General features: G+C 40.7%; 4 protein-coding genes across 6 annotated transcripts; all 4 read left to right on the top strand.

Moving 5' to 3' along the window:
* Window positions 1-13,576: 13,576 nt before the first annotated feature.
* Window positions 13,577-14,680, top strand: LOC116335403 (collagen alpha-2(VIII) chain-like). Its single transcript, XM_031759083.2, has 3 exons — window positions 13,577-13,764; window positions 13,896-14,024; window positions 14,288-14,680. Exons 1-3 carry the CDS (start codon window positions 13,590-13,592, stop codon window positions 14,566-14,568), a joined length of 585 nt encoding a protein of 194 aa, XP_031614943.2. The 5' UTR covers window positions 13,577-13,589; the 3' UTR covers window positions 14,569-14,680.
* Window positions 14,681-21,049: 6,369 nt separating this feature from the next.
* Window positions 21,050-22,872, top strand: LOC120439199 (complement C1q-like protein 3). Of its 3 annotated transcripts, none has more exons than XM_039609978.1 (5): window positions 21,050-21,157; window positions 21,340-21,447; window positions 21,851-22,013; window positions 22,150-22,260; window positions 22,511-22,872. In XM_039609978.1, the coding sequence occupies exons 3-5, from the start codon at window positions 21,917-21,919 to the stop codon at window positions 22,789-22,791; spliced, it is 489 nt and encodes a 162-aa protein (XP_039465912.1). In that variant the 5' UTR covers window positions 21,050-21,157; window positions 21,340-21,447; window positions 21,851-21,916; the 3' UTR covers window positions 22,792-22,872. The 3 variants fall into 3 exon arrangements, with proteins under 3 accessions (XP_039465912.1, XP_039465911.1, XP_039465910.1); XM_039609977.1 differs by having other exon boundaries at window positions 21,305-21,447; XM_039609976.1 differs by lacking the exons at window positions 21,050-21,157; window positions 21,340-21,447 and having other exon boundaries at window positions 21,615-22,013.
* Window positions 22,873-28,510: 5,638 nt separating this feature from the next.
* Window positions 28,511-39,555, top strand: LOC120433614 (deleted in malignant brain tumors 1 protein-like). The gene is made up of 8 exons (XM_039600137.1): window positions 28,511-28,588; window positions 30,689-30,709; window positions 31,335-31,652; window positions 31,776-32,087; window positions 32,211-32,503; window positions 34,742-34,882; window positions 36,736-36,825; window positions 39,475-39,555. Exons 1-8 carry the CDS (start codon window positions 28,531-28,533, stop codon window positions 39,553-39,555), a joined length of 1,314 nt encoding a protein of 437 aa, XP_039456071.1. The 5' UTR covers window positions 28,511-28,530.
* Window positions 39,556-39,896: 341 nt separating this feature from the next.
* LOC120433613 (mucin-2-like) lies at window positions 39,897-46,604 on the top strand. The gene is made up of 6 exons (XM_039600128.1): window positions 39,897-39,999; window positions 41,001-41,133; window positions 41,778-42,013; window positions 42,106-42,260; window positions 42,991-44,838; window positions 44,883-46,604. Exons 3-6 carry the CDS (start codon window positions 41,836-41,838, stop codon window positions 46,602-46,604), a joined length of 3,903 nt encoding a protein of 1,300 aa, XP_039456062.1. The 5' UTR covers window positions 39,897-39,999; window positions 41,001-41,133; window positions 41,778-41,835.
* The last annotated feature ends 25,138 nt before the right edge of the window (window positions 46,605-71,742 follow it).

The raw sequence follows: 71,742 nt of genomic DNA, 5'->3' as shown, positions 1-71,742 counted from the left end.
CAAACAGATAATAAAGTTTTAAGAAATGCTATTGATTAACAGCTGATTATAAAACAACAAAAGAGAAGCTGAAATATGAATATAATATAATATAATAACTATAAACACATTTCCAGCCAGGAAATTCAATAAAGAAACACATAAGGTAATAAACTGAAACCATATACTGAATGTAATGCACATAATAATGTACACTTTATTGATCCCCGTGGGGAAATTCTTCTCTGCATTTAACCCATTCACTCAGTGAAGCAGTGGACAGCCACCAGTGCGGCGCCCGGGGAGCAGTATGTGGGGACGGTAACTTGTTCAGGGATACCTCAGGGTAGCTGTTGAGGGGATTCGAACCCCCGACCTTCCGATCATGGGGCAACTGCTTTACCTACTGAGCTATCCCTGCCCCCACATTGAATGATATGGCTGACTCAAATGTGAGAAACAGCAAACATACATACAAGATAACAATAAAAGGGTGAAGTTAAGGCATTTTTCATATACTCACCTATGTAAAAGGTACTAAAACAATGAAAATCTTTTTCAGATGTCAAAACATGCAAAGAAATTCAATCACTTCAGCTCTGTGATCAGCACCCAATACTGTAAATGTTATTTGTATAATTGAAGATTGTGAGAAGACTCAGTAAGTATGATATTCACTGCCTTGGTCACAGTGTGGGTGAAAAAAGACAGAGCAGCAGCTGTGCTTGATGTTGGGATCAAAGCACGTGTGCTGTGTAGAGATATGAGATGGTATCTTTAGGGAATAAGTCACACTCTCTCTGTGTGTTTCATCTGTTTCTATGTTTGGTTAGCAGGTCAAAATGTGATACTGACCTCTTCTGGTTGTTTCTGTGTACTATTGTTACGCCCCACTCAAAAACGAAGTGTTGACCGGGGTGGGGGGTAACACAAAGTGAAAAAGAACACAGGAACTACTGGAAAATAGATGTCATTAAACATGATTTATTGCCCAAAACTACTACAGTAAAAAAAATAAACACAGGGAAGCTCGTTTCTTCAGGGTCTCCAAGGCCAAAACAACAAACAAAACACCCCCCCTTAGCTAAAAATCAAACCAAGAACTCTCTAACCAAAACAAAATACAATGGCTGAGCTCCCTGTCTAACCAAAAACAAGAGAAAACAGTTGAAACAAAAATGGCAGAGAACCCCTACCTGCTTCCACAACGATGAACTAATTAACACAGTAAGGGCACACCTTTGCTTACAGTAAAAGAAAGAAAACCAAAGTTTCACAGAGTTTAAGTTCTCACACACACACACACTAAGGCCTGCTGCCCAAAACACTATAGCTCACAGCTCTGGCAAAATGGGGGAAATGGCAGGGGTGTGGCAGTTTAGGATGGCAGACTATATGCCGTGGCTGACGAGCTGAAACACACCTCAGCTGTGGCTCATGAGGCAGACCTGCAACACAAGAAAAGGAGAAAAAACCTCTCCCCGAGGGAGAGCCACCAGAGGTCAGCGACCGTAACACCCCCCCACATAAAATATCACATACAGTGAAGCAGACACACTTTTAACAACTGTCACCAAGTCCGTTATTGAGGTTAATACTGGGTCCTGGACAGTGCATCAGCCACCACGTTGTCCATACCTCTCTGATGTCGGATGTCTATGTTGTACTCCTGAGCAAGCAACGCCCATCTCATCAATCTTTGGTTGTGATTGTACATGTGTTTTAGGAATACCAGAGGGTTATGGTCAGTATAAACCATAACAGGAGTGGTGGTTGACCCCACGTACACGTCGAAATGCTGCAGAGCAATCAACATGGCCAGGGTTTCTTTCTCAATGGTGGAATAGTTGAGTTGATGAGGCTTGAACTTAGCTGAGAAGTAGGAAACCGGGTGACTGATGCCATCAACTCCATCCTGTAGCAGTACTGCCCCAGCGCCAGTAGCGCTTGCGTCCACTTCCAGCTTGAAGGCCTGGCTGAAGTCCGGAGCAGCCAGTACAGGGGCACTGCAAAGGAGAGACTTGGCACAGTCAAATGCATGTTGGCACTCAGCAGTCCATACGAAGGGTTCCTTTGGACTGCACAGATGAGTCAGGGGAGCCACTACTGTCGAAAAGTTCCGGCAGAAACATCTGTAGTAGCCCACTAGACCAAGAAGCGCCTGAGCTCCCGTCTTGTGGTGGGCACCGGGTAGCTCAAGCACGGCCTCCACTTTTTTGCATTCACGCAGGCGCACCTGGCCGTGTCCTACTTGTTTTCCGAGGTATGTCACTACCGCCTTGGCAAATTCACACTTTGCCAGGTTCAGAGTTAGGGAAGCCTGGGTTAAAGCGAGCAAAAACATCCCTCAGAGTACTCACATGATCAGTCCAGCAAGAAGAATATACCACAATGTCATCCAAATACACATTACAATTGTTAATGTCCGCTAACACAAAGTTCATAAGTCGTTGGAAAGTGGCTGGTGCATTCCGCATGCCAAAGCGCCATCACTGTGTACTGCAAGAAATGGTCTGGAGTAACAAATGCTGAAATATCAGAGGCTCTGCTAGTTAGAGGAACCTGCCAGTACCCTTTTAACAGATCTAGCTTTGTTATGTAGGTGGCGGCTCCAATACTGTCTATGCAGTCTTCCATGCGAGGCAACGGGTATGAGTCCGGGACTGTGACTGCATTTACCCTCCTAAAATCAGTGCAAAAACGAGGAGAACCATCTGACTTTGGTGTCAGCAGACATGGAGAGCTCAAGAGCTATGGCTAGGTATCGCCAAACCATTTTCAAGCAGGTACTGTACCTCTTTTTTATTAATTCCCTCTTGAGTGGGGGGCACCGGTATGCGTGTTGCTTAATAGGGCACGCATCACCCACGTCAATGTCATGCTTTAACACTGGGGTTCTAGATGGTACATCCCCAAACAGACTAGGGTGCGCTTGGATCAGATTTTTCACGTCATCTTTCTCGTCATGAGGAAGATAGGAGAGGTACATGTCTAAGGCACCAAGAACCTCTGAGTTTGCGAGCCTACCACTCTGCTGACCTTCACTACCCTTCACCAAACCATCATCATGGTTTATGGGCACAGAAATGAGTGAGATGGAGCCCTCGCGATCGTCTTCCCTAGAGTGAAACAGTTTCAGCATATTTATATGGCAGAGCCGTGTTTTGCACCTTCTATCTGGAGTGCGAACAATGTAGTCTGTGTCATTGACTTTGCTCTCTACCACATATGGTCCCGCAAATTGGGCTGACAGAGATGGACCAGATGTGGGCACCAACATGAGTACCTGATCACCAGGTTTAAAAGAACGCTGCACTGCCTTCCTGTCATACTGCCGCTTCATTTTCCCTTGGGCTGCTGACAGAGACTTTTTAGCTATTTCACAGGCATGGTACAAACGTTCCTGACACTGCGTGACAAACTCAAGCACATTTGATTGCGGCTGCACATCAGATAAAAACTGTTCTTTTAGAGCTTTTAGTGGCCCTCTCACACTATGCCCAAAAACTAGTTCAGCAGGGCTGAAACCAAGGGACTCCTGTTTTGCTTCACGAGCTGCAAACAGTAGAAATGGCAGTCCCTCATCCCAGTTCTTGTCACAAGAAAATGCCACAAGGGTTGTAATTGATTTCAATTCAATGACCAACATAGATTCTAATGAGCCTCGGAGCTGGCTGCAGTATAGCATCACAACAGCACAGAACACAACATCCAGAACTTTGATTATTGGATATTGGCTATTTTTTCACTCATTTTTAGTCCAATCTTTGTACCTGACCATTTTCAGAAGAATGTGTTTTTGTTTGTTTAAGCCACTTTGTCAAGGTCAACAGGACCCAAACGCAGGACTCGTACATGGAATGAGAACTTAAAGCGGCAGCTTTTATTGCTGGGAAGACTTTGCATAGAAAATAAACTCTTAAAAACAAACCAAAACCTTGAACATGGAAACAGACTAAACTGGAAACTAGAAAATAAAACAATACAAAATGGGAAAGCAAACCAGGAACTGAGAACTAGAACTAAGCCAGGACCACAAAGGGAGTAAACAGAGCACGGTGAGGGTACAACGCAACAATGGACAAAGAAAAACACAGGGCTTAAATACAAGCAGGACAACGAGAGGATGGGGAAAAGGTAGGAACACAGCTGGGACAAGTCAGACCTAACAAAGCAAGGGGAAGCAACTAGACACACTGCACACAGGACAAAGGCTAGGGAGACTTAGGCTGTATCCCAATTCAGGGTCTGCAGCCTTGGAGGATGCTGCCTTCGCGGTCTACGCGGGCCGCGTCGTCGAAGACCGAGAAGGCCGGAACTGCGAGGCTTGTGAAATAAGACGGTCTAGCCTCTGTCGCGCTGCTCAGTTTGCTCATTGTTTGACAGAAATGAAGGAGGAAACTTTTTTTGTTCATCTGTTTGTTTTTATATGAGCTTTGTTTGATTTCATAAGTATCTTAGGCTGAGACCACGGGACTGTAAAAACATGTTGGGCTTCATTTCTGTACTGAACAGTAATTTTAAGATTATCTAGTAAATAACAATTAGCTAATGTTGTTCATGAGACTAAAGTCATCTCACTTTGGTAATGTAAATATAATATGGCCAATATTAAAGGGACATTATTACTGAAACGCTCTCACGTACACTACTGAAAAACTCTCACACACACTACTGAAACACTCACATACACTACTGAAATGCTCTCACACACAAACACTACTCCAATTTTGTCTCTAACACACACACTACTGAAACACTCACATACACTACTGAAATGCTCTCACACACACACTACTGCAATTTTGTCTCTCTCACACATTACTGAAACACTCTCACATACACGACTGAAATGCTCTCACACACGCTACTGAAACGCTCTCACACACGCTACTGAAACGCTCTCACACACGCTACTGAAACGCTCTCACATACACTACTGAAATTTAATCTCTCACACACACTATTGAAACTACTTTTGGAGGTTAAAGTGAGACAGGTCAACTGCCAGAGTGGGAGAAGGGGAAAAATTCAACTTAACATCTTCTTTTTAAACTGCTGCTGTGTCCACAGCATTTGGTCTACAGTCACCATTTTAGCATCAAAACGTAGCCATTGTTGCCCTCTTTCATCCAGTGTTATTGTTATTGTAATGTTGATGTTGTAATGTTGATTATGTTATGATGTTAGAAATGTTATGGTTCTTTCATTAATGTCATCAATGCACAACGTCCTCCATCAAACTCTTCCATAGACTCCAATGTTAAAATGGATCCCAAAATTCTTCTGAAAATCAGAAGTGTAGGCTGTTATTACACTGTCACTACTAGGGCTGCCACGATTAGTCAACTAGTCATGATTACGTCGACTATCAAAATCGTTGACGACAAATTTAATAGTCGACGCGTCGTTTGAAGCTTTGTAAGATCCCAAAAGACGCAGGAATAAGTAGTAGGATTTAAGAGTGTAATAACAGACTGAAAAAGAAGATGGCAGCACTGCATGTACAAGGATGTCAGCTGCCGTTAAATCCCGAAGAAGAAGAAGCTGTGTCCGGTATTGTAGCTGTGTCCAAATTCAGGAACCGCATCCTCCTGTTCCCTCATTTGTAGGCCAATTACGTTACACCGACACGACGAAGACTGTCCAAATTCGAAGACTCCAACAAGTCACTTAGATAACTTAAAAGTGTTATTGTTTGGCTTTTTTCAGTATATTATGTGTTCCTGAGTAAATTGGTTTGGCTGAGATTAAATTTATAATTTTTACACAGCTGAATAAACGTCAAGCAGACAACTGATTATCAGAAGTGTGAGATGCTCGAGAATATACTCTGGTGTCCTGTTATATTTTAGATAGCAAGGAGTTTATTAAACTTCACCGAAACAATCTGCAAATTTCATTAAAATTTAATAATCATCTTATCTTTATTTTTAGTTAGCACATACCTTAAACACTTAAAGCTGTAAGCTAATGATAGTTAGATAAGAGCAGATGCATGCTGGTGCAATAAGCTGTACGTTTTACGTCCAATAGACGCATGATCTGATTAGTCAACTAATCGCAAAAATTATGGGTGACTAGTCGACTATCAAAATAATCGTTTGTGGCAGCCCTAGTTACTACGCCCATATAATAAACTCCACAGGCATGAAAACTGAGAATTCTGTAGACTGGACATTGTTGGTGCTCACGGTGAAAGAATTTTGTCAATACAAGTTGTAGTTTTTTCTTTTCTTGGGAAGCATTTGTTTCGGGGTCACTTTTCTGTTTATTTAAAACAGCAGAAGAGAGGCGCATGTCTGTGTGTGTGTGTGTGTGTGTGTGTGTGTGTGTGTGTGTGTGTGTGTGTGTGTGTGTGTGTTTGCAGTCGCTAGGGCAACCAGGCTCACACCTGTCTGCTTAACGAGCTCTGTCTTCTATTTCAACTGCTGCTGTGTCCACAGTGTTTGCTCTGCAGCCATCATTTTACCCTCAAAACGTAGCCATCGTTCTTCTCTTTCCAACAGCATGCCTTTCAAAGCTCAGAGATGTAAACTTTTTAAAGTGTGTGGATCCAAATAGAGGGATCACATTTTAGTCATTCAATGATTCAAAGAATATGAACTTTTAATAATCATTCAAATGTTTTCTGACTCTAAATTTTCTTTTGTCATTACTCAGCTTTTTCTCATCTCCATTTCAAACTTGTTCAGTTATTTTTAAACTTCTTCTTCTGTGTGAATGTCAGCTTTCAAAAGTTCTGCACTTTTGTTTTCAGGTGAAAAATTCTGTATTTTCCAGCTCACTTAATATTTTTAACTTAACATTCAGCAATTATTTCATTTCAGCTCAAAACATTCAGTTATCAGCATCCACACTGCAGTTTCTTCAGAAAATGCATTTTCTGGTTTATTTTTGCTGTTTTCTGTTATTCTATTGTTTTTAACTTATTTTCTGTACAGCACTTTGGTCCTGTGCTGGGTATTTTTAAGTGCTTTATAAATAAAATAGGATTGGATTGGATTATAACAACCCTAAACAACAAACAGAACATTTTTCTCAAAGTAGAAGAAAAATGGTCTCTGTTCAAGCTGTTTCGCCACCAGTATAACCCACTGGAATCATGTCTAGTACATAGTTTACATTTTAGCTGTTTGTTTTGGCTGCTAAAATACTGTGCTTGCTCTTTATTAAGGAAAACAGTTTGTTGATATAACTAAAGGTTCATGGTCACTGATCATGATGAAAGACTCTGACACAGATAGAAACTGAAGTTCTGCAGAAGAGAGATAATTTATATCTCTGTAGTGTGCCAATTATATTTTTAATTATTAAATCTAAACTTTTACCCAGTTGTTGTAGCACATCATTTAGTTTTGCATAGAAATATTATTCACTCTTGACAACATGGAAATCCAAATCACATTTATGCATTATGTGACTTGATTCTTGTCCACAGAAATCCATATGCTTTCATTTTTTGCCTTTTGTAATTATATGGTGTTATGTTGAAATGGTCCAAAAACCTGCTCTGTTGCACATTTGTAGTTTCATACAGTGACAGGGATATTAATAATTAACAGTTGGTCATGAATAGCATAAATGCAGCCATGTGAATTATTAATAATCAGAGATGAGGGGAGTGAGTAACACAGAATCAAGTGTACAGGAGTGCAGAATTATTAGGCAAGTTGTATTTTTGAGGAATAATTTTATTATTGAACAACAACCATGTTCTCAATGAACCCAAAAACTCATTAATATCAAAGCTGAATGTTTTGGAAGTAGTTTTAGTTTGTTTTAGTTTTAGCTATTTTAGGGGATATCTGTGTGTGCAGGTGACTATTACTGTGCATAATTATTAGGCAACAACAAAAAACAAATATATACCCATTTCAATTATTTATTTTTACCAGTGAAACCAATATAACATCTCCACATTCACAAATATACATTTCTGACATTCAAAAACAAAACAAAAACAAATCAGCGACCAATATTATGGGCAGAAATCTGTGCCATCAGAAACTGAATTTGAATAAGTTAAATTTGAATCTGAATTGTAACTTGAATAAATGCTTTTGAAAACTGAATTTGAATTAGTCGTATTTGAAATTGAATTTATGGTTTGAAAATGATCATCACTAAATTGAAATTGAATTTTATATATTGAAAATGAATTCATTTGCTTTGAAACTGCATTTCATCCTTTAAAATTCAACTCTCCAATAATTTCAGTTTCACTCCCACCATTCAGTTTCAGTTCTACAATTCAATTTCAGTTCCAAAATTCAGTTTTTGGGACTTACATCCGGTTCGGTTCAAGCGCAGATTAATAGAACTACATTTTACTAGCGCGCGAGCGTGTTACTGGACGGGAATCCACTGCGTCTTGAGCTCAATTAAGACTTCAGAAGTCATTCGTCATGTCGAATGACCAGCGGATAAACTCTCAGGTTGGTAATAAATGTATTACATGTATAAAAACAAGCGTCATGTTAACAATTGATAGCCGTACAGTAACTTTTATGCTTATTGTAGCTGGTAGCTAAAAACGCTAATTTAGCCTAGTTTGCCCTGGATTTAGCTTTGACAAACAAATATGATCGACTGTTTCTAGTAGAATTCCAAAGTTGTCATCTTGTACCCTCTCAGAGCCCTGTATGCTTGTAGAGACCCCTACAGTAGGGAAACATGCAAAACGGTGTCCAAACCTTTGTATTTTAGCTTTATTTATGTCTTACACAGCATCCCAACTCTTTAGCTAACTTAATAACTTTAGCTAAAGTGAATAGTTAGTCTAATTCATTAGTGCAGCATTACTGGATCACCTCTGTTTGAAGTGATATGATATGATATACAACTATCACTGTTTAACTATCATAATAATTCTTAGGGTACTGAGTGCATGCTTAATTAGTTGTTTTTTTAAACATACTGCTCCATTGCTATGTTTGACAGGCTGAAGTTGTCGGGTCACCTCCTAAATCGACCATCTTTTACAGGTGTTTTGTGCCAGAAATGGACTGTCCACTGAAGACTGAAGATACTGAATCTCACGCCTTGCCATTGATCCCTCTTGTGCCTTCATCTAGACAAGAGACATAACCACTCTCACATGCTCTGTACCTACATCACCTTCCCTGACAGTCGTAGCTTGGCTCGTCTGAGGGTGAAATTATAAGAATGTGTTATTTTGCAAAGTGCTCTCTAGGGTTCCTAAATAAAATATGGCATTGAGGTCATTTCTTTTGAATTAATCCCTTCTTCTGAAATATCTATCTATCTATATATATATAAGAACCTCTCCTTGTTTTAATGGCACTTTGGATTTCCTTACTTTCTGTTCCACTCCCAACCCCAAATAGATGCTGACACAGTAACATGGAAGAGGGAAAGAAGTTGGAAAGGACTACTATAAATAAACCTAATGCCTAACAATGAAAAATGTAAAATAAGAACAATAATAATGATAAAGATAAAAGATGAAGTAACAAGTTTTTAGTTTTTTGTTTATTCCAAATGATCATCCAGATGTCTGTGACATATGATGACAAACACCATAATGGAAGGCCTTTGTCATCACATGCTTAAACTCATCATATATTTTTGCATATGCTGAACAGGCAGTCAGACATGCTGTAACTGTGGGGTGAAAACTGCATGAACACCATCGGCAGGGGTCTCAAACTCCAGTCCTCGAGGGCTGCTGTCCTGCAACTTTTGCAACACACCTAGTAGATCATTAGCAAGAGTATAGAACTTGAATGCATGCTGAGTTGGCAATTCAGCCATTTGATTCACGTTACAGCAGCTCATGAGTGAATGAACATGGTGCAATAAAAGTATTTTAGAAGTACATGTTTCCAAATACATTTACTTGAGTAGGTAGGGTTAGGGGTTGCCACCCCAGCATGCAGTCAAGTTCTATACTCTTGCTAATAACCTACTAATTGTATTCAGGTGTGTTGCACCAGGGACACATGGAAAAGTTGCATGACACCGACCCTCGAGGACTGGAGTTTGAGACCCCTGTCATCTGAGAATATGACAGGTGTGGTTGAACTGCATGAAGACTCTGAAGTTTCTCTTCTCTTCTGGCAGGACAGGAATGTGGCCTTGTCCTGTGAGCTACCGTAAGGATGTACTGGGAGTAGAACTGGACTGTCACCAGCCTCAGGCTCTTCACCTTTTCAAAGACAAAGCAGTCATTTAGATAAAATATTAGATATTGTTTACCTGTAAATGCACAAAGAGAATTTAGAAATGTAATTATTTTCAAGAGTGAAAAAGCACTGATAGTGTAATCTACAGCCGTGGTAAGCGTTCAGAGAATGAGAAGTGTTGTTCGTTTATTTACAAAGTTTGCTGTTTCAGTGATAGTTGTATATCATATTATATCACTTCAAACAGAGGTGATCCAGTAATGCTGTACTAATAAATTAGACTAACTATTCACTTTAGCTAAAGTTATTAAGTTAGCTAAAGAGTTGGGATGCTGTGTAAGACATAAATAAAGCTAAAATACAGAGGTTTGGACACCGTTTTGCATGTTTCCCTACTGTAGGGGTCTCTGCAAGCATACAGGGCTCTGAGAGGGTACAAGATGACAACTTTGGAATTCTACTAGAAACAGTCGATCATATTTGTTTGTCAAAGCTAAATCCAGGGCAAACTAGGCTAAATTAGCGTTTTTAGCTACCAGCTACAATAAGCATAAAAGTTACTGTACGGCTATCAATTGTTAACATGACGCTTGTTTTTTATACATGTAATACATTTATTACCAACCTGAGAGTTTATCCGCTGGTCATTCGACATGACGAATGACTTCTGAAATCTTAATTCAGCTCAAGGCGCTGTAGATTCCCATCAGTAACACGTTCGGTGCGCTAGTAAAATGTAGTTCTATTAATCTGCGCTTGAACCGGAACGGATGTAAGTCCCAAAAACTGAATTTTGGAACTGAAATTGAATTGTAGAACTGAAACTGAATGGTGGGAGTGAAACTGAAATTATTGAGAGCTGAATTTTTAAAGGATGAAATGCAGTTTCAAAGCAAATGAATTCATTTTCAATATATAAAATTCAATTTCAATTTAGTGATGATCATTTTCAAACCATAAATTCAATTTCAAATACGACTAATTCAAATTCAGTTTTCAAAAGCATTTATTCAAGTGACAATTCAGATTCAAATTTAACTTATTCAAATTCAGTTTCTGATGGCACAGATTTCTGCCCATACAATATAGCCACCTTTCTTTGCAAGGACACTCAAAAGCCTGCCATCCATGGATTCTGTCAGTGTTTTGATCTGTTCACCACCAACATTGTGTGCAGCAGCAACCACAGCCTCCCAGACACTGTTCAGAGAGGTGTACTGTTTTCCCTCCTTGTAAATCTCACATTTGATGATGGACCACAGGTTCTCAATGGGGTTCAGATCAGGTGAACAAGGAGGCCATGTCATTAGTTTTTCTTCTTTTATACCCTTTCTTGCCAGCCACGCTGTGGAGTACTTGGGCGGCGTGTGATGGAGCATTGTCCTGCATGAAAATCATGTTTTTTCTTGAAGGATGCAGACTTCTTCCTGTACCACTGCTTGAAGAAGGTGTCTTCCAGAAACTGGCAGTAGGACTGGGAGTTGAGCTTGACTCCATCCTCAACCCGAAAAGGCCCACAAGCTCATCTTTGATGATACCAGCCCAAACCAGTACTCCACCTCCACCTTGCTGGCGTCTGAGTCGGACTGGAGCTCTCTGCCCTTTACCAATCCAGCCACGGGCCCATCCATCTGGCCCATCAAGACTCACTCTCATTTCATCAGTCCATAAAACCTTAGAAAAATCAGTCTTGAGATATTTTTGGCCCAGTCTTGACGTTTCAGCTTGTGTGTCTTGTTCAGTGGTGGTCGTCTTTCAGCCTTTCTTACCTTGGCCATGTCTCTGAGTATTGCACACCTTGTGCTTTTGGGCACTCAGTGATGTTGCAGCTCTGAAATATGGCCAAACTGGTGGCAAGTGGCATCTTGGCAGCTGCACGCTTGACTTTTCTCAGTTCATGGGCAGTTATTTTGCGCCTTGGTTTTCCACACGCTTCTTGCGACCCTGTTGACTGTTTTGAATGAAACACTTGATTGTTCGATGATCACGCTTCAGAAGCTTTGCAATTTTAAGACTGCTGCATCCCTCTGCAAGATATCTCACTATTTTTTGACTTTTCTGAGCCTGTCAAGTCCTTCTTTTGACCCATTTGCCAAAGGAAAGGAAGTTGCCTAATAATTATGCACACCTGATATAGGGTGTTGATGTCATTAGATCACACCTTCTCATTACAGAGATGCACATCACCTAATATGCTTAATTGGTAGTAGGCTTTCGAGCCTATACAGCTTGGAGTAAGACAACATGCATGAAGAGGATGATGTGGACAAAATACTCATTTGCCTAATAATTCTGCACTCCCTGTAATATTTGGTCTGTTGACACACTATAGAGTTCATTGCCCCATGACACCAATTGCATTGTGACAATTTTTTAACAAAAAAATTTATTCTTTTAATTTAGTGTTGACTCTTGCCAATGACAAAAAATCTATAATGATGCCATATATTAGAATTAGTGCAAATCCACAGAAATTAATATCAGAGCACCATTAATGCACCATTTACATTTTTTAAGAGAAAGAAAGCGTATGTATTATAAAAGTAACGGTAATGGTCATGTTACAATTATAATAGTTAATGCTGTTATTAGTAAATGTGTTACTCCAGCGGTCCCCAACCCCCAGGCCATGGACCGCTATGGGTCTGTGAGTCATTTGGTACCGGTGTGAAATATATGGTTTTCAGGTTTTTATTGGTAATTCGGTTTCCCTGGGTCTTTTCCTCTGTGTTATCACTAAATGTTTTTTATTTGTTTTTGGGGGTTTTTTGGTCCTGGACCGCACAGAAAAAAAAATAACTTACATTATTTCCGTTTTATTTATTATCTGACTCTGAACAGTGTTTTGGGTGTCATTGTCCCCCATTACTCCCAGGTGGGACCGTCTCGTTGCAGAGAAACAAGCACAGGGCTCTCATTGATTTAGCGTTATGGTTCATTTTGTATTTTCATGTACTTTATTTTTGTTTTGTAGTTGTGTGTCTTATTTTGAAAGAAATATTTACACATTACAATAGCGACCAGAGAGCATTAAGGGGCAGAGAGGAGGATGTTACTCTCAGTGTTGTTGATGCATTTCAGGAGGACACTGCTAATAAATTTACACAATTACACAGTGAATTCGTGTTTATTAATACCACAGTTTTTGTCTTGGTCGTATCATTTTATTTTGTTGTACTCTTTATCCCTGAAACCTTAAAGGCTTCCGTGAAAATATTGTCTGATATTGAACCGGTCCGTGACGCAAAAAAAGATTGAGGACTGCTGTGTTACTCTTTCTTCATTGATTTCTTTCATTGATCTTAGTTGACATAGTTAGATAACAAATACATAGAAAAACGTGTAAAAAAAAAAAAAAGGACACGTGTAGATGTTAATAATTAATAGCTGACGAGTAGATAAAATAAAAGCAACCAAAGCAGGTCATTTGTCAGAATTCTGTCCAGTGGTGACATTTGGAAGATGAATCTCAGCAGTTTATTTTTGATTTTGTTGTTTTGCGGGCTGAGTTTGGCCCAGGATACTGTCGAAACTGATGTCATGACAGAAAAATTTAATTCTTTGGAAACCAAGATGATGAACATTTTAAGCAGGCTGGAAAACTACGAAAGTCGCATCCTGCAGCTGGAACAAAAAGGTAAAGAATAAAGCTGAAGCAGAAGTTTATTTTTGTGATCTTCAGCATCTGGAGAAATAAAATGATTTGAAGAATCATACTTTAACACATATCTGAAATAAACATTTTGTTTTCCCTCTTTTTTTCCTTAGAGAGAAACACGGTCATATTCAGTGCTGGAATTGGAGTGAATTCACCATTTGGGCCCTTTGACACAGACGTAACTATGATCTACAATGAAATGCTTGTAAATATTGGAAATGCCTACAGCCCAGTTACAGGTAGGATTCTTCTTCACGTTTTTGTGTTAGTGAAGTAAATAAAGCCAAAAGATATGTGTCATGTGATGATGCGTGTTTACATTCAGTAATAACATTTGCAGATTCGTAATACTGAAACTTTTTCGATAAATTTGAAAAAATGAAACAGATTTAAAGATATTACAAGTGTTCAACTGAGGTGTTTCTTGCATTTATATGTGTAAAACTTGCTTCTTCAGAAAATGACAAAAAATGAAAGGAGTTTACTCATTTTTTTTCTCCAGGTGTCTTTACAGCACCTGTTTCGGGTGTGTACTTCTTTACCATGTTCTGTCATTCTGGAGGTAGCCATAGAACATGGCTGCATTTGTACAAGAACAATGAGGTGATCTTACACATCCATGATCACCCATCAACTGACACAGCTGATAATGGAGGAAATGCGGCGTTCCTGCAGCTGCAGCAGAATGATCAAGTGTATGTGCGTTTAAAGGCAAATACACGTGTCTATAAAGCCAGCACAGTAACAACTTTCAGTGGATTTTTGGTCAAACAAAACAGTTAAAAATAGATGTACATTTCTTTGAAATTGTGTTTGGCTGCAGTGGTTCTTGTGTGTGCTCCAATAAAACACATTTAAATCGTGCCTACAGCTGAATATGGGGTTTACTTCACTTTTGTGTTGTTAAACGATTTGATGCTTATCAAACTAGTAAAAGACTCTTTAAATGTGGTGTGGAAATGCTAGTAAACTTGTTTTAGATGTATTTGTAACTAGTAGATGAACAACATTATGTTTGGAAACAGTTCATGGGGAAGATTCATAAAGGCCAACTGAGACATTTTTTCTACCTCTGTTTGAAACCAGGATTGAACTGAAACATTATTTTGTTCATCTCCGTCTCAGAGAAAACCAGTAACAACTCAAAGTTACAAGATGCAATCTTGACTTATTTACAAAAGTGGCTGTTGATGTATTGCAGTTGCCAGAAAATGGCAATTCCAATATTAAATTCCAATATTTTTACAATAGTAAAAAAAGAGGAGTAATAAAGATGATGTTGTAACAAAGTGACAACCAGACTGGTTTAGTATAGCTGCTGCTTCCTGTGGTGCATCTTTCAGAAATATGGAGAGCATTACATTCATGCCAGTAGCATGATTTATGCTGCTCTACAAAGAAAAGCTACAAAGTGCACATCTAGAGGCAGGCTGTGTGGATATGATGCAAATGTCAGAAAATACATAACAATCTGATATCAGCCTCATTCACCGTTTAAGTTTAGCCTCCATATTTAAATGGTTTGATTGAAGAAAAGATCATAGTTTGTGTTAAAGCTTATCTTCCAAGTTTATTCCATATTACTTTCTGATACTGAAACACTGAAATAGTTCCTCTACTTTTATGTTGTTTAAGAACCACCTTATTATTAACACATTAGTCTGTGACATAGTTTTATATAGGAAGTTATTTTCTAAAAGAAGAAAAAAAGAAAAGCCTGTACTCAATCTTAATAAGCTCTGTGGAAAAAATGTATATTTTCACTCAAACTTAATTTGTTTCTCTTTTCATGTAAATCCTACTGCTAAGATGAGTGATTGAAAAAGAAAAACAACTATTTTATAGAGCAAAAAAGAGCAACAAAAAAAAGATTTCTAAAGGGAATATTTATTTTATTTAATTTATTAGTATTTTCCTCAAATGTGTCAAATATATATTTTCTCATCTAAATAATTTAGTGAAATAGCAAATTTCTATTTATTTTACTTACATTATTGCAGCAGCAGAATGCGAGTCAGACACTGTATTTTTTTATAGTGGTGGAATTGAGTTCATATATTTTTTTCTTTAGTCTGCTTATTATCTTTGCAAACAAACAAACAAAGAAAGTGTAGACTGAATGTTATACTGCGTCAGTCAGACTATCAGATTTTATCTTAGGTGAAGGAGCGACTCTTCCATGGTAACACACTCTGAGTTTCAGCAACTGTGAGCCAGGAGGGAGTAATGCACCTTAACTTTGGTTGCCAACCAAGAAGAAGAAGAAGCTGTGAGCAAGGAGGGAGGGGATGAGTGAGTGAGTGAGTGATTCATTCATGCTACGATTCAGCACAGGAACAGAAAGGGTGAGTAACCCAAATGTGCTGTTAGCATGTTAGCAGAGCGATGCTACTGTGAACTGATGAGCTATTGTCTTGATGTGAGCTTTCTATACTCAGGGTTTTTCCTTCCAGTCCAGAGCAGAAATGTTTTGTTAAGAAACTGGCTGCTGTTTTTTTTTTTCCACAATTTTAATTATAAGCTAGATATACTTCTACTAATGAAATTAGTTTGCTAACAGTAACAGGGATGAGTCAGTGGGCTTGTGAATCATGTTTCACGAGTCAGTAAAGTGACTCTCGAGTATTGAACGATTTGTTAATGACTCACACATCACTATTACCTTGTAAAGCTGAGCATTTCACCCACAGTTAAAAACAGACCTGCAATAGAAATGTTTTCTTGCAGCATGCCCAAGACCACATTAAGTCCATGCGGACTCCAGTTTTTAAACAAAGAAACTGATAACACAACACCAGCAGTGAAAATGATGCTTTCATAGTTTAATGTGAAGCCAGAGAGGCGGAGCTGTCACAAACACTGAGGCGGAAAAGGCTGGTGGGGTATTGCAGTCACCTTGCTGGGTGTGTGGACACACAAGTTTGTGAATGCAATAACTTGAGAAGAACACAACATAGGATTTTGAAATTCATACCACAGTTGCATCTACTATGAGGCTGAGAGGTACCACTTTACTGGAAGCAGCAGACCAGGGTCCTTCATGAAACCACCTGTTTAATCAAATACTAAATAGGTCATGAAGGGTTAACAGCTCACATCCACACTGATGTTATTAAAGTAATGGTTAACTTATCTAAGAGTTTTGTTCATGATAGAGAAGTCAAAGGAAACCACAGATATGAAATGGCTCTCAGTGTTTTGTTGTAAGAGAAACAATTAATAGATTTAACATGACAATGGCAGAGTGAAGCTGTTTTTAGCTATGTTGTTTCCCATATATGTAGTTATACTTATTTGCACACAAAAATCCCCAATGTCATGATTGACATGACACTGACCTATCAGCTGAAAGAAAGAAAATCCGATCAAACTTCGTACTTCCAAGTTGAAACTCACACACAAGCGAGGGAACTTGCACTCAGAGTTTTACATGTAATTTTTAACTTTGTATCTATAACCAGACCTTAACAAAAAAAATTGTAAATGTGTTTATATAAATATGTTTCACAAACAAAACTTTTTTTACAGACACACAAATTCTCATCTATAGATGCACAAACATAAAATTTTCTAATATTTTGGTTTAGAAGGTTGCAAAACAGTTCACAACTATACAGTCTGATTTACAAGTACAACATTTTTATGACCACAATTTGAGACCATACACAACTGACTCCTGTGTTATGAAATGCATTCTGGGATACCTTGCTGCCCCAAGTCCACACTACCACCAGTTCATAGCAGTCGGTTATCTAGGACCAGGGGCGATTCTAGGATCAGTGCTTTGGGGGTGCTGAGCACCCAGAGAGCTGCCCATCCAGGCAAGGTAAACTTTACTCATCACGATGAGACTTCTTCCCTGTCTCTGTCAGTCCCTGCATCCTTAAATGTCTCCAGTTGTCCCGAGTTCCCTCTGACTGTCTCCTTGGTGCATTTAAACCCTTGTTCCTCCCTGTACTCATCGTCTGTTGTCTTCATCTCCATTATTAGTCGTCATAATTTTACCCTCTCTGTGCAAGTCTGCAAATTTCTTTATTAAATCATAAGATTCTTAAATTCACCAAGTGTCTCTGTGCCTGGGTCCTCGTCACAAAACATGACATCACTGTTTTGTACATTTTAACACAATTTAATCCCCACATTTGTGAAAGAAAAGCAAAACACTTTTTTGAAAAGTCTGTAACAAAACCATCAAATCTGATAAAGGTTATTTAAATGCTGCTAAAGAAGAATGGATTGGAATTTAAAAAAAAAAATACATATTCTAACCTTAATTACTGCTGGAGAATAATGAATGATGCTCACAGTGAGTAAAAAGTAAACTGAGTGCATTTTTTGGACAGAGATTCACTTTTAAAGTGTATGTATAATACAATACAGATACATAAAAAAAATACACTCCAAAAATAGAAGAGTCCTTGAAATGTACAAAATATTATTAAAAAATTTGAAAAATTGAGACACCTTGGCCTATGGTACAATGTATACAATGTATGAAAAGATCTTTAGTGCAGATTCTACTATGGCTCTGCAGATTTTTTCTTTTCTTTTATCCTATGTCGCCTCACCTTGAGGTTGGCAAATCTGTCTATCACATTTTGGTGGTCAAGTCTCTCAAGCATCTCTTTCTCAACTGACATCACAGCCAGGTGCTGGAGTCTGCTTTGACCCATGGTCCTTCTCAGCCAGGTATGGAGCTGACTCAAGACACTAAAAGACCTTTCACAGCTACAGGTGCTAACTGGGATTGTTAGGGCAACCTGAATAACAGTTTTCAGTGTGGGGAAGATCTCATTATCCAGAAGATTGTACAATGTTAACATATCTGGGATGGCACCAGCCTCACTCTTGAGCTTCAAAAAGTTTTTGACAACCGTGACTTCCTCTGACTGAAGCTCAATATGGTAATGCAGCGCCAGGGCTGACAACCCAGTTTGTTTTGCAGATTCTGTATAGCAGCTTTAATATAGGGAGAAAACAACTTCCAGATTGTATGAGTACAATTAGTTGGGTTTTTTTCTTTGCCAGTTTAACAGTTTCTGTTTTGCCTGTTAGTACTCCCTGTCTGTTTTCTTACCTGGTTCTTCCTGAGCTTGTACTTTCTCCTCAGGTTCTCCTCTTTCCTCTCTCCCTCTTTCAACTGACAATCACACACAAATAGATTGTATTCAATTAGATTTAAAAAAAAATATTATTAAATAATAATATTAAAAAAAGTCCTCTCTCAGTGTACTTTCAACCAAAGGGCAAATAACCAAACCACATGTACATCCAATAAAGGATATAAATATTGAAACACTGATCCAACATTATCCTTTATTGATGGATCATTTGATCTGATCTTATATGAACCTGGCTGTCTTTCTGTACACACACACACACACACACACACACACACACACACAACAGGAGTTATAAGGTTAATGGGCATCCAGTCAGTTAGCTAGTTAGTACCTTGGGTTCAATATGCACATATGATAAAATAACCAGTTTCTCTCATTACATTTCAAACAGGACAGTGGTAACAACAGCAGGCTACGGATAATGTTAAGTTTTAGACTTTAAATAGGCTGTATACATTTCAATGGGAGCAACAGGACGGTCAAATATCGCTGAATTTACTACAGAGTAGGACAGGGTAGCGAACATAGTCGGGAAACACGTTTACAACACAGCAGGTTACCTGGGTGTAATGTTTTTCAGCTAAAAACAAACATGCTCCGACTCCTACCTAAGTATATAAAGAGTAACTGAAGGTTAAATGCAGCTAATATGTATTTAAGCCAGGCACTTATGCATCCGCTCCGCTGCGTCTCAGGTCCCAGCCACTATAACTCTGGCAGCAACGCGCCAGAGCCAGAGAAGGAGGGAGGCGAGCTGGAACAAACCATTTTGGGAGGGGGGTAGGGTTATCTATACTTTTGTTGTTAAAATGTTCCATCTCAATTAAGTACTGTATGCTTTTTATATTTTTAGTAGTGTGTCACACAAACAGCAAATATTGTCAAAAAAAAAGTAAGAAATCTTTGGGTGTGCTTTGAAAATCGCCCCTGGAAGGTACCATCTGTGCAGTCTGCAATTCTGTTGAAGAAAGATGTTGAATCTATTTAATTATTGTAGAAAAATAATTGATTTCTGTGCATTTGTTTTACACTTGCATTAAATTAAAGTTGATTACATCGATTAGGGGCGGGGGGTGGTTCCCTAATATTTTTGCTGGGAGTTGGCAACCCTATTAGTTAGGTAGGTAAGTACTCTTTAAAATGCCAGAATAGGGAGGATGGTGTAGGTTTAAATTTATTAGATTGATCAGTGTTGCTGAACTATAAAATGTTTTGGGTGGATTGTATTTTTTGGATACAGGTATAACAGAATAGCTTCAGTATCTTGTTTTTTAAAACTTGAGTATGAACTTATACAAAATGCAGGAAGATCTTTATAAAAAACAGTTATTGATTACAAAATACGCCATATCGGATTCATATCAGTATCGGCAGATATCCAAATTTATGATATCGGAATCGGTATCGGACATTAAAAAGTGGTATCGTGCCATCTCTACTCAGTACACGAACATTTTTAATGAAAACAGAACAATAAATCAGACAATGATCAGAGAAACCAACAGGGGTTATTTGACAGTCTTTAAAAATACTCAAAAGGTGTTTAAATGAGTATATGCAATCCAGTCTTGCCAAAGATAAACAATTGTCCTTCGAATGACTCTACGTGTACTGTCTCTGATGTCCATTGAAAGCCCTCCACACATCTGACAGGTCCACAGCTGCAGCAAGCTGCCTGATAGTGATGGGATTTCCGGCTCTTTTTAGAGAACCAGCTCTTTCGGCTCGGCTCACTAAAAAGAGCCGCCTCTTTCGGCTCCCAACCGGCTCTTCAGGTTGTTTTGTTGCTTTAATTAATTTATTATTAACAATAATATAAAATTATGCACAAAAGGAATTACTAATGTAAAAAAAAAGCTGTGGTTTTATATATATATGTTTATATATAAATATATACGGTGGCCCCTAGAAACAAAGTACGTACAAACTCCAAAACACATTTCTAGCATTAACTTAACTTCCAAAACAGAGCTACCTAGATCACTTAAATTACACAATTGAAAGCATATGTGTATTTGTAACGGCGGATATGTAAAGCTAGCTCATATACACGTAATATAATGTTTTGTGCTTTTATTGTGGTAACTTCCTGTGTAACCGGAAGTGAATGTTGCTAACGGTAACTAGCTTGATGTGCAAAAAAGACGGAAGAAAACGGTAAACTATTGCTAATGGAGAAAAGGGAGAGAAAAACATGGTTAAATTGTACAAAAACGAATGGTTTTAGCTACAGTCGACAGGGGAACAAGGTTTGTAACGTACATGATTTAATTTGAGCAATCTGAAATGCATAATATGTATTGTATAGTTTAATAGAAAACGGTTAGACCAGCGTAATGAGCGGTTAAAATGGTGTTACATGAATAACATGGTAATTGTTTTATTTGTTTGTCTAGCTCTTACATTGGTTTGTTTTCTGATACATGGCAAGGAATAATAAAGGTTATTCAACAACCATCAGTTCTGGCCTTCTCAGTTCGACTGGATGCTACAGTAAGAGCTTGACCGCCGCCATTTTGCTACACCACGAGGGCTCAAGGTATAAAGAAAGAACAGTGCAGGTTACAGTGTAGCAGAGATCAACTTGAAATTGAGCTGATGATACTTAAAAGAAAGCTTGTGTATTTTAAAAGTAACGGCAATGGTTCATGTTATAATTATAATAGTCCATGCTGTTATTAGTAAATGTGTCACTCTTTCTTCATTGATTTATTTCATTGATCTTAGTTGACATAGTTAGATAACAAATACTTAGAAAAGTTTGTTAGAAAAAGTACACGTGTAGATGTTAATAATTAATAGCTGATCAGGAGATGACATATAAGCAACCAAAGCAGATCATTCATCAGAATTCTGTCGAGCGGTGAAATTGGATCACTTGGATGATGAATCCCAGCAGTTTATTGTTGATTTTGTTGTTTTGTGGTCTGACTTTGGCCCAGGATACTATCGAAACACAATCACCTTCATGCGTTCATACATGTAATAACGCCAAAGAGTTTGATGCCATGACAGAAAAAATAAATTCTTTGAAAACCAAGATGATGAACATTGAAAACAGGCTGACGGGCTATGAAAGTCGCATTCTGCAGCTGGAACAAAAGGGTAAAGAACAAAACTCAAGCAGAAGTTTATTTTTGTGATCTTACACTTTTTTTTTTAGAAGAAAAAATGGTGAGAAGAGTCATACTTTAACACTTTTACACTTTTAATAAAAAATAAGCATTTCTTTTTTCCTTAGAGAGAAACACGGTCATATTCAGTGCTGGAATTGAGGGAAGTTCACCATTGGGTCCCTTTAACACAGACCAAACTATAATCATTTCCGGAAATGCCTACAACAAACTCACAGGTAAGATTCTTCTTGATGTTTGTGTAAGTGAAGTAAATAAAGCCAAAAAAGAAAAATGTGTTGTGTGGTTTTGCATGTTCATAGTCAGTAATAAGAAATTTAGGTTCACATTTGCAGATTCTGAAAAATAAAACAGATTTAAAGATATTAAATGTTTAACTGAGGTGTTTCTTGAATCTGCACGTGTAAAACCTGCTTCTTCAGAAAATCACAAAAAATTAAAGGAGTTTACTCTTTTTTTTTTCACCAGGTATCTTCACAGCACCTGTTTCAGGTGTTTACTTTTTTACCTATTTCTGTCATTCTGGAGGTGGCAGTACAACATCGCTGCATTTGTACAAGAACAATGAGGTGATACTGGAAATCCATGATCACCAGTCAGCTGACACGGCTGATAATGGAGGAAATGCAGTGTTCCTGCAGCTGCAGCAGGGTGATACAGTCTATGTGCGCTTAAAGGCAAATTCACATGTCTATAGAGCCAGCACAGTAACAAATTTCAGTGGATTTTTGGTCAAACAAAACAATTAAAAATAGATTTACATGTCTTTGAAATTGTATTTAGCTGCAGTGTTTCTTGTGTGTGCTCCAATAAAACACATTTAAATCATACCTACGGTTGAACATGGTGTTTACTTCACTTTTGTGTTGGTAAACGATTTAATGCTGGTCAAAATAGTTTAAATGTGTACAAGTACAAGTACAAACTTGTCTTTGATTTATTTATAGCTAGTGGAAGAACAGCATTATGTCTGGAAACAGTTCATGGGGAAGATTCATAAAAGCCATTTTTCCTATCTCTGAAAACAGGATAAAACTGAAACATGATTTGGTGTGTCTCTGTCTCAGAGGAAAACCAGTAACAACTCAAAGTAACAAGATGCAGTCATGCTTGGATTACACCTACAAAAGTGGCTGTTGACCTATTAGAGTTGCCAGAAAATGGTAGCTCCAAGAGAATTGTCAAAAAAAGAGGAGTAATAAAGATGGTTGATAGACTGGTTCAGTATAACTGCTGCCTGTAGTGCATCTTTCAGCAATATGGAGAACATTACATTAACACCAGTAGCATGATTTATGCTGCTCTACAATGAAATGCTACAAAGTGGAGGCAGGATGGTGTGTTCTGGGTCATTTTGACTAGGAGCAAAAAAAATTTAAACAGCTCAATTCAGAATATATATACAGTCTAGCTGACATGAATAAATACATGATTAATTCTTAATTGTTTCAGATCACAAAGGTTTTTTTTTTGTTTTAAAAAATACTTGGTTTCACAGAAAAACATCTGTTATCACATAGTCATGTCATGTTTACCTAAGAAATCAAAAGATAAGAGCCATCATGATTCTAATTTATTTTGTATTTTAAGTCGGTGGGACCTGTTGGGTTCTTGGGCATTCAAGCGCAGAGGTTCCTAAAACAACAACTGACTGATCTCAAGAAAAGATTAAAGCCGCAAGCAGCGTTATGAGGGCCCTCGCACCCCCCGCGCGTCGAGCCACGCTCAACACCTAAAACCAGCACGTCCGATCTGATGTCACATTGATGGAATTCATGTATTTAACCACCAGCTAACATTTCATCTCATTCAATCATGATGATAGTCGTCCAACTAGGTGGCGCACAAACCATTAATGACAAATGGCATAACAAACATTTCTGAGCTCGAGTGTAATCATGCCTGTGACCTTTGGGAGAGATTGGACATTGTGTTTTTGAGTGACAGCAGATTACTGCTTTTTGGCGAGTGATTGAAACTCCACGTGCCGCCATGACCACCCAGTTTCCCTGAACGTAAAAAGCTTCGCAATTTAACATCACAAGGGTTTTTAGATTCCATGCACAGGAGATCGAGTCAATCTGATGAAATCCCTTGGAGGAGTTCGTCAAAGTACGGTACCTGAAAAGAGGGGAAAATGTCGCCAAAATTACACATTAATTTTAAAATGGCTGACTTCCTGTTGGATTTGGGATATTGCTCCAAGAGACTTTTTTGTACATCTTGATATCTTCCATAAGCTTACCAGGTTTCAGACTCATAGATGATACACAGAGCAGGGGCTGTTGTTTTAAAATTTTGTAGGGGGCGCTGTGGAGCCATTTTGCACTATTCAATGAAAATGATCACATAACAAGATAGCCCTCATCACATTGGAGGTGTGGGCGAAATTTCAAGACTTTTTAAACTTTCCAAGCCCCTCAAAAGCCACTTCATTGTTCATGGTGAACCGCGTTGCCACCAGGGTGCGCCGTTCAGTTTAAAGTCACAATTTTCTCACTGAAGCATCATGAGGGACTGATGGTGATATTCACTGCTTTTGAGGTGGCCACGATGAACCTGTGAAAATCAGTACAACAAAATGAAAGACATGACATTTCCTGTTTCCACTAGGTGGCGCTCTACGTATTCCTGACAATGGGCACATCAATCTGTTCAGGGCGGGTCTGACATCATCCCTGTAAAGTCTCGTACTGATCAGACCTGATTTCATTGAGTTATACTAATTTGTTTCTTCATGGCGAGACATCAAAGTTCGCCATGCTGCAGGGGTCACACCCTTTCGCGAAAAGTCACAGTTTTCACTGTAACCCAAGACCAACTCCTTAAGGCTTTCCTGGAGAAATTTGAGGCTGCAGATGTCACCCATCACAATACTGTACCCCAAAGTGTAAAACATGACATTTCCTGTTCCCACTAGGTGGCGCTGTCCCTGATGTCAAATATGGCAGTTGAAATGTGTTCAGGGCTGGAGCCTTATCATATGTGTGCTCTTTGGTGCAGGGCGGACAATGTATGAGGGAATGAGAGGCAATAAGATTTTCATGGCGAATCATCGAAATTCGCCATGGCGCCACGGCCTCACCGTATTGTGAAAACTCAAAAGCTCCGCAATTTAACATGGCCCAGGGGTGTAGTTGACACTGACCAAATATGAAGTTTATGAAATCAAACCCCAAGGAGGAGTTAGCAAAAGTCCGAGGCATGGAAATGGCAAAATTAGAGCCAAAATGTCACCTTCACTTCTAAATTCCGGACTTCCTGTTGGTTTTGCGTCAATGGACCCAAGACTTTTTTGTTCGTCTTGGCACGATACACATGTGTACCAGATTTCATACATGTAGCTCAAACAATGTGGTCGTAGGGCTGCATTTAACAAGGCATAGGTGGCGCTCTAGAGCCATTTCCCGGTGCTCATATGTAAAACCATTAAAATACGAAATTTTTCACCAGACCTGACAAAATTTCATGAGTTTTTGAGCATGTTAAAGCCCTCAAAAAGGCAATTCATTTGAGTGAAAAATAATTAATGTTTGATGTATGTCATGCAATGTGCCCTTCTTCCAGTAGAGGGGGCGACTCATCCACTAGTTAAAGCTCCAACCACTGAGATTTCCACTCAGAAACAACATGCTATAAAATCTACAAACTTGTGACTAATATATGTGTATGACAAAGCAACAAGGCAGTATCTTTGAAGGTGCTTGTTGTGTATCAAAGAAGAAACCCAGCCACCCCCTGGCCACAAGCAATTGCACTACTAATTAGTCTAATAGGCTGCAACGATTTGAGCTAGAATAACCTGATTTTAAAAAATCCTTTGTTTCAATACTTTAAGTCACTGCTCTATACCTCACCATGTCACCTTGTCAATGTGAGCATTTCACCCACAGCTACAATTAAAAACAGACCTGCAATAGAAATGTTATCTTGTAGCGTGCCCGTGAATAGATAGTAGATGTCTTAATAGACATTATTTCCATGCAGCCTCCAAAGAAACTGATAACATAACAGCAACGGTGAAAATTATGCTTTCATAGTTTAATGTGAATCCAGTGAGGCGGAGCTGTCACAAAGACAGTGAAGTGAAATAAATAGCTTTTTTGCTTGTTTGTTTGATTTTTACACTGAGCCAGAAAAGGCTGCTGGAGTATTGTAGTCAACTCATTGGGTGTGTGGACACACAAGTTTGTGAATGCAATAACTTTAGAACGACACGACATAGGATTTTGAAATTCATACCACAGGTGCATCTACTGTGAGCTAAGAGGTACCACTTTATCGGAAGCAGCAGACCAGGGTCCTTCATGAAACCATCTGTTTAATCAAATACTAAATAGGTCATGAAGGGTTAACAACTCACATCCACACTGATGTTATTAAAGTAATGGTTAACTTATCTTAGAGTTTTGCTACATGATAGAGAAGTCAAAGGAAACCAAAGATATGAAATGGTTCTCACTGATGTAAAAGAAACAATTAATAGATTTAACATGACAATGGCAGAGTGAAGCTGTTTGTTTCCCATATATGTAGTTATACTTCTTTGCACACAAATAGTTCATAGTTCACCAGTTCATAGCAGTCAATTATCTAGGACCGACCTGTCTTGACTTACTTTGCACAGTAATGAATCAGATGTTAGTCAAGCTGGAGTGGCAGTGCTAACCCCGCCCCCTAGTTGGATGGATGAGACTGTCATGGTCCTGGGTCGCTGACCCAGCGTTTCTGAGTGTATTGTCATGATTTTCTAGTTTCTTCTGATTTGTATTAGTTCTTAGGGTTTGGTTCTTGTGTTTAGTGTTTTATTATTCCTACCTGTGTTGTTTACCCCCTGTGCTCTGTTTGTGTCTCTGAGTTTGTGTTTGTAAAACAGTTTGTGAGCTTCCTGTTTTACTTTGAAGGGCTGTGTCTCGTCGTGTCTAATTAGGTTCAGCTGTGTTCCCCTCTAGTGTGTCATTCCCTTGTTACCTTGTGTGTATTTTTAGTGTGTGCCTGCCTGTGTTCCTTGTCAGTTTGTCTGTGTTATTTTGTGTTTCTATGTGTCTCTCTGCTCCTTGCCTCGCATGAAGACAGCCGCAGGAACAAGAGTGCCAAATAAATTAGATAAATGCATCATTAATTAATTAATTAAATGTGTCATTAATTACATACAACTTTAGATGAATATTTAATATTTAATTCAATAATGTCAATTTTAATTAATTCATGAAACATTTAATCAATTATTTAATGATGTATTTAATCAATTTATTTTGTCACTCATGCCCCTCCATAGATTTAAATCTAGCATATATTTGTCATTAATGTCGGAAACTGCAAGCACACAACATCATTCACTCTAGTAAATTAGATTTTTGTAAATATTTGTTTATGCTATGGGTAGCATGTGGGTAGCTCCACATTTAGTGTATATAGTTTCAGTCGCGTGATTTTAGCCATAAAGTGTTTTCTTAAATTCAGTGCACATATCAATTTGGTGCTGATTACACCATTCTTTTGGAACATTTGAGATTTATGCTTTTTGACTTTTACTTTTAGAATTCATTTTGAAGCAAGTTTCACAAGAAAATTGGCTATTGTCTATGAGAGTGGAATATGTTAATTCTCTGTTTCTATCTGATAACAGACACATATTAAGAATATGTGAGATATGTTTGGAAAAAGTATGTACACAGTATTAATACTGTAAAGTACAGTGTAGCGAGGAATGCTAAGTCCTCTATAATGGAAAGATCAAACAGCCACTTCATAAATGCATGGCACAACATAGAAGAGCCACCTCCACGGGACAAGACTCAGCTGTCCATCTGCAAGGACAAAGGTCACTCTTTTGAGGATTAAAATGTTCACATTTTGGACAGAGAAGACAGATGGTTTGAAAGAGGAGTAAAAGAAGCCATTTAACGCCCACTCAATTCCTGGGCAATTTGATCTCAGGAAATTACATGACAGGAATTACATCACAAAACAGAAGCTCTGCCTGGAGGCGGGCCCATGCACCGGGAACAGCCAGCCCACAAATACACCAGTAGATCGGAAGCAAGAGGCTAAATTTAGATGTAGGGGGAAACCCACGGAAGTCCTGGGAACTTAACTATTCATTGACTTTAAAGTTAACAATGAATAGGAAGCAGACCTGAATGATAACAACAAAAACCACTACCATAGTCAACAACAACAAAGATAGTAATAAAAAGTTAATTAAATCTTATTATTAAGACTACTTAATCTCAATCATAGCTTACCAGGTTACCTTCCAACTGTGTCTCAGCTGTCTCAGCTGTCTAGACATGTAAATGCATTCCTTCACTGCATTCAGACAAAGTATAACATCTGGTTCTTCTGGTTTTATTGCTTATCTTATTAACTACCTCATCAACTACACGAAGTGTAGGCGTTGCTTACAGTAAAACGTGATCACAGAAGCTGAGCATATTCTTTTGGCTTTTAAAGTCTAAGACAATGGGACAGAGTTGTAGTTAGCAATGGCGCTCCAACAGCTTGTGTGCTGGTTCAGTGTGATGATCGTACTCTTTTTCAAAGGTGAGAAAAAAAGATTGGTTTTTCTCATTACATAGTTTGTTTCTGGAGCAGATGTAAAAGAATAATTATAGACACAAATGTAAACTACACTGTATAGTAAACTATATTATATAGTATAATATTTATTCCGATACTGTAGTATTGTCATAAATATCCAATGTTATAATATTAACAAAACAAATTAATTAAACTCAATCGTTGATTAAAATCTGCATTTCAAAAGACTGAAGACTTCTGTAAATATCGTGTTTGACTCTGTTCAGCCAGTCTTTCTTTCCTTAAAAGTTTTATATACAAGGTTAACGTTTCAGTTTAAAACGGTCTAGCTGTGTAGGTTATTTTTTGCAGTGTTCATGTTGACAATGATCACTTTCAGTAATACTTGAGCAAGTACACTGAAAAAAATAACCTGCTAGATTAACATTACAAAAATATGTATATCAGTTACATGTTTCGTCAGCCTTAGTGTTTTATGTTACTGCTCACAATTTTTTTGTAACATGAACATGATTTTTTATGTTGTTATTATGCTTTTCACTCCTGTCAAATATTTATAGAAACCATCTGTTTATTGGAAATTAAATGGTTATGTAAAATTTTAAGCGTTTTTAATGTTAATTTTATTTGACTACCATTTGTTAGATTGACAAGATTATTTTATGCTAAGTATATTTTAATTTCTAACTAATTACTGTATACCTATATATACATATATAAACACATACACACAAACAATTTAGTGTTCAATAAATAAAACTAAGTTAAGGTTGATCTCACTGTATGTACTATACATTTTCTTTTCAATCAAAGCAATAAGCTAAACATTTTTGAACAACGAACTGTATTTTTAAAACTACTGTTGTAGTTTGTGAGTCATCTGTTTACAATGTTTCTGAGGAACATTCCATAACGTTTCTCCAAAAGTTTCTTACGACATCACAGCTATGTAAAAAACAAATATGTTTTTAAATGTAAGAGTCATAAGGAACTATAGCAACAGGAACATAATTATTTAAATGTAACAAAGAAGAGCCTTAAAATAACATTTTAAACCACAAGCTCAAAACCAAGTGACCTAAACTGGTTAGTATTGGCTTGCATCTATCGCTAAAACATCACAATAACTTATACTAGACTATGCAATCTGTTTGTAGAAATGCACCCTGCAATTGAAAATGGCCTCAGAAAAAAACCCAAACTATGTGTCACCAACAAAAATAAACTGATGCTCTTTATGTAGTGTATTAGGGCTGTCAGCGTTATTAATCAGCATTAATGCTGCCCTAATACACTACAATAACTTATGTTAGGGAAAACATCACAGAACAACCAAAATTACCATGACCATGTCCAACGAAATTGCAAATTGTCTGCCATCTATATATTTGTTTCAATGACTGACACCAGGCTTGTGACCACCTGAGATCAGTTGACACCTTCAAAATTACTGTGGCAAATCAAGATGTCAAATAATGCAGTGATCATTTTGCAATTGCCCAAAAGTAGAGGGTGTGGTACACTCAGCCTCAATGTGATGAGAAAAAAAAGTCAGCACCCCCATTGTTGAAGTCGCAGCACTGAGCTGCGACCACAAGGTGGTTGGTGCCTGTTGTGGTGGTAATACCCGAACCAAATGGTGGACACCAGAGATGAAGGGAGTCACAAGGCTGAAGAAGGAGTCCTATCGGGCTTGATTAGCCTGTGGGACTACAGGAGCAGCTGATAGTACCAACAGGCCATGCGGAACGCAACTGGGGCAGTGGCTGAAGCGAAAACAAGGATGTGGTAGTTGTGGCATATGTGTTAGAACAGTGAACCTGGAGGTGGTGATACAAGTCCTTTTGAAATTACCTTTTTAAAATGAACAGAGCTTTTTCTCTTTATAAATCCTGCTTTGTAACATCAAAAATTATAATATTAGGTTTAGGAAAAGTTTGGTTGATGATCCATTAAATGTATTAACCCTTTTAAATAGATGCTTGAGGTACCCAATGCATAACAATACAACTTTAAGAGGTCCTGCCCAAATAACTATGCGTGATATAAAGTTATGTCTTCATCTGAACTAAACTTTTTTTGTCTTTCATTTCTGCTTCTCAGGTTGTGATTCAAAGCTGCCCGGTGAGCAAACAAAAGCTCTATCTTCTTTAACTTTCATGGCTTTTTTTTTGTGTTTATTTATGCTGGCTCACACCCGGAAACGAACAAGTTTCCGGGTGTCAGCTCTACGGCAACAAGAGAAAAATACAAAATACCATCATCGGTTGCATTCTGTAATAGAGCCTGTGACTTACGATGCAATAACTCCTAAATTTACAATGCATGTGTTATGTAATTTTCCTGAGATTAGCGTGCAATTTTAACTCTAAGCACTAAGTTTTTGAGCAGAAATTTTTTGCAGGGTTTTGCAAGAAGGGATGCAGTAGTTATAGCCTACTGTAAGTAATTTTAGGTTGTGAGCAATTTTCAAGCATTATTTTTGACTTTTTTTTCTTCTCTAATCCAGCTCTCCCATCAGCAGTACAATATTTTTCAAAAAAATAATGCAACGATATATACGCTTATCAAAATGATAAGGGGGCAGGGTCGTAGTAGCGTTCTTGTAATGTGTAATAACATTTCTTTGAGAAAGCTTTTTGTGTCTTATGGTTCTTACTTCTGTGTGGGCAACTATGCTTCAGTATGAAAAGCATGGTATGTTGTATCCACCACATTTCTTTTATGTTCTTCGTTCTTGTTTTTTTAGATGGAGCCAAAATCATTTTAACTGGATCTGGATCGACTCGATGCTCTGGAAGAGTAGAAATTTATCACAATAATAACTGGGTGTCAGTTTCTGATTATAACTGGGACTTAAATGATGCAGAGGTGGTTTGCAGACAATTAAACTGTGGGACGGCACTAGAAGCTCCTCGATCAGCTCACTTTCGTGCAGAAACTGAACAGATTTGGCTTGATATTGTCAACTGTTCAGGAAACGAAAGTTCTCTAAATGAGTGTCAACACAGTGAATTTGGAAGACACAAATGTGGATATGATCGGAATGCTCGTGTGATCTGTTCAGGTGAGAAAACATTTAGATATTGAAGACATTCTAAGTCATTCTGTTCTTGTGTGCCACAAATGAAATCTCTCCTATAAAATGTAATGAACATATAAAATAATGGTTATGCACTTTGTCCAATAGATCTTATCAGGTTAGCTGGGTCTGGATCAACTCGATGTTCTGGCAGAGTAGAAATTTATCACAAAAAAATCTGGGGAAGAGTCTCTGATGATGGCTGGGACTTAAATGATGCAGAGGTGGTTTGCAGACAGTTAAACTGTGGGACGGCACTAGAGGCTCCTCATTCAGCTCACTTTGGTGCAGGAACTGGACAGATTTGGCTTGATAATGTGGCCTGTTCAGGTACTGAAACTTCTCTAACTGAATGTAAACACAGTGGATTTGGATCACACAGCTGTGGACATGGTCAGGATGCTGGTGTGATCTGTTCAGGTAATAAAACTGTTAGATATTGACAACATCATAAGTCATTCTGTTCTTGTGTGTCATATATAAAATCATTCCTATATAATGTAAAGAACATATCAAAATATTTTTATGCCCTATGTTTAATAGATCTGATCAGATTGGCTGGCTCTGGATCGACTCGATGCTCTGGCAGAGTAGAAATTTATCACAAAAATATCTGGGGAACAGTCTCTGATTATAACTGGGACCTAAATGATGCTGATGTGGTTTGCAGACAGATAAACTGTGGATCGGCACTAGATGCTCTTCAACTTGCTTACTTTGGTGAAGGAACTGGACAGATTTGGCTCAGTGATGTGACCTGTTCAGGAAATGAAAGTTCTTTAACTGAATGTGAACACTCTGGATGGGGAAACTACTACTATGGACATTACTACGATGTTGGTGTAATCTGTTCAGGTGACAAAATGAGAACACTTTTAGATATGTAACAATTTGCTTCATAGTCTGTTCAGTGTCATACATTTAAAAAAACCAAGGCACGTGTAAGGCACATATATCAAAATGATGGTTTCTTTTGTGACTTATGCTCAAAAGGTCCAATCAGATTAGCTGGATCAACTCAATGCTCTGGCAGAGTAGAAATTTTTTACAATAAAATCTGGGGAACAGTCTGTGATAATGGCTGGGACTTAAATGATGCTGAAGTTGTCTGCAGCGAGTTAAACTGTGGGACGGCACTAGAGGCTCCTCGATCAGCTCACTTTGGTGCAGGAACTGGACAGATTTGGCTTGATAATGTGGCCTGTTCCGGAAAAGAAGGTTCTCTAACTGAGTGTCAACACAGTGGATTTGGAGCAAATACCTGTAAACACGGTCAGGATGCTGGTGTCATTTGTTCAGGTGAGATACATTTGGATTATCTACTCAATGTCAAGTAATGCCATGTAAATGTAACTTTTCTGTTTTAGAGCTTTTTCATCCATTCATTGGTGTGTTTTAGATTGCATTCATTGTGAGGAGTCAAATTAAGCTGTACAGTAACCATACTCTGTAGGATTTTGGTAATGAAGTGTTCCATCATTCTCTGTAAATGCAGTTGCAGTTCAGAGAGACATAGAATAATTTAGGAGCTTAAAAAAATTAAAGAAACAATTTTAACCACTTTAAACATTTTTTTTATTTTCAAATGCACATTGGAGAGAGAGAGACATTGCAGTTCTCTATCACATTTCAACTATCTCTCCACTACATTATATATTCCATATATACAGGGAATGTGTTGTGTACTTTGTGTGGTACCGTGTGGTGACCAGAGACGGGCAGTAACGCGTAACGCGTTACCGTAATCTGATTACTTTTTTCAAGTAACGAGTAATGTAAGGGATTACCATCGCAAAAACGGTAATTAGATTACCATTACTTTCCTGTAGGAATGCTGCGTTACTGCGTAATTTTTTTGCGAGAATGTCTCATGACAGTGACGTAAGCGAGTGCGACGTTCGTGGCAACAGCTGTGTGCAGATCAACAATGGATAATATATCGAGTGCGGGAGAGAGTATGAGCGTGCAGCGTTTAAAGCGTGGAAGTACTGACCTTACTTTGAGTTTGATTCCATAAAAGTGACAAAACATTAGTGTCCGTTGTGCGTGGGAAGAAAACTTCTTTTACAACGAAAAAACCCTAAACTTCCAAGCAAGCACCGAGTGCGCTCACGACTGTAATGGGAAATTCACAGAGAAACTCGCGGATTCTTCCACTGACCGCGCTGGCACACCTGCACCAGGGTAAACCTCCGCCTACCCCAGTCCTGCTTTACAGGTGAAAATAGAGCAACAGGACTGCTGAGTCTTTGATTTTATTTATTTTCTGCTGTGTTTCACTTGCATTTATTTGAAAAACTGAGTGTAAACACAAAAAAATATTTTATTTTATGTGCTGGAATGTGCAGAAAATAGGTTTAAATGTTAAACAAATTTCTTCCAGTCAGAGAATGTTGCATATAATTTAATTTTTGCTTGATGCATAAAGTTAAAAGATTAAAACAAATAAAACAAGTTTTAAAAAGAGACTTTTCCATTTGATTACATTTTGTATGATGGATTATGCAGAAAAAGTAGAATTGGGCTGAAAGATCTATCGCTTTATCACCTATTCAGGTTGTAAATCGTGTTTTTAAAAAGTATCTAAGTAACTAAGTAATTACTTTTGAAGATAAGTAATCAGTAAAGCAACAGGATTACTTTTTTGGGGAAGTAATCAGTAATTAGTTACTGATTACTTTTTTCAAGTAACTTGACCAACACTGGTGGTGACAGTGTGTACCTGTTTACTATTGTGGTGGGGAGCATGTTTCGGCACCCTCCCAGAATTTCTGTTACCCCTGATAAAAATGTTTCTTTGTTTTTTTTTAAACACAAAAACTGCAGTGAGTTTAATGCTGGCTGCAGTCTTGTGGGTTTATGCTGCCAGTGGTTCCTTGCTGTGGCTCCCTGCTCAGTTTCTGCTAACCCTTGCGTTGCCATTTTCACTCATTGGCTTCCCAGTTGTACACAAAGCATCCTGTTCAAACAATTCCAGGAGCTCACTATTGCAGACTGTGATCCCTCCGGCGTATTGTCCACTAGTTGCAGGTTTACGCTCTCAGTTGGACCTCGCTGTGATCTGACATTATCAGGCCAACGAGCAAGAGTTCTCCATCTGCTATGGCTGTCTGGTCTGTTCTCGTAGTTGCGAGTTCACACTCAGCTCCTTCTCTGAGCTTGCTCACCTCAAAGCTGGAGAGATAGTCTCTCACTCAGAGAACCAAGTTTACAAAGTAACCATACATTTGCTTTCACATCGAGGCTCTCTCTTCACTCAGGTATAACGCTTTTAGACACCCTTAGAGTCGATGGCACGATACCCTAGGCAACAGATCAGGGTTCTGCCCAATGTGAAGGCCAAGCTTGAGAAAGAGATGGAAAAGATAAATAAGAGATAAACTTTTATTAGTCCCACACATGGGAAATTTGTTGTGTTACACCAGAAAATGGACAGTGCAAAGTTGCAGCAGTAAAAATGAGGAAAAACCATAAACTATTATAAGATAAAAAGAATAACTTACTATATAAATCTCATGGTCCTAGGTTGGTGACCCAGTTTCTTGAGTATTGTACTTTTATTTCCTCATGTTTTGACTAAAAGTATTTTGCTTTCTTTTTTGTATTTCTAGCTCTAGTCCTTTGTTCTTTGTTCCCAGGTTTTGTTTCCGTGTTCCCTTTGCTCAGTGTCAAGTCCAGGCCTCTGTGCCTGTTGTGTGTTTCCTGTTTTACTTTGGAAGTCTGTGTCTTATGTCAGTGTTTCTGGTTTTGCTTCCCTTGTCTCATTAAGTCTGATTTCTCCCAGCTGTATTTCCCTCCTGTCTCCCATTCCCTGATTTCTATAGTGTTTATTTAAGCCCTGTGTTTTCCTTGCACTGTGTCGTGTCATACCCTCACCGTGCTGTGTTTTGCCTCAGTGTTTCTGGTAATATTCTAGCTTGCTGTTTCTCAGTTTGTTTTCTAGTTTCTCAGTTTTTGAGTTGGAGATTCATGTTTTTTAGTTTAGTTCCCTCGTATTTCATGTTTGTATGTTCTCCAGCAATCACTCAATTTCTGAGTCCTACATTTGGGCCTTACCTCCTGCCTGTTACACAGCACTCACCATGACAATACAACAGAATACTATGCTGTCAGAAAAATTACACTCGGTGGTATTGCACGTGTGTGTGTATGTTTGTCTGTGCATATGTGGTAATCTGTAAAGTCTTTGTTGTGGAGTCCGACAGCAGTAGGAAGGAAAGACCTGCGGAGTCTCTCTGTCCCACATCGTGGGTGCTGCAGCCTGCCCCTGAAGGAGCTACTCAGTGCTATCAAAGTCTCCTGCAAGGGGTGGGAGATGTTGTCCAACAGGGATGACAGCTTAGCCACCATTCTCCTCTAGCTCACCACCTCCACTCGGTCCAGAGGGCATCCTAGAACAGAGCTGGCCCTCCGGATCAGCCTGTTCAGTTTCTTTCTGTCTCCAGCTGAGATGGTGCCGCCCCAGCAGAGCACACGTTAAAACATGGCCGAGGCCACCACAGAGTCATAGAAGGTCTTCAGCAGTGAGCCCTTCACTCCAAAAGACCTGAGTCTCCGCAGCAGGTACAGCCTGCTCTGCCCTTTTCTGTAGAGAGCATCTGAATTATGAGTCCAGTCCAGTTTATTGTTCAGATGAACCCAAGGTACCTGTAGCTATCCACAGTCTCAATGTCCATACCTTTTGTGTTTAGTATAGTGGAGGATGTTTGTGCCTGCAGAAGTCTACCACCAGCTCCTTGGTTTTTTTCAGTGTTGATCTGGAGGTTGTTCTGCTGGCACCAGTCCACAAAGCCTTGGGTCAGTTCTCTGTTATCCTTGTCTTGCCCATCAGTGATGAGGCCGACTATTGTAGAGTCTTCAGAGAACTTCTGCAGGAAGCACTGGATGGATTTGTGAGAGAAGTCTACAGTGTAGATTGTAAAGAGGAACAGAGCCAGAACCGTTTCCTGTGGGGCCCCCGTACTACAGACAACCCTGTCCAACACACAGCCCTGAGTTCTCACATACTGTGGTCGGTCGGTGAGGTAGTCTAGTATGCGAGGTGATGGTCCACTCCTGTGTTCTCCAGATTCTCCTTCATGACTGTGGGAAGAATGGTGTTGAAGGCACTGGAAAAATCGGAGAACATGATTCTCACAGTGCTCCCAGCGGTCTCCAGGTGAGAAAGGGAATGATGTAGGAGGTGAATGATGGCATCATCTACTCCAGTTCCAGGCTGATAGGCAAACTGGTTGGGTCCAGTGAGACAAGCTGGAGCCTGGATGTGTATTGGCTACTGTGGTTGGGAGTGGGGAGTAGTGACCAGGGTGTGTGGAGGAGGTGTAAAGTGTCTGAGGCGTCAGAGGCAGAACAGCAGCAGCGGGGGTGGGTGAGTCTGCAGCCAATGGACGAATCAAATCTGTCAAAGAAGTGATTTAGTTTTTGCCCTCCTCACATCCATTTCAACTTGGGTCGAAAGTGCGGACTTAAAACTATATACAAGTTTTTGAATTGTGTCGATGGGCCACATAAAACCAGAGTTATGATAAAAAATATACGCAATGTTTTTTTCCGAACAAAACAGTGGTGTTTACAGCGGGAAGAACGGTAGCGCTAGCAAACACTGTCCGCTTGCGAGTGAAAAAAGAAAAAGAAAAAACACCCCTTCCCTATTGGTGATAAAGTTTACCATGTCAGCCAATCAAAAAAATGATATAGCAACATGTGACACTTGGTTGTTTAGGGAGAAGGGGACGTTTTTAGGAGGGACACCCGCGACGGAAAGCGGGCGAGCAAAAGAAAGAGAGAGAGTGAGTTTTCATATGTGAGACATTAGTGACGTTTAGCGTGTTTGGAGGCTGTAGTTAGTTTGTTGTGTAGTTATTGTTTTGTGTTTAGTGTCAGTTATACTGCTGAATGTGACATTTGCTCCAAAAAAAAAGCCATCAAAGGCAGATTCCAGTGTAAACGCTGTTCCCACATGGAAAACTGGACTGATGCACCTCCTGCTGCCAAACCTGCAGGGTTTAGGCCTGTGGTGTTCTCCTCTGTCTTATACTGAACACAAACTATTTTTTTGGACTGGCACAAATAATTTGTGTGCTTTCTTAATTGATGCAGAATACCTGATTGTTCTGTAAATAGTTTTAATTGGTTGTATAACAAACACCTGAGGCATTGGCTGCATGTTTAGGTAAATAGTACCACACAACTTTGTTGTTTGCAAAACTTGTGCACAATGTTTAAAAATGTACAATTTCTATTTGCATTTCAAGTTACGAAAATGATTCGTGAAACATGTTTGTGGGTTTTACAGTAAAAAATATAACTTTTTTCTACTCGGATTTTGAATTTTTTGACTGAATTTAGATCAATTGTGCTAATATAGTATACCAAAATGGAAAAATAACTCAAATTTCAGATGTTTGAGGTTGTGCTGAAGATAATGATACCAAACAAGGCAAGATAAACAGTTTTTAAAGGTGAAATATAGAGGTAAAATCAAAAGTAGTCAAAAATGGCCAATTATACCCTGGACCCCAGAGGGTTAAGATCCGCCTCGCTCTCCTCTGGCCATCTCTGCACTGTATGGGTGACTGGTGGCTCCCTGCACACTAAAGGCTCGTACCTAGGGTCAAGGTGCACGAGGTTGTGATCAGATCTTCCCAGGGGAGGGAGAGCTGAAGAACTGTATGTCTCTTCTGTGCTGGCCTACAGTAAGTCCAGTGTTTTAGTGTCTCTAGTTGGGCACGTCATATACTGGGTGAAGATCGGCAGTGTGGAGTCCAGTGATGCATAATTATAGTCCCCGGTTACTAGAAAAAGGGCTCCTGGAAATTCTGTTTTTCCTCTGCTGACCACAGCGTGGAGAGAGTCACAGGGGTGTTATTGCAATAAGATGTGAGAATTCCCTGGGGAGGTAGTACGGATCCATGCTAACGGCTAACAGCACTAAGTCTGTGCTGCAGAGTTGTCGTTCACAAATACTACACTGATCCCTACCGTAAACATTGGAGCCACATGCCAGGTCTAGAAACACGGGTGAAAAAATAGGAAAAAAACTGAGAAAAATGACCAGAAATAGCACAAACCTGTAGTGCATGATAGTGGAAGACTGAAGTTAAAAGTTACGAGAAAATAAAGAGGAAATAAGAAAGAAGCTCAGAAATGAATAGAGCTTCTGTAACAGGCTGCCACCCAAGAGGTGCGCCGGAGTTAAAAAACAAACAAACAAACAAACAAGAAAATTCAGACAAATCTGAGTAAAGTGACATGGAAGAAATGGGATGATACTAGAGACAAGGATCTGCCCAATACCTCATGGAAGTAGACACCAGCTGGTCTGTCTTCCTAAAGGGTCTGAAGTGCCCAATATACCCTGAAGATCCGGAACAGACCAGAGAGCAGCCTGGCAGAGAGCTAACGTGGTCTAACCCAGAGGAAAGACACCAAGCCCAGCAAATACATGGAGCTCGTTAATCCACCTGTTTTAACCGTCAGTGTTATCTCATTCGAAATAATATTGTAAACTGGGGTAACTGTGCTTGGACATTAAAAGTATTGTATGAACTATTCCCACCGTATCTTTGTCTTTTGTTTTCAGCTGTGCCAATTATCTTAACTGGATCAGGATCGAGTCGATGCTCTGGGAGAGTAGAAATTTATCACAATAACATACGGGGAACGGTTTGTGATAATGGCTGGGACTTAAATGATGCAGAAGTGGTTTGCAGACAGTTAAACTGTGGGACAGCACTGGAAGCTCCTCATTCAGCTCACTTTGGTGCAGGAACTGGACAGATTTGGCTTGATAATGTGGCCTGTTCAGGTACTGAAACTTCTCTCACTAAGTGTCAACACAGTGGATTTGGATCACACAGATGTGGACATGGTCAGGATGCTGGTGTGATCTGTTCAGGTGAGAAAACTGTTAAATATTCAAGACATTATAGATCAGCTCATTCTTGTGTGTCAAATAAGAAATCTTTCCTATATAATAAAATTAACATATCAAAATTTTGTTATGTCCTTTGCCTGATAGATCTTATCAGATTAGCTGGGTTTGGATCGACTCGATGCTCTGGCAGAGTAGAAGTTTTTCACAATAACATCTGGGGAACAGTCTCTGATTTTAACTGGGACCTAAACGATGCTGATGTGGTTTGCAGACAGATAAACTGTGGGTTGGCGCTAGAGGCTCCACGACTTGCTTACTTTGGTGAAGGATTGGGACAGATTTGGCTTGGTGATGTGACCTGTTCAGGAAATGAAAGTTCTCTAACTGAATGTCAACACTCTGGATGGGGAAACTACTACAGTGAACATCACTACGACGTTAGTGTCATTTGTTCAGGTGAGAAAACTTTTAGATAGAGAACAATTTCCCTCATGGTGTCTTCAGTGTCATACATATATGTGGAAGGTCTATCCTTCACATAGATCCACATAGATCTCCAATGTTGTTTCTGGGATCAGCTGGAGCCACTTGCCTAGCTTGGGAGTCACTGCACCTAGTGCTTGAAGTTATATATATGTGTATATTTAATGTAAGTTACATATATTAAAAAAGTAGTTTGTCTTGTGACTTATGCTTAAAAGGTCCAATCAGATTAGCTGGATCGACTTGATGCAGAGTAGAAATTTATCACAATAACATCTGGGGAACAGATTGATGACAGCTGGAACTCAAATGATGCTGATCTGGTTTGCAGATATTTAAACTGTGGGACAGCGCTAGAGGTTCCTCATTCAGCCCACTTTGCTGCAGGAACACACCCTCATTGCTTCTATCATTAGAAGGGAGCTGTGGTGATGTCAGTTTTTGTGTACAACGTGACCAATGACTAGAGTGAAATGGGCCTATTACAGTTACAGTATCTATGATTTTATCCCCTTTGGGTTTTCCTCAGGAGGGACATTCAATCAATCAATCAATCAATCTTTATTTATAAAGCACTTTTCATACAAACTGTAGCACAAAGTGCTTTACATGGTTAAAAGCAGCCCACCCCACCCTCCCACTCATTGCCCGCACTGTCATTAACAGAAGCGGTCATGATACACACATTCCCACACACACACACACACACACACACACACACACACACACACACACACACACACACACACACACACACACACACACACCTAAAGAGTAAATTGGGCTGGGCACGCAGTAGCCAAGTGAGGAAACACTATCACAGGGAGCTGTCTGCACCGGGAGCGGTCACAGACCGCAGTTTTATTCACCATAAAACTCAGCTAAAGAAAACATGCCGTGCTACCCACTGTGGGGACCCCTAGTGACATGGAAAAGCAGTTTTTACAGTTAGCTGTGATCTTTTGTTTTGCCAGCATGCGGCAGGGCTGTGGAAAGCACAGAAAGTTGGCCCTGGCAAGTCACCATAAGCCACAATGGAGACTTTCTGTGTGGAGGTTCCTTAATCACCAACCAGTGGGTGCTGACAGCTGCTTCCTGCATATCACAGTAAGCCACTGTTGCCAGTTTAAATTTTTGTGCGATGATGTTGCAAATGACCATTACTCCTCAGTTTACATCTACCTTAAGATTTTCAGGTTATCATTCTGCTTGTTTTCTGAAGGTCAGGAGTTTTTAATATCTTAAAAAAATTCACTCTACAGGAAGACATTTCCAGAAACAATTTTTTAGGGCAACAAAAAGTGTTGGACCCTCAGTGTGATGTGGCAGACCACGTGAGTTCACTATTGTGATGGGATCAAGCAGATCACTTCTGGAGGTTGTCCAAATCTGAGATGTAACTGCTGTCCAAAATGTTTAGCATAAAGACATAGAATGAGGAAAGGCTAGCCTAGCTGTTTGTAAATAATAATAATAATAATAATAATAATAATAATAATAATAATAATAATAATAGTAAACATTACAGATATCTTTAAATCATTATCCCTGCCAATAATTAACCCCAACACAGAAACACACACACAAAAGAGAAAAAAGAGCTTTGAAAGTAATGATTGTATTTTTGCAAAATAAATCATTCATGTGTCCATTTTCAAGATCAAATGAACAGTACCTGGCTTGAAATCTGATCTGTCTCTCTCAAAAGAAAAAAACAACAAACCATTCTTTTTCACAATTTTTACATTTAGTAACCTGACAGAGGTCCATCTCGGCTGCCACAGCCAGTCAGATTTAAGCTCCAGCGAAATGTCTCGAACGGTGGAAGACATCATCTGTCATCCTGAATTCAACAACAACACACATGAGAACGACATTTGTCTTCTGAAGCTGTCAGTTCCTGTGACCTTCACAGACTACATTCAGCCAGTCTGCTTAGCCTCAGCAAGAAGCACTTTCCACAGTGGGACAAGCAGCTGGATTACTGATTCATGTGAAAATTGTAAGTATATAAAATGTTCTTTTAATTTTCGAGGAATGTACAGGATTTTTTTTTAAAGCTCTTCTATTTCTTTTTACAATTCGGTAACGATTCCTTCCTGAACATCCTGTGTGAAGTAAATGTACCAGTAGTGGGAAACAATGAGTGCCAGTGCTACTATGAAAGTGATAAAGTGATCATGAAGAATATGATCTGTGCTGGGCTCAGCGCTGGAGAGAAGGATTCATGTCAGGTGACCCCCAAGATTCATGTATAATGTCACGCCTTGATTAGTGCTGTGAGAATTATGTGTTACTTTCATATTGGATTATTGTGTTTTATTGTATCAATCTCACTGATATTATAGACTGTTAGCTTTCACGACTCAACCAAGATGATTTATTACTCATCCATTTGAGTTTAAGCACAGTTGGATACGCAAAAAATATCTTATCAAAACTTCTGGGAAAATTTTTATCAGTAACATCATAGTCGTAAATGCACTTGAGTGCCTTAGTGCAACAGGTCAACCACATAAACAAGCTTTAAAAGTAATTCTCAGTAGGGACTAGTAAGGCGCTTCAGTGTCTGTTTAGCTTTTTCTGTCCTTGAAGAAGCCTCTTGATAAAATATAAGCGAATCAAAAATATATTTGTGATTGGCTTGATAGCTATCCAGGTGCAGCTTGTAGAAATCGTTAACACTTACTTAGAGACTCTCCTTTCATTTTGATGTGGGCTGACTTTTTAATTTTGTTACTGTCTTGGTGACTATTAAAGTTAATTACAGACTCATAAATAAAATAATAGCTTAGATGTGTGATGAAGCTGATATAATTGTTTTCAAAGCTCACAGTGAGGTAAGCAAACTGCATTTTAGGTTAGTGTTCATAATATTCATGCTTTAGCAGGATCAACACAGAAACAGGTGTAACTAAAAGGTATTTCTCTGCCTTCAGAACTTTGATCTTTCTTTTCTCACAGGGAAACTTAGGGGGACAACTAATGACAAAGAGAGGATTTGAATGGCTCCAGAGTGGAGTTGTGACTTTTAATGATGACCATGCAAGACCTGCAGTCTTCACTCGTGTGTCAGAGTACCAGAATTGGATCAAGGACACCGTCACTGGCACTCAACCAAACTTTGTTACCTTCACCTTGTCGGGCTCTGACAATGACGTTTATTTCACCTGTCCAACATCATCAACTCTTCCTGTCCCCACAGCTGTCACTACTGCTGTCCCCACCGCTGTCTCTACTCCTGTCACCACCGTCATTACTGCTGTTTCCTCCATTTTCCCTTCCACTTTTCCCACGACTGTTCCCATGATAGTCCCTACCCCTGACCCCACCACTGTCCCAACTACTGCCCACACTACTGTCCATTCTAGTGTCCCCACAGCTGTCCCTTCTAGTATCCCCGCCACTGCCATTCCTACTGTCCCCACAACTGACCCTACTGCTGCTTATTCTACTGCTGTCCCCACCACTGTCCCTACTGCTGCCCCCACCACTGTCACTACTAGTATCCCTACTGCTTCTTCTATGTTTGTGCCCACGGCCGATCCTACTGCTGTTTCCCCTATTGTCCTTTCCACTGTCCCCACTACTGTCCCTACTCCTGCCCCCAGCACTGTCCTTACGACTGCCCCTTCTACTGTCCCCACCACTGTCCCAACTACTGTCTCCACCGCTGTCCCGTCTACTGTCCCTACCAATGTCTCTACTGCTGTTTCCCCCATTCTCTCCTCCACTGTCCCCAACACTGTTCCCACCATTCTCCCTACTGCTTTCCCCCCCACTGTCCATCCGACTGTGTCTACCACTATCCCCACCACTGCCCTTCCTACTATTCCCACCATTGTCCCTACGGCTGTCCCCACAACTATCTCTTCTACTGTCCCCACCACTGACCCTACTACTGTTACCCCCATTGTCTCCTCCTATATCCCCACCACTGTTCCCACCATTCTCCCTACTGCTATCCCCACCACTGTCCATGAGACTGTGTCCACCAACGCCCTTCCTACTATTTCCACTATTGTCCCTACTGCTGTTCTCACCACTATCCCTTCTACTGTCCCCACCACTGTCCCTACACCAGCCCCCAGCACTGGCCCCACCACTGTCACTACTCCTAGCCCCACCATCTCCCCTACTCCTATCCCAACCACTGTCCCCACCAATGTCCCTACTGCTGTCCCTTATACTGTCCCTTCTACTATCCCCTCTGCTTCTTCTACTTCCGTCCCCATGAGTGACTCTACTGCTGTTTCCCCTATTGCCTCCTCCACTGTCCCCACCACTGTTCCCACCATTCTCCCTACTGCTTTCCCCCCCACTGTCCATCCGACTGTGTCCACCACTGTCCCCAGCACTGCCTTTCCCACTATTTCCCAAATTGTCCCTACTATTCCCACCATTGTCCCTACTGCTGTCCCCACCACTGTCCCTACTGCTGCCCCCACCACTGTCCCAACCACTGTCACTTCTACTATCCCTACTGCTTCTTCTATGTTTGTCCCCACGACCGATCCTACTGCTGTTTCCCCTACTGTCCTTTCCACTGTCCCCACCACAGTTCCCACCATTCTCCCTACTGCTTTCCCCCCCACTGTCCATCCGACTGTGTCTACCACTATCCCCACCACTGCCCTTCCTACTATTCCCACCATTGTCCCTACGGCTGTCCCCACAACTATCTCTTCCACTGTCCCCACCACTGACCCTACTCCTACCCCCAGCACTGTCCCCACTGCTGTCCCTTCTAGTGTCCCCACCACTGTCCCTACTGCTGTTTCCCCCATTCTCTCCTCCACTATCCCCACCACTGTTCCCACCATTCTCCTACTGCTTTCCCCCCACTGTCCATCCAGACTGTGTCTACCACTATCCCCACCACTGCCCTTCCTGCTATTCCCACCATTGTCCCTACGGCTGTCCCCACAACTATCTCTTCCACTGTCCCCACCACTGACCCTACTACTGTTACCCCCATTGTCTCCTCCACTATCCCCACCACTGCCCTTCCTGCTATTTCCACTATTGTCCCTACTGCTGTTCTCACCACTATCCCTTCTACTGTCCCCACCACTGTCCCTACTCCAGCCCCCAGCACTGGCCCCACCATTGTCACTACTCCTAGCCCCACCATCTCCCCTACTCCTATCCCAACCACTGTCCCCACCAATGTCCCTCCTGCTGTCCCTTCCACTGTCCCTTCTACTATCTCCTCTGCTTCTTCTACTTCCGTCCCTGTGACTGACCCTACTGCTGTTTCCCCTATTGCCTCCTCCACTGTCCCCACCACTGTTCCCACCATTCTCCCTACTGCTTTCCCCGCCACTGTCCATCCGACTGTGTCGACCTCTGGCCCCGCCACTGCCCTTCCTACTATTCCCACCCTTGTCCCTACTGCTGTCCCCACCACTGCCCCTTCTACTGTCCCTACTCCAGCCCCCAGCACTGTCCCCAACACTGTCCCTTCTACTGGCCCCACCACTGTCACCACTCCTAGCCCCACCATCTCCCCTACTTCTATCCCAACCATTGTCCCCACCAAAGTCCCTCCTACTTTCCCTTCTACTATCCCCAGTGCTTCTTCTACTTCTGTCCCCACGGCCGACCCTACTGCTGTTTCGCCTATTGTCTCCTCCTCTATCCCCACCACTGTTCCCACGATTCTCCCTACTGCTTTCCCCACCACTGTCCCCACCACTCTCCCTACTCCCGTCCCCAGCACTGTCCCGACTACTGTCATTTCTAGTGTCCCCACCACCTTCCCTACTGCAGCTTCCCCCATTGTCCTTTCATCTGTCTCCACCACAGTTCCCAAAAATGTTCCTACTGCTGTCCTTACAACTGCCCCTTCTACTGTTCCCACCACTGTTCCTTTTACTGGCCCCACCACTGTCACTACTCCTAGCCCCACCACCTCCCCTACTCCTATCCAAACCACTGTCCCCACCAATGTCCCCTCTACTATTCCTAATGCTTCTTCTACTTCTCTCCCCAGGACTGACCCTACTGTTGTTTCTCCTATTGTCCCTTCAGCTGTCCCCACCACTGTTTCCACCATTCTCCCTACTGTTTTCCCCACCACTGTCCCCACCACTGCCCTTCCTACTGTTCCCACCATTGTCCCTACTCCTGCCCCCAGCACTTTCCCCACTGCTGTTCCTTCTAGTGTCCCCACTACTGCTGTTTCCCCCATTGTCCCTTCCACTGTCCCCACCACTGTTGCCACGATTGTCCCTACCACTGTCCCTTCTAGTAACCCCACCACTGCTATTCCTACTGTCCCCACCGCTGTCCCTACTGCTGCTTCGTCTACTGCTGCTTCTTCTACTGCTTTCCCCACCACTGTCCATCCGACTGTGCCTACCACTGTTCCTACCACAGCCCTTCCTACTATTCCCACCATTGTCCCTACAGCCGTCGCCACCACTGTCCCTACTACTGTCCCCACCAGTACCTCCACCACAGATAACAGTAAAATTGATAGTGGTGAAAACCTGGTCCACTTCACTCACTTCACCTCTCTCTGTGTTCTTCTTGTGTTGCTCCATGTATTTGTTGGACTGGTGGAATATAACTAAAGACATTTACTTAAGTCTTGTACTTGAATACACACTTTAAATACTTTTACTTGAATAGTAATTTAGTACTTTCTTTTTATGTCATTTTATATATTTGAGGGGAATTGCAATCTTTCTCTCCAATATATTTATGAGACAATGATTCAACATTTTGAAAATAAGTGATCTAAATTTGAAAATGGCAAATGTTTTCCCATTTCGAGTTTCTCAAATTACAGTGATGGGTAAATGGGTGTGTTTTTATATGGCAATTTTCTCCTCATAGCACTCAAAGTGACTTGCCACAATGCCATAGTTACCATACCAGCATGCTCTACATTTTCCATGTAAATGCTTCCATCACATGCTCTTGCTCAAGGATATTTGGCATGCAAATTTGATCAGACGGGGAATTAACTGCCAACCTTCTGATTTGCTGGTAACCTGCTGTACCACCTGACCTACAGGCAGCTCTGAGTGGTACTGCCTTATCTAGTTACTTTAAGGTTTTAATTACACTGATTGATCTTTTAAGCTCTTAATTTAACAAATTAAAAAATACAATATTTATTAAATTAATGGCTTAAAAAATGTATTATTAGGGCAGGACGGTGGCATGGTGGTTAGCCACACAGTAAGAAGGTCCTGAGTTCAATTCCACCATCAGGCCGGGGTCTTTCTGTTTGGATTTTATTGCCCATAGGTGTGAATGTGATTGTGAATGGTTGTCTGTCTCTGTATGTTAGCCCTGCGACAGACTGGCGACCTGTCCAGGGTGTATCCCCTATGACAGTTGGGATAGGCTCCAGCGCCCCCCACGACCCTGAAAAGGATACGCAGAAGCGAATGGATGTATGGATGGATAAAATGTATTAATTTTATTTAAAAACAACACCATTAATTTCCCCATCTCTCACTGTCAATACACTGCCCTTTAGGGGCCCGGCTGAATTATTTACCTTGTTTTTAAATGTATTTATTATGAATTATATTTACTGCAACATGCATGTCCCACTATTCAATGGTCTGCCTATACTGTATATAAAAATCTAAGAAGGGCTATTTTGACTTCCTTAATTTCAAGAAGAAGTAAATTCTTGCAGTATCCACTGCAAGCAGGGCTGGACTGAGACAAAAAATCAGCCCGGGCATTTTGACTAGTGACCGGCCCACCATGGTATTATAGGAAAAGCCATAAAGCCTTTATAATAAACTTAAACCTACACCATCCTCCCTATTCTGGTATTCTAAACAGTACTTAGCAAAAATATAAAACAACCTAATTTATAATTACAGATAGGGTTGTAGTCAGGGTTGCCAACTCCCAGCAAAAAAAGAAAAAAAAATATGGAACCACTCCCTCACCCTCTGCCTCAAGATGCTTAATTGACAAAACCGATTTTAATTTAATGCAAGTATAAAACAAATGCACAGAAATCTGTTATTTTTCTCCAGTAATAAAATAGATTCAACATCTCTCTTCAACAGAATTGCAGACTGCACAGATGGTACCTTCCCAAAGGAAAGAATACTATAACTTATAGGGTATATACTATACTTAATATTTATTGAATACAATAATGGATTTCTATACATTTTAAATCAGATGAAAACTTTGGTTGTAAGATTCAGATAATTATTTAATAAAAGCTAGACATTTTAAATGAGAATAAGAAAGAAAAATATTTCTTTGTGCCCCCCTTTCCCTGTTAATGCCCTACCTGGCCCCCTGGCAAAACTTTGCTAGATCCGCCCCTGCACAGTTACCAGCTGTCAGCAACGTAGAAAAGGATCCTGGTGTTATTTGTCTCTCACAAACAGTTCATAACTTTCCTTAAGCTCATTCGTGTCACCTAAAAGGTAAACCTGTTTCTCCATCACCTGTTCAGCTCTGATGATTCAGTAAGGACATCTCCTGGTTTCATCTTCATGTTTCCCTCTCACCAGATATACAAACCGATATCATGACCAGCAGCTTTACAGCTGTGGCTCCAGCAAACATCAGCTGATACTAGAAAGTAATATTAAACAAATTCTAACAACAGCTGGTCAAGCTTAAACGCGCTCCTGTTGTTTACCGTGACCTCCGCCGGTTTCCTGTTTCTGGGGGAGAGAGAAAAGTCGATCAGCTGATCATGGATCAGTTTCATGATTGAATTAGCAACTTTCTAGCTGCAGTAGTACAGGACAAATCGTGTTCCTTTTCACCTCAACTTTAAAGTTTGACCTCCTCGGCTGTAATTGGTCCAGCCCAGAGTCGATCATGACCAACTGGCCAATCCACTATCATTCATTTATACCGTTAAAAAAAGAAAAGAAATAAAACCCCATTGGCCCATAAAAACGAGAAATCAGGAGCGGCCCACCGGGGCCTGTGTTTTTCTCCTCCTTAATGTCCGTCAACACAATGGGCAGTCCAGCCCTGATTGCAGTGACCATCTAAACATGTGAATTGTTTGGCATTTTTTAAGATCAAGTATTTCTTTCTTTTTGTTTAATTTTGTTTTTCTTTTGTTGTTGTCTTGCAGTAGAAATTTTCATCTAGATCCACTCAAATTGTCAGAGATGTAACAAAGTGTTTTTTTCCTGTGAACTGAATGAGGATGTTTTAAGAATTATAATGTCTAAGTTTATGCTGTACAGAAGGTTTCTGTAAACACTCCTATAAAAAACAACCCACTCTTTGTTTTGATTACTAGAAATGACTTACAGACAGCCTTGTTGAACCTGTGACGCTGCTCATAAGGCAGGAAGAAAAACAGTCTGCCGAGTTATAAATGATCATTTCCTCATTATTAAAGATTTAATTACATGACTCATTTTTTCTTGACATTTCCTTCACAATGACGCAAAACATACAAACAAAACAAAACAAACAGCAACTGAAAGCCGTTGCTGTAAAGACGTGGCAGAGTATTACAAAGACGGAAACCCAGCGTCTGGTGATGTCCATGATTTTAAGGCTTCAGGCTTTCATTGAAAATGAATATTTTATTTTAAATTGTCGGATTTGTCCAATTACTGTTGAACCCCTGAAGTGAAGGAAACATTGTTAAAAAGTGCTTTAGTTCCTCACATTTTTATTCTTGATTTTAAATCCACTTAATTAAAGCTGAGAATCAGACCTTCAACTGAATCTGAATTGTTTCATTTAAAAAATAATTGTTGTAATGTACAGAACAAAAATTTGAAAAAAGTTGTCTCTGTCTCAGCATTTATGGACCTACATGTAAAAATGTGTGTCCATCTTCAGGGGTACAGTTGCATCAGCCACTGAAGTCCAAGAGAAAATCCGGAGGTTAGTTCATGACATATAATTGCAAAACATGCTATTTGTTTTCAGTCAGATTATCTTTGTTTAATATTGTAATTTATTTAATGATCTGGAACATGTAAGTGTGACAGAGATGCAAAAAAATAAAAGAAAGAAACCAGGAAGACAGCAAACAATTCTTCACAGCTCCTTATACTAATTTACAAGGGGTGTGCGTGTTTTTACTTACAAAGAAATGAACTGTATTTCAGAATCAGAATCAGAATACTTTATTGATCCCTAGGGGAAATTATTTTTCGTTACAGTGCTCCATTATAAAAAACATTAAAAGAGACAGACAATACACTAACTGTGAGTAGCACAATATATACAGGCATATATATACATAAAAGTCACTTATTAATAAATATCTGAAAAAGAACATGTGCAAGAAGGGTGTAGCTGTTGCAGTAAACAGTGTGTTAAGTGGATGAGTTGTACAGGGAGATGGCCACAGGCAGGAATGATTTCCTGTGTCGTTCAGTGGTGCTTTTCGGTAATCTCAGTCTTTCACTGAACGTGCTCCTGTGACTGACCAGCATGTCATGGAGTGGGTGGGAGGTGTCATCCAACATCGTCTTTATCTTGGACAGCATCCGCCTCTCCGACAGCACCTTGAGGTAGTCCAGCTCCATCCCCACAACATTACTGGCCTTACGAATCAGTTTATCGAGTCTGTTGGCATCTGCTACCCTCAGCCTGCTCCACCAGCATGTAACAACATAGAGGATCGCACTGGCCACAACAGACTCATAGAAAATCCTGAGCATTTTCTGGCAGATGTTGAAGGACCTCAGTCGCCTCAAAAAATAGAGACGACTCTGGCCCTTTCTGTAAAGTGCTGTGGTGTTTTTAGCCCAGTCCAGTTTATTGTCAATGTGTACTCCGAGGTATTTATAGTCCTCCACAATGTCAACACTGACCCCCTGGATTGAAACAGGGGTCAAGTGTTTCCTGGTCTTCCTGAAGTCCACGATCAATTCCTTGGTCTTTGCCATGTTGAGCTGCAGATGATTCTGCTCACACCACATGACAAAGGAGTCGACCACAGCCCGGTACTCTGTCTCATCATCCCTGCTGATGCATCCAACCACCGCGGAGTCATCAGAAAACTTCTGAAGATGGCAGGTCTCTGTGCAGTGGCTGAAGTCTGTGGTGTAGAGGGTGAAGAGGAAGGGGGAGAGGACGGTCCCTTGTGGTGCCCCTATGTTGCTGATTACCTTGTCAGACACACACTGTAGGAGACGTACATATTGTGGTCTTCCTGTCAGGTAATCAACAATCCAGGACACCAGAGAAGCATCCACCTGCATCGCTGTTAACTTATCACCCAGGAGGGTCGGCCTGATAGTGTTGAAAGCACTGGAAAAGTCAAAAAACATGACCCTCACAGTGCTCGCCGGCTGGTCCAGATGGATGTAGACACGATTTAGCAGCCTTTCCAGGGTCTTCATGATGTGGGAGGTCTTTGGAATAGGGACGAGGCATGATGTCTTCCACATCACTGGTACCCTCTGCAGACTCAGACTCAGCATAAACAGTTTATGAAAGACTCCACACAGCTGGGGGGCACAGGCCTTGAGGACGCGGGGACTCACTTCGTCTGGTCCAGCAGACTTGCCTGAGTGAAGTCTCCTCATTTGCATCTCAACCGGGTATTGAGTGAAGGTGATGGGTGGGGGAGGGGTGTCAGGAATCTCACAGGAGGCAACAGCGCCATGTGAAGAGAGAGGCTGGCACAGCGGTGTGGCTCTGGATTCCAGGCTGACTACAGGTGAGGTTGTGGGGGTGTGAGCAGACACTGTGGTGTCTAATCTATTTAAAAACACATTCAACTCGTTAGCTCTATTGTCACCTCCCTCAGCTCCCCTGCTGTTGGTTGGCCTGAATCCAGTGATGGTCTTCACGCCCCTCCACACCTCTCTCATGCTGTTCTGCTGGAGTTTCAACTCCAGCTTCCTCCTGTAATTGTCCTTAGCCTCTCTGATCTTGTCCTTTAGTAACACCTGGACCTTCCTCACCTCCTCTTTATTGCCCCCTCTGAAAGCCCTCTTCTTCTTGTTGAGGAGGGCTTTGATGTCCTTAGTCACCCACGGCTTGTTATGTGGGTAACAATGAACAGTCTGAGCTGGAACAATGGAGTCGGTGCAGAAAGTTATGTAGTCTGTGATACACTCAGTAAGCCCATTGATGTCCTCGGCGTGAGGCTCACAGAGTGTTTCCCAGTCGGTCACCTCGAAACAGCCCTGTAGTTCCGCTAAGGCTTCCTCTGACCACCTCCTAATGCTCCTTGTGGTCACAGGTTCCCTCCTCACAATTGGCACATAGCGTGGGGTGAGGTGAATCAGGTTATGATCTGACCTACCAAGTGGGGGGAGGGAGGAGGAGCTGTATGCATCCTTGACATTAGCATACAGTAGGTCTAAAATTTTCTCTCCCGTGGTGGGACAGTCCACATATTGTCTGAATGTTGGTAATGTATTGTCCAGTGATACATGGTTGAAGTCACCCGAGATCACAATAAAGGCACTCGGGTGCTGAGTCTGTAACCGGGCTATGGCAGAGTGGATAGTGTCACATGCAGCTGTGGGGTTAGCAGAGGGAGGAACATAAACAGCCACCAAGATGACATGAGTAAATTCCCTGGGTAAATGATACGGCCTGAGTCCCCTTCTACTGTCCCAACAATTGCCCCCTCTGCTGTCCCCACCACTGTCCCTACTGCTTTCCCCGCCACTGTCCATCCGACTGTGTCCACTGCTGTCCCCACCACTGTCCCTTCTACTGGCCCCACCACTGTCACTACTCCTAGCCCCACCACCTCCCCTACTCCTATCCAAACCATTGTCCCCACCAATGTCCCCTCTACTATTCCTAATGCTTCTTCTACTTCTCTCCCCAGGACTGACCCTACTGTTGTTTCTCCTATTGTTCCTTCAACTGTCCCCACCACTGTTTCCACCATTCTCCCTATTGCTTTCCCCACCACTGCCCTTCCTACTGTTCCCCCCATTGTCCCTACTCCTGCCCCCAGCACTTTCCCCACTGCTGTTCCTTCTAGTGTCCCCACTACTGCTGTTTCCCCCATTGTCCCTTCCACTGTCCCCACCACTGTTGCCACGATTGTCCCTACCACTGTCCCTTCTAGTAACCCCACCACTGCCCTTCCTACTATTCCCACCATTGTCCCTACAGCCGTCGCCACCACTGTCCCTACTGCTGTCCCCACCAGTACCTCCACCACAGATAACAGTAAAATTGATAGTGGTGAAAACCTGGTCCACTTCACTCACTTCACTCTCTCTGTGTTCTTCTTGTGTTGCTCCATGTATTTGTTGGACTGGTGGAAAATAACTAAAGACATTTACTTAAGTCTTGTACTTGAATACACACTTTAAATACTTTTACTTGAATAGTAATTTAGTACTTTCTTTTTATGTCATTTTATATATTTGAGGGGAATTGCAATCTTTCTCTCCAATATATTTATGAGACAATGATTCAACATTTTGAAAATAAGTGATCTAAATTTGAAAATGGCAAATGTTTTCCCATTTCGAGTTTCTCAAATTACAGTGATGGGTAAATGGGTGTGTTTTTATATGGCAATTTTCTCCTCATAGCACTCAAAGCGACTTGCCACTATGCCATAGTTACCATACCAGCATGCTCTACATTTTCCATGTAAATGCTTCCATCACATGCTCTTGCTCAAGGATATTTGGCATGCAAATTTGATCAGACGGTGAATGAACTGCCAACCTTCTGATTTGCTGGTAACCTGCTGTACCACCTGACCTACAGGCAGCTCTGAGTGGTACTGCCTTATCTAGTTACATTAAGGTTTTAATTACACTGATTGATCTTTTAAGCTCTTAATTTAATAAATCAAAAAATACATTATTTATTACATTAATGGCTTAAAAAATGTATTATTAGGGCAGGACGGTGGCATGGTGGTTAGCCACACAGTAAGAAGGTCCTGAGTTCAATTCCACCATCAGGCCAGGGTCTTTCTGTTTGGATTTTACATGTTCTCTCTGTGTTTGCGTGGGTTCTCCCCAGTACTCCGGCTTCCTCCCACAGTCCAAAGACATGCAGGTAGTGGGGTTAGGTTAAATGATCAATCTAAATTGCCCATAGGTGTGAATGTGATTGTGAATGGTTGTCTGTCTCTGTGTGTTAGCCCTGCGACAGACTGGCGACCTGTCCAGGGTGTATCCCCTATGACAGCTGGGATAGGCTCCAGCGCCCCCCACGACCCTGAAAAGGATACGCAGAAGCGAATGGATGTATGGATGGATAAAATGTATTAATTTTATTTAAAAACAACACCATTAATTTCCCCATCTCTCATTGTCAATACACTGCCCTTTAGGGGCCCGGCTGAATTATTTACCATGTTTTTAAATGTATTTATTATGAATTATATTTATTGCAACATGCATGTCCCACTATTCAATGGTCTGCCTATACTGTATATAAAAATCTAAGAAGGGCTATTTTGACTTTCTTAATTTCAAGACGGAGTGAATTCTTGCAGTATCCATTGCAGGCAGGGCTGGACTGAGACAAAAAAATCACCCGGGCATTTTGACTAGTGACCGGCCCACCATGGTATCATAGGAAAAGCCATAAAGCCTTTATAATAAACTTAAACCTACACCATCCTCCCTATTCTGGTATTCTAAACAGTACTCAGCAAAAATATAAAACAACCTAATTTATAATTACATATACCTAACTAATAGGGTTGCCAAATCCCAGCAAAAACAGAAAATGAAATACAGAACCACTCCTTCACCCTCTGCCTCAAGATGCTTAATTGACAACACCGCAGTCACCATTTAACCATGTGAATTGTTTGGCATTGTTTAAGATCAAGTATTTCTTTCTTTTTGTTTAATTTTGTTTTTCTTTTGTTGTTGTCTTGCAGTAGAAATTTTCATCTAGATCCACTCAAACTGTCAGAGATTTAACAAAGTGTTTTTTTCCTGTGAACTGAATGAGGATGTTTTAAGAATTATAATGTCTAAGTTTATGCTGTACAGAAGGTTTCTGTAAACACTCCTATAAAAAAGAACCCACTCTTTGTTTTGATTACTAGAAATGACTTACAGACAGCCTTGTTGAACCTGTGACGCTGCTCATAAGGCAGGAAGAAAAAAAGTGTGCCGAGTTATAAATGATCATTTCCTCATTATTAAAGATTTAATTACATGACTCATTTTTTCTTGACATTTCCTTCACAATGACGCAAAACATACAAAAAAAAAACAAACAGCAACTGAAAGCCGTTGCTGTAAAGACGTAGCAGAGTATTACAAAGAAGGAAACCCAGCGTCTGGTGATGTCCATGATTTTAAGGCTTCAGGCTTTCATTGAAAATGAATATTTTATTTTAAATTATTGGATTTGTCCAATTACTGTTGAACCTCTGAAGTGAAGGAATTTTGTTAAAAAGTGCGTTAGTTCCTCACATTTTTATTCTTGATTTTAAATCCACTTAATCAAAGCTGAGAATCAGACCTTCAACTGAATCTGAATTGTTTCATTTAAAAAATAATTGTTGTAATGTACAGAACAAAAATTTGAAAAAAAGTTGTCTCTGTTTCAGCATTTATGGACCTACATGTAAAAATGTGTGTCCATCTTCAGGGGTACAGTTGCATCAGCCACTGAAGTCCAAGAGAAAAATCCGGAGGTTAGTTCATGACATATAATTGCAAAAAAATGCTATTTGTTTTCAGTCAGATTATCTTTGTTTAATATTGTAATTTATTTAATGATCTGGAACATGTAAGTGTGACAGAGATGCAAAAAAAAAATAAAAGAAAGAAACCAGGAAGACAGCAAACAATTCTTCACAGCTCCTTATACTAATTTACAAGGGTGTGCGTGTTTTTACTTACAAAGAAATGAACTGTATTTCAGAATCAGAATCAGAATACTTTATTGATCCCAAGGGGAAATTATTTTTCGTTACAGTGCTCCATTATAAAAAACATTAAAAGAGACAGACAATACACTAACTATGAATAGCACAATATATACAGGCATATATATACATAAAAGTCACTTATTAATAAATATCTGAAAAAGAACATGTGCAAGAAGGGTGTAGCTGTTGCAGTAAACAGTGTGATAAGTGGATGAGTTGTACAGGGAGATGGCCACAGGCAGGAATGATTTCCTGTGTCGTTCAGTGGTGCTTTTCGGTAATCTCAGTCTCTCACTGAACGTGCTCCTGTGACTGACCAGCATGTCATGGAGTGGGTGGGAGGTGGTATCCAACATTGTCTTTATCTTGGACAGCATCCACCTCTCCGACACCACCTTGAGGTAGTCCAGCTCCATCCCCACAACATTACTGGCCTTACGGATCAGTTTATCGAGTCTGTTGGCATCTGCGACCCTCAGCCTGCTCCCCCAGCATGCAACAGCATAGAGGATCGCACTGGCCACATTAGACTCATAGAAAATCCTGAACATTTTCTGGCAGATGCTGAAGGACCTCAGCCGCCTCAAAAAATAGAGACGACTCTGACCCTTTCTGTAAAGTGCTGTGGTGTTTTTAGCCCAGCCCAGTTTATTGTCAATGTGTACTCCGAGGTATTTATAGTCCTCCACAATGTCAACATTGACTCACTGGATTGAAACAGGGGTCAAGTGTTTCCTGGTCTTCCTGAAGTCCACTATTAATTCCTTGGTCTTTGCCACGTTGAGCTGCAGATGATTCTGCTCACATCACATGACAAAGCATCCACCTGCATCGCTGTTAACTTATCACCCAGGAGGGTCGGCCTGATGGTGTTGAAAGCACTGGAAAAGTCAAAAAACATGACCCTCACAGTGCTCGCCGGCTGGTCCAGATGGGTGTAGACACGATTTAGCAGGTAGTTGATGGCGTCCTCTGTTCCGAGACGAGGCTGATAAGCAAACTGAAGGGGATCCAGATGTGGTCTGACAATGGGTTGCAGCTGGTCCAGGATGAGCCTTTCCAGGGTCTTCATGATGTGGGAGGTCTTTGGAATAGGGACGAGGCATGATGTCTTCCACATCACTGGTACCCTCTGCAGACTCAGACTCAGCATAAACAGTTTATGAAAGACTCCACACAGCTGGGGGGCACAGGCCTTGAGGACGCGGGGACTCACTCCGTCTGGTCCAGCAGACGTGAGGCCTGAGTGAAGTCTCCTCATTTGCATCTCAACCTGGTATTGAGTGAAGGTGGTGGGTGGGGGAGGGGTGTCAGGAATCTCACAGGAGGCAACAGCACCATGTGAAGAGAGAGGCTGGCACAGTGGTGTGGCTCTGGATTCCAGGCTGACTACAGGTTGAGGTTGTGGGGATGTGAGCAGACACTGTGGTGTCGAATCTATTGAAAAACACATTCAACTCGTTAGCTCTATTCTCACCTCCCTCAGCTCCCCTGCTGTTGGTTGGCCTGAATCCAGTGATGGTCTTCATGCCCCTCCACACCTCTCTCATGCTGATCTGCTGGAGTTTCAACTCCAGCTTCCTCCTGTAATTTTCCTTAGCCTCTCTGATCTTGTCCTTTAGTAACACCTGGACATTCCTCACCTCCTCTTTATTGCCCCCTCTGAAAGCCCTCCTCTTGTCGTTGTTGAGGGCTTTTGATGTCCTTAGTCACCCACGGCTTGTGATTCACGGCGTGAATCAGGTTATGATCTGACCTACCAAGTGGGGGGAGGGAGGAGGAGCTGTATGCATCCTTGACCTTAGCATACAGTAGGTCTAAAATTTTCTCTCCCCTGGTGGGACAGTCCACATATTGTCTGAATGTTGGTAATGTATTGTCCAGTGATACATGGTTGAAGTCACCCGAGATCACAATAAAGGCACTCGGGTGCTGAGTCTGTAACCGGGCTATGGCAGTGTGGATAGTGTCACATGCAGCTGTGGGGTTAGCAGAGGGAGGAACATAAACAGCCACCAAGATGACATGAGTAAATTCCCTGGGTAAATAATACGGCCTGAGTCCTACAGCACACAGTTCAATGTCCGGGCAACAAATCCTTTCTTTGATTGTTATGTTGGCAGGGTTACACCACTGGTTGTTAACTAAAACAGCAAGCCCACCTCCTTTCCGCTTACCACTAGCGATGCTGTCCCTGTCCACCCGAACAGTGTGGAAGCCTTCCACGGAAGCATTCTCGTCGGGAATGTCCGGGTGCATCCATGATTTAGTGAAACACATCAGGTTACACTCTCGATATTCCCTCTGACGCCGTACCAGTGCTGAGAGCTCGTCGATTTTATTCAATAACGATCGCACATTTCCCATTACGATAGACGGCAGACACGGTTTATACCTCCTCCTCGCTTCGAGCCTCCGCTGTTTCACCGTCTCCTTCTTTCTTCTCTTCTGTCCTTGACCTCTGTATCCCCAATGTGTTTTTCTCCAAATTTCAGCTGGTACTTCTGCGGTCTGGCCAGGGAGCCGGCCGGCATCAGGGCGATCGGCTGATCTCTGGAGTAAACAGTCCGTGCATGTAGGAGATGTGCCGCCGTCCCGTTCCTTGATAAAAGTAATAGTTCCACGGCCACGGCCACCAGAAGAACAAAAACTCTCTCAATCCACATGATTGAGTGAAAGATGATAAACGGATGAAAATACAAGTCAGAAAAAAAAGAATACGTAAGAAAACAGAGCTAAACTAAGAGAAAAAGCAGGAGTGACTGTAACAGGCTGCATGCTGGTTGGCGCATTTAATAAGTATGGCGGTTTCATTTTAATAGATAAAGAAAAAGAAAAAAAGTAAAGACTCATTATACAAAAGTTACAAATTAGTATGCATTTAATTGAGTGAAATAAGTATTTGATCCTCTGCAACCCAGCCAGAATCAATCAATTAAAACACACATGTTTGGGCACCTTTCTCACAGAGAGAGGGAGAGTTGAGTTGTGAAACAACATTTTTTTTTTAATGAGACTACAGTCTATTGTCTCCTGGATGTATAAATTGTATTTTACAAAATATTTCTCCTGTGTCAATGTTTGAAATTTGTTATGATGTCTGAAATGCTGTTTCATGCATAAAAAAGCACAATGTTTAAATACAAATAAATATAGTCAACTACAAAGATCTGTCTGTGTGTGTGTGTGTGTGTGTGCTATTTTTGTCACAAAATCTTTAATTAGTGAAGTAACCACAAACCCAAGCTGTCCCATAAATGTATTAGATTAGAAATTCATAAAGGCAAAATACCAAGTTAAGTACAACTATTTACATTTACCTCAGTATGGAAAACTTACATTACTCAATTTCCAAAAACACACGGTAAAATGAGTCAAATTTTCACCTCTGCAGGTGATGTTTGAATCGCTGTCAGTGCCTGGTGAAGTGAAGGTCGCAAAGCCTGGTAGTTTCCCAATGAAAATGTCACTGATCCATTTCTAGTATAGAAATCAATCTGGACACATGAGCGTGGATTTGAATCAATGGTGCGTGTCAGTACAAGACAACAATGATTGGAATACAATGTGGTTAAGTTTGCTTACATAATAAGGTCCAGCTGTAGATCAGAGGAATAGGAAAGGATTTGTGAATGTGTGTGTTTTAGGTTGGTTTAGTTATAGGCCTGAGTGTGGGTGTAATTGTGTAGAGGGAGAGGAATTTAGTGACAGTGGGGGTCTGCCTGTCATAAAAGGAAATAGGAAGCCACAGTTGGGGGATGCTAGGACTGTATCGAACAGATAGGAGAGAGAGAAGAAAGTTGTTACCTTTGTCCCTGAATATAATAAAGGCTCATAACCATCACAACTTAGAAGTAGGTTTGCAGGAGACCCTTCCCCAACTTGGGCTGTGAAAGTAGAAAAAAGGGAAGCCAACAGCTTAGTGGAAACTCCCCAAGGGATACCTATGGTCTCAGTGCTTGTAACCACTGTCCCTCCTACTGGCCCCACCACTGTCACTACTCCTAGCCCCACCACCTCCTCTACTCCTATCCCAACCACTGTCCCCACCAATGTCCCTCCTACTGTCCCTTCTACTATCCCCAGGGCTTCTTCTACTTCTGTCCCCCGACCGACCCTACTGCTGTTTCCCCCATTGTCCCTTCCACTGTCTCCACTACAGTTCCCACAATTGTCCCTACAGCTGTCCTTACAACTGCACCTTCTCCTATTCCCACCGCTGTCCCTTCTAGTAACCCCACCACTGCTATTCCTACTGCCCCCACTGCTGTCCCTACTCCTGCCCCCAGCATTGTCTCCACCACTGTCCCTTCTACTGGCCCCACCACTGTCACTACTCCTAGCCCCACTATCTCCCCTACTCCTATCCCAAACACTGTTCCCACCAATGTCCCTTTTACTATCCCCACTACTTCTCCCACGACCGGCCCTACTGTTGTTTCCCCTATTGTCTCCTCAACTGTCTCACCCACTGTTCCCACCATTCTCCCTACTGCTTTCCCCACCACTGTCCATCCGACAGTCTCCACCACTGCCCTTCCTACTATTCCCACCATTGTCCCTACTCCTGTCCCCACCACTATCCCTTCTATTGTCCCCATGAATGACCCTACTGCTGTTTCCCCTATTGTCTCCTCCTATGTCCCCAACACTGTTCCCACGATTCTCCCTACTGCTTTCCCCACCACTGTCCCTACTCCCGTCCCCAGCACTGTCCCGACTACTGTCATTTCTAGTGTCCCCACCACCTTCCCTACTGCAGCTTCCCCCATTGTCCTTTCCTCTGTCTCCACCACAGTTCCCACAATTGTTCCTACTGCTGTCCTTACAACTGCCCCTTCTACTGTCCCCACCACTGTCCCTACTGTTGTTTCTCTCATTCTCTCCTCCACTGTCCCCACCATTCTCCCTACTGCTTCCATCCGACTGTGTCCACCACTGCCCTTCCTACTATTTCCACTATTGTCCCTACTGCTGTTCCCACCACTGTCCCTTCTACTGGCCCCACCACTGTCACTACTCCTAGCCCCACCACCTCCCCTACTCCTATCCAAACCACTGTCCCCACCACTGTCCCTTCTACTATTCCAAATGCTTCTTCTACTTCACTCCCCAGGACTGACCCTACCTACTGTTGTTTCTCCTATTGTCCCTTCAGCTGTCCCCACCACTGTCCCTACCACTGCCCTTCCTACTGTTCCCACCATTGTCCTGACTCCTGCCCCCAGCACTTTCCCCACTGCTGTTCCTTCTAGTGTCCCCACTACTGCTGTTTCCCCCATTGTCCCTTCCACTGTCCCCACCACTGTTGCCACGATTGTCCCTACCACTGTCCCTTCCACTGTCCCCACCACTGTTGCCATGATTGTCCCTACCACTGTCCCTTCTAGTAACCCCACCACTGCTATTCCTACTGTCCCCACCGCTGTCCCTACTGCTGCTTCGTCTACTGCTTTCCCCACCACTGTCCATCCGACTGTGCCTACCACTGTTCCTACCACTGCCCTTCCTACTATTCCCACCATTGTCCCTACAGCCGTCGCCACCACTGTCCCTACTGCTGTCCCCACCAGTACCTCCACCACAGATAACAGTAAAATTGATAGTGGTGATAACTTGGTCCACTTCACTCACTTCACCTCTCTCTGTGTTCTTCTTGTGTTGCTCCATGTATTTGTTGGACTGGTGGAATATAACTAAAGACATTTACTTAAGTCTTGTACTTGAATACACACTTTAAATACTTTTACTTGAATAGTAATTTAGTACTTTCTTTTTATGTCATTTTATATATTTGAGGAGAATTGCAATCTTTCTCTCCAATATATTTATGAGACAATGATTCAACATTTTGAAAATAAATGATCTAAATTTGAAAATGGCAAATGTTTTGCCATTTCGAGTTTCTCAAATTACAGTGATGGGTAAATGGGTGTGTTTTTATATGGCAATTTTCTCCTCATAGCACTCAAAGTGACTTGCCACTATGCCATAGTTACCATACCAGCATGCTCTACATTTTCCATGTAAATGCTTCCATCACATGCTCTTGCTCAAGGATTTGGCATGCAAATTTGATCAGACGGGGAATGAACTGCCAACCTTATGATTTGCTGGTAACCTGTGTCACTGTCACGGGTTCAAAATATTGGGGATGGATACAGGATGAAAACCAAAATAACAACACTGGTCCGGCCGGGTCAAGTCAAACGATGATTTTAATGCACACGTGTGGGAGATGGGACACTGTACGCCGACAGCACCAGATCTCTCACCGAAAACCACACAACAATAGTTTTTATGAAAATCAGGGTATTGGAACGCCCCCTCATGCGTAAAGTAGGTACAATACAATCAATGTTGACAACTTTTAACACATTAAAAGAAAATCTTCTTGTTCCCGAGGCCAGATCCTTCCCAGTAATCTTCTAACTCTGCTTATCCCCTGGAACAAACAGTCTCTCCTGCAAGCATAATCAAACAGCTACAAGGCTTTGCAGATTGTTATTTAAATATTTGAACTCTCCCCTCTACATGAGTTTAACTACTGCTTGTGTGTGTGCGTGTGTGCCTCGACCTCAGCCTTCACTCTGTCTATAAGGACAGAGGCCAACTCTGCATGTGTGCAATAACCTAACTGAAACCATACATGTAATATGTTGAATAAATGTTCTAATCAAATGCCACTACTCAAAGCTTAATAAAAAGAATATAAATGAATAAAGGATAATGATGAATAACATGATATATGTGTTTTGTAAGCATTTGCAGCCTTCTACGCTCTACGTCACTTCACTCAATAGATCAGCCAGACATCCCGCTGACTGTAGCTTTTAACCCTTACTGACGTGAGCACAACTCCGTAATAAGCACCAAGCGGCAATATGTATAAAGATGATCATGGTTACACCTGTAATGAAAGATTATATGATTATACCAACACCTGTAAATAGAAGATTAACATGAGGTTATAACAATCACTGTAATACAAACGTTAATGTAATGTCAATAGCTTCAATAAATGCTTTAATGCAATGCTTATTATATGATTCTGATGCAATGATAAAATAAGAGTAAAATATCCCTTCTCACCTGCTGTACCACCTGACCTACAGGCAGCTCTGAGTGGTACTGCCTTATCTAGTTACTTTAAGGTTTTAATTACACTGATTGATCTTTTAAGCTCTTAATTTAATAAATTAAAAAATACATTATTTATTACATTAATGGCTTAAAAAATGTATTATTAGGGCAGGACGGTGGCATGGTGGTTAGCCACACAGTAAGAAGGTCCTGAGTTCAATTCCACCATCAGGCCAGGGTCTTTCTGTTTGGATTTTACATGTTCTCTCTGTGTTTGCGTGGGTTCTCCCCAGTACTCCGGCTTCCTCCCACAGTCCAAAGACATGCAGTTAGTGGGGTTAGGTTAATTGATCAATCTAAATTGCCCATAGGTGTGAATGTGATTGTGAATGGTTGTCTGTCTCTGTGTGTTAGCCCTGCGACAGACTGGCGACCTGTCCAGGGTGTATCCCCTGTGACAGTTGGGATAGGCTCCAGCGCCCCCCACGACCCTGAAAAGGATACGCAGAAGCGAATGGATGTATGGATGGATAAAATGTATTAATTTCATTTTAAAACACCATTAATTTCCCCATCTCTCATTGTAAATACACTGCCCTTTAGGGGCCCGGCTGAATTATTTACCATGTTTTTAAATGTATTTATTATGAATTATATTTATTGCAACATGCATGTCCCACTATTCAATGGTCTGCCTATACTGTATATAAAAATCTAAGAAGGGCTATTTTGACTTTCTTAATTTCAAGAAGAAGTAAATTCTTGCAGTATCCACTGCAAGCAGGGCTGGACTGAGACAAAAAATCAGCCCGGGCATTTTGACTAGTGACCGGCCCACCATGGTATTATAGGAAAAGCCATAAAGCCTTTATAATAAACTTAAACCTACACCATCCTCCCTACTCTGGTATTCTAAACAGTAATAAAAATAAAAAATATAAAACAACCTAATTTATAATTACATATACCTAACTAATAGGGTTGCCAACTCCCAGCAAAAACAGAAAAAAAAATATGGAACCACTCCTTCACCCTCTGCCTCAAGATGCTTAATTGACAACACCGCAGTGACCATCTAAACATGTGAATTGTTTGGCATTTTTTAAGATCAAGTATTTCTTTCTTTTTGTTTAATTTTGTTTTTCTTTTGTTGTTGTCTTGCAGTAGAAATTTTCATCTAGATCCACTCAAACTGTCACAAATGCAAGCACGTGCAGAGGGGGGGGCGGAAGGGGCTTGAGCACCCGCCCCTTTCCTCATGGGTGCCCAAAGTGCCCTTTTGTTGAGGCATTTTTTTTTTTTAATTTTTAATTTTTTTTTTTTTTAAATGTGTGTGTGCGTGTGGAGTCCTGTCTGTGCCCCTCAACAATAATATTTAACTACTAATCACATTTTTGCTAAATAAAAGGATCTGGCTTGCATCAGTCACATGATCACCATTAACCAATGATCGCCCTTGACGGCAGAACGCGCTGGTTACGAGCCGGGAACGAGCTCACAAAGTGCACGCGCATTTTTTGCGGTCCGGAGCTGTAGGAGAAACACAAATTAACTCAGAGACACAGACTGATGCGACAAAACCAGTAAGTAGGTGTACAGCGCACACTGTAGTCTAAAGCACACAGGAGTATTAGCTTATTACGTACACGTTGGTAAGCTGTCTTGTGGCAACTGACGAACTGAAACAAATGAGCGTGCTGTGTGTGCAACAGCGCGACAAACATTACCTGTCCTTTTATTAACTGCACAAGTAGTGCTGGTCATAGCTGCTGGCTCACTGGGTAAGGCTGTCATGGGTCTGTAGCTCTGTCCACCGTTTTAGGGAACATATTTAGTTTTAAAGTAAGTTACAGGGCTTTTCCTGCCTTTCTGGAGGGCTTATATTTCACTTAAAACGATCTAATATGCATGTCCACATAATTATGGATTATTATAATTATAATATTTTAAAAAACACGCTGTATTTTAAAGAACATACATTAAGACACATTATATTAGATTTATATTTTAAATAAGACAAAATGCTGATTTTACAGCAGCAAAATTATTGTATCTCTACAGTTTAAAAATGTAATAAGCTTTCTGCCTGCACAGAGTGGATAGTGAAACAAATGGAATCATCATGAATTATTTTGATTATTATAATTATATTGATTGAATTATTTCATATTTATTACTTTTTTCCCCTCATTGCTTTATTATTGTAGCTCTAGTAATAAATAATAAGGGAAGGATTCTGGATCAGCACCATGATGGAAACTTGTGCCCACAGTATATACAGTATTCTGAAGAAGGTCTAAAATGTCACTGTGTGTGCATGCATGTGTGTGTTTTATGTATATGGATTTTTGAATTATTACTCATGATATAATATTGTCCAGACATGGCTGGTAAGGACATGAGGAGGAAACAGTAGGAGCTGTGTGAGGCTACTAAAGACAGTGGATCCCTCAGCAGCTGGATTACAAAGAGCACAGGTAACATTAACACATGTACCAGTTGTTGGAGAGGTATTCCAGTATAAAAATAATAATAAGCACAACTGAAATGTTTTGCTTCTATAACATTTTTCTGTCATCATTTTATTATAGATTAAGTGTAAGAGTTGTTAAGTGTGGATAATTAAATAATAGTTTATTGCAATAGCAAGTTGTGCCTTGTTCTCAGATGGACAGCAAATGGAGAGTGATAGATGAGATGAGGGGATGGAAGGAGGAAGAGAGGCAAAGAGTGATTCACAGGCAGGGTCTAGTTTATTTCTCAGTTTTTTGTTGCCTTATGGTTCCAAGCACTGTCACCAATCTTTGCAATTTGTTGTTATCTCATGACACGTGTTTAATCAGCTACCATCTCTCCTGTGGACTTTTTAATGTCTACAGTCTCAGATCAGCACAGCCCTGCCCTCCAGCACTATCAGCAGCAGGAGCAGCAGCAACCCCTCAACAGCAACATTGTACCCATCAGGTAAAACATAGGCTACGTTTGCTTTGCCTCACAACAGTGATATAGTATGATGCGATCCCATATTAGATTCTTGATGAATGTGTGTTGTTGTTATTCAGCCTGGTTCAATGTGCCCCTTTTTAGCTTTGAGCACCCGCCCCTATAAACGTCTCTGCACGGCCCTGCACAGATGTAACAAAGTGTTTTTTTCCTGTGAACTGAATGAGGATGTTTTAAGAATTATAATGTCTAAGTTTATGCTGTACAGAAGGTTTCTGTAAACACTCCTATAAAAAAGAACCCACTCTTTGTTTTGATTACTAGAAATGACTTACAGACAGCCTTGTTGAACCTGTGACGCTGCTCATAAGGCAGGAAGAAAAACAGTCTGCCGAGTTATAAATGATCATTTCCTCATTATTAAAGATTTAATTACATGACTCATTTTTTCTTGACATTTCCTTCACAATGACGCAAAACATACAAACAAAACAAAACAAACAGCAACTGAAAGCCGTTGCTGTAAAGACGTAGCAGAGTATTACAAAGAAGGAAACCCAGCGTCTGGTGATGTCCATGATTTTAAGGCTTCAGGCTTTCATTGAAAATGAATATTTTATTTTAAATTATTGGATTTGTCCAATTACTGTTGAACCCCTGAAGTGAAGGAATCGTGTTAAAAAGTGCGTTAGTTCCTCACATTTTTATTCTTGATTTTAAATCCACTTAATCAAAGCTGAGAATCAGACCTTCAACTGAATCTGAATTGTTTCATTTAAAAAATAATTGTTGTAATGTACAGAACAAAAATTTGAAAAAAGTTGTCTCTGTCTCAGCATTTATGGACCTACATGTAAAAATGTGTGTCCATCTTCAGGGGTACAGTTGCATCAGCCACTGAAGTCCAAGAGAAAAATCCGGAGGTTAGTTCATGACATATAATTGCAAAAACATGCTATTTGTTTTCAGTCAGATTATCTTTGTTTAATATTGTAATTTATTTAATGATCTGGAACATGTAAGTGTGACAGAGATGCAAAAAAAAATAAAAGAAAGAAACCAGGAAGACAGCAAACAATTCTTCACAGCTCCTTATACTAATTTACAAGGGTGTGCGTGTTTTTACTTACAAAGAAATGAACTGTATTTCAGAATCAGAATCAGAATACTTTATTGATCCCTAGGGGAAATTATTTTTCGTTACAGTGCTCCATTATAAAAAAACATTAAAAGAGACAGACAATACACTAACTATGAATAGCACAATATATACAGGCATATATATACATAAAAGTCACTTATTAATAAATATCTGAAAAAGAACATGTGCAAGAAGGGTGTCTGTTGCCTCCTGTGGAATCTCACAGGAGGCAACAGCGCCATGTGAAGAGAGAGGCTGGCACAGTGGTGTGTCTCTGGATTCCAGGTTGACTACAGGTGAGGTTGTGGGGGTGTGAGCAGACACTGTGGTGTCGAATCTATTTAAAAACACATTCAACTCGTTAGCTCTATTCTCACCTCCCTCAGCTCCCCTCCTGTTGGTTGGCCTGAATCCAGTGATGGTCTTCACGCCCCTCCACACCTCTCTCATGCTGTTCTGCTGGAGTTTCAACTCCAGCTTCCTCCTGTAATTGTCCTTAGCCTCTCTGATCTTGTCCTTTAGTAACACCTGGACCTTCCTCACCTCCTCTTTATTGCCCCCTCTGAAAGCCCTCCTCTTGTCGTTGAGGAGGGCTTTGATGTCCTTAGTCACCCACGGCTTGTTATGTGGGTAACAATGAACAGTCTGAGCTGGAATAATGGAGTCGGTGCAGAAAGTTATGTAGTCTGTGATACACTCAGTAAGCCCATTGATGTCCTCGGCGTGAGGCTCACAGAGTGTTTCCCAGTCGGTCACCTCGAAACAGCCCTGTAGTTCCGCTAAGGCTTCCTCTGACCACCTCCTAATGCTCCTCGTGGTCACAGGTTCCCTCCTCACAATTGGCACATAGCGTGGGGTGAGGTGAATCAGGTTATGATCTGACCTACCAAGTGGGGGGAGGGAGGAGGAGCTGTATGCATCCTTGACATTAGCATACAGTAGGTCTAAAATTTTCTCTCCCCTGGTGGGACAGTCCACATATTGTCTGAATGTTGGTAATGTATTGTCCAGTGATACATGGTTGAAGTCACCTGAGATCACAATAAAGGCACTCGGGTGCTGAGTCTGTAACCGGGCTATGGCAGTGTGGATTTTACTTTTACTGTCCTCACTACTTCTTCTACTTCTGTCCCCACAACCGGCCCTATTGTTTTTTCCCCTATTGTCTCCTCAACTGTCTCACCTACTGTTCCCACCATTCTCCCTACTGCTTTTCCCACCACTGTCCATCCGACTGTCTCCACCACTGCCCTTCCTACTATTCCCACCATTGTCCCTACTCCTGTCCCCACCACTATCCCTTCTATTGTCCCCATGACTGACCTTACTGCTGTTTCCCCCATTGTCTCCTCCACTGTCCCTACCACTGTTCCCACCATTCTCCCTACTGGTTTCCCCGCCACTGTCCATCCGATTGTGTCCACCACTAGCCCCACCGCTGCCCTTCCTACTATTCCCGCCATTGTCACTACTGCTGTCCCCATGTCTCCCAACCGGCTCTTCAGGTTGTTTTGTTGCTTTAATTTATTTATTATCAACAACAATATAAATTTATGCACAAAAGGAATGACTAATGTAGAAAAACGTGGTTATATTTATGAGTTATATTTATACGGTGGCTCATAGAGACAAAGCAGAGAGTGAAAGAGAGCCAAGGACAACAACAAGAGACAACATCAGCACATTAGAAAGGTATAGTAATCATCCACATTTACTTTCAGTTGATAAAGATGATAAAGGATTCAGAAAGTTTATTCATGCAGTGAATCCATGTATGCAATTCCAAGCAGGAAAACACTTTCCCCCAAAATCATCCCAGGCCTATATGACAGAGAATGTGCATCTTGTTTTCGTTTTGCATATTTTAATTTATATTTTATTGTGTTGTTGTTTGCAGTGTTTTGTGTTGTTTCACTTTAAGTTTGTTTAAAAGGAAAAAGCTGAAAATTTAAATAGCTAAAAGTTGAACTGTAAATAGTTGTTTTTTGTATTTTATAATTTATTTATTACATTTTATGTGGAGTGAATAAATAAATGTATATTTACAGTTGCTGCTAGAGAAAAAGCACGTACAAACTCCAAAGCACATTGCTAGCATTAACTGAACTTCCAAAACAGAGCTACCTAGATCACTTAAATTACACATTTGAAAGCATATGTGTATTGTTTGTGTATTTATACACAAACACTCATATATATTCAAATAATTTAAAAAAAAAATGTTAATTTACCTGTTACTGCCACACACGAAATCTGGTCCTTGGTACTTCCTGGCTTGTGTAGCCACTAAGATCCTGGAGCGCTTCCGTTGTGTTTTGGAGGTTTCACGTTCTTGGGAGTTTGTACATGCTTTACCTCTAGGGGCCACCGTAAGTATACTTTTATTTATTTACTCCAAATGAAATCTAATAAATAAATTACAAAATACAAAAACCAACTATTTACATTTCAACTTTTAACTCTTTACATTTTCAGCTTCTTCTTTTTAAACAAATTTAAAGTGAAACAACACAAAAGACTGCAAACCACAACACAATAAAATATAAATTAAAATATGCGAAACAAAAACATGTACATTATTTGTCATATAGGCCTGGGATAATTTTTTGTTTTCCTGCTTGAAATTGCATACATGGATTCACTGCATGAATAAACTTTCTGAATCCTTTATCATCCGCAACCAGTAGCGGTTTTTGATACGGGGGACATGGGCGGTTGCCCGGGGCAGCAACGTGGTGGGGGGCGGCATCACGGGCATCGGCAAAAAAAATAAATAAATAAATAAATAATTGCTCGTACTCATGCTGTCCCGACATCAACCAGGCACCGATCGGTTTTCGATCGCCCATTTGCTGGGAGTAAGGGCGCCCTCCTTTTGCGAGGTGCGCCTGCTGTTTGCGGCACAGGGAGGAGAGGGCGGGGCGGTGGGGGATACTCTGACCGGCTGGAGCAGCATCTAATAACCAACTCGCAAAATAAAAACAAACCAACAAACATGAAAACACCAGACATTATGATACAGACTTATAATTTCTATACACGAAAAGCGAGCGCGAGAGCCCTCGGTGCGCCTGCTCGCTGCTGAAGTCAAAGTAAACTTTATTGTCATCTCCGCTACATACAGTCCAGTATATAGAGAGCGAGGCAGCGAGGCTCCAGTTACAGCAGTGCAAGTAAACAAATAATAAATATAAGAAGAGTAAGAAAATAAATATACACTTTAGGACTCGGGGTAAAGGGATCAATAACAATTTAAAATTTATAATTTACAGTTTGATGATTTAAAGTCTCACACACAACCCGTCGAAAGGGGAGGGGGGCGGCTGCTTCCAAATAGAGCTCATTTCATTTATAATGTTGTAAATCCAAGCCCATTATGTATTCATGATTTGAATCCTGGGTTGTGCAAAATCCCAGAAATACACCTTAGACAAAGTGAATCTGTGAACTAAGGTGTAGGTCTATTAGGATATGTTGTGGTGATCCTCGGGTTGAAGGATGGGTGTTCATACTGGAGTGCAAAATGAAAACCAATGGAAGATGGACAAGAAAAGTTCAAAGCCATCAGGTGCTCAGTTAAAAGCAAAAAAATAGAAAAGAAGAGGAGGAGAAACAAGTAAAAGATACAGGTAAGCAGATGTGTCATTGTGGCAGGTCATCCTGAAACAATCAGAATCAGAATACTTTATTAATCCCTAAGGAAATTATGTGGGTTACAGTTGCTCCAAGAAGAAATGGTAAAAATAGTAACAGTAACAGACTAAACTCCAAACAATACATTATGTTACAGATTTTAATATTAATTAGTCATTGTCAATTGTTGATTTGTCCTGTTCTCATTGTATGACGAATTATGATGGCTGTTTGGTAGCTGTTTGCATACAATGCATACTCTCTCTCTCTTCATATGTGTGTGTGTTTGTTTCTCTGGCAAAATTCAGTATGGTTCCGACAACAGTTTTATGTTATTGTATAATCCTTAATATGTTTTATGTGTGAGTGTGAGTGTGGGGGGGGGGGCAGAGGGAGTGTTCGCCCAGGGCGCCAAACAGGCTAGGACCGCCACTGTCCGCAACTGAAAATAGTTGTGGATAATTAGTATACCTTTGTAATGTGCCGATGTTGTCTCTTGTTGTATTCCCTGGCTCTCTTTCTCTCTCTTTCCCTCGCGCTCTGTTCCTGTGCTACTGCAAATTTAACTACCGCCCCTCCCCCCTCCGCTCAGTGCAAGCACAAGGCTCACATGCAGAGTGAAGTGGAAAAAAAGTGCAAGAAAGAGAGAGGGTGAGAGAAAGAAAAGAAAAGAAAAAAACACGGCTCCCAGTAAGGAGAGCCTAAGGCTACGTTCACACTGCAGGTCTTAATGCTCAATTCCGATTTTTTGATCAAATCCGATTTTTTTGTCTGCTTGTTCACACTACAAATAAAATGCGACAGCAAACGCGCTCTAGTGTGAACGCTCAAAGCGCCCGCATGCACAAAAGACGTCACACACAAACGCGCTCTGTTTAGACCCAGACCAAACAGTATTGTTTGACTGATGGCCCTTAATATAAAGACTTCGGACTTTATGTTTCCCAATTTTTGCTTTAACCTCCTAAGACCCGAACTCTTCCACGACATGCATTTTTGATTTCTCTTTGATATTTGGGCTGATTGGGACCCAATGAATGTAAAAACAAAGAATGACCAGATTTTTTTTTTTACCTGATTTTTGTTTCTAAGAAAAATGACAGCC

Source organism: Oreochromis aureus, linkage group 3, assembly GCF_013358895.1.
Source record: "Oreochromis aureus strain Israel breed Guangdong linkage group 3, ZZ_aureus, whole genome shotgun sequence".
Lineage (NCBI taxonomy): Eukaryota > Metazoa > Chordata > Actinopteri > Cichliformes > Cichlidae > Oreochromis > Oreochromis aureus.
The sequence above is the reverse complement of the archived record's forward strand: the minus strand, read 5'-3'. Positions and strand labels throughout refer to the sequence as shown.

Bases quoted from the DNA above. Each gene is read 5' to 3' on its own strand.
- LOC120433614 (XM_039600137.1), top strand. From the start codon at position 28,531: ATGGCGCTCCAACAGCTTGTGTGCTGGTTCAGTGTGATGATCGTACTC. The intron at 28,589-30,688 runs GTGAGAAAAAAA...TCTGCTTCTCAG, and splicing joins GATCGTACTCTTTTTCAAAG to GTTGTGATTCAAAGCTGCCC. The intron at 36,826-39,474 runs GTGAGAAAGGGA...TGGCCTGTTCAG, and splicing joins GTGCTCCCAGCGGTCTCCAG to GTACTGAAACTTCTCTCACT.
- LOC120433613 (XM_039600128.1), top strand. From the start codon at position 41,836: ATGTCTCGAACGGTGGAAGACATCATCTGTCATCCTGAATTCAACAAC. The intron at 42,261-42,990 runs GTGACCCCCAAG...CTTTTCTCACAG, and splicing joins GAGAGAAGGATTCATGTCAG to GGAAACTTAGGGGGACAACT. The intron at 44,839-44,882 runs GTTCCCACCATT...CTGTCCATCCAG, and splicing joins CCTCCACTATCCCCACCACT to ACTGTGTCTACCACTATCCC.
- LOC116335403 (XM_031759083.2), top strand. From the start codon at position 13,590: ATGAATCTCAGCAGTTTATTTTTGATTTTGTTGTTTTGCGGGCTGAGT. The intron at 13,765-13,895 runs GTAAAGAATAAA...TTTTTTCCTTAG, and splicing joins CCTGCAGCTGGAACAAAAAG to AGAGAAACACGGTCATATTC. The intron at 14,025-14,287 runs GTAGGATTCTTC...TTTTTTCTCCAG, and splicing joins TGCCTACAGCCCAGTTACAG to GTGTCTTTACAGCACCTGTT.
- LOC120439199 (XM_039609976.1), top strand. From the start codon at position 21,791: ATGATGAATCCCAGCAGTTTATTGTTGATTTTGTTGTTTTGTGGTCTG. The intron at 22,014-22,149 runs GTAAAGAACAAA...TTTTTTCCTTAG, and splicing joins TCTGCAGCTGGAACAAAAGG to AGAGAAACACGGTCATATTC. The intron at 22,261-22,510 runs GTAAGATTCTTC...TTTTTTCACCAG, and splicing joins TGCCTACAACAAACTCACAG to GTATCTTCACAGCACCTGTT.